Consider the following 71084-nt stretch of genomic DNA (forward strand, 5'->3'; position numbering starts at 1 on the left):
AAGGAGTCACGGAATTTGTTGGGCTAAATAAGATATTTTCAGAGCACAGTCTGTGGTCTCTTCATTCTTATATTGATGTTTTCCCCTTCTTCGGCTTCTACAGTTCAAGCACAAAGGCAGCATGACCAACAATGCAGTTCTATGTGTATGTATAAGTGATGTGCACCTATTGGACAGTTCATGTGCCACCAACCACTGATGATGAGAAACAGTTTCCACCAAAATTTTTTTAAAAAATCTTTATTTTTTTAAAGTACAGTGAAGATTGTGTACATCTCTACTTATCTGCATGAACATTTATGTAGCCTTTTAAAAAAAAAGAAGTGGAACAAGGCTACCTTCTCTCCAACAGCAGTACCTTTCCACATTGAGAAGCTTTTTGGGTTTTTGAAGTTCTCTTTTTTTTTTAAATAATGTACACTCGCCCTCTCCAGAACTTTCATAAGTTTTAGTTGACCTAGTCAATTTCACCATCCCACTAATGTGGACCTAGTCAATTTCACCAGTCCACTAGGGGAAGTGGCAAGTTAGAAAATGGAAAACAAGTTAGAAAATGGAAAACGGAATAAACAACCACTTTCCCCACTTGCAGCCAGACTCCCTCCTCCCTTACTATTTGTACAGTTATCAAGTGACCAGTGTTGGATCAGCACTATCACTAAAGCAAAGCTAAGAGAGGAAGTAACTCTGTTGGTTTACAGAAATGACTGTCTGTACCAAGTATCAGCTTCCCCACCTCTTGAGAGGGTGAGGACATAAAAGTTTGCAGAGTACTTTGTATATAAGAAGAGCTATGTGAATAAAGAGACACCCACTATTTTATGAAGCCCCTGGATCCAGCATGATTTTATTTCTTCCCTTGCACCCAGTCCCTTGTCTTAAGAGCGCCAATATTCAGGAACAAAGGCACAGACAGTAGATGAGAGCGTTCCGCCTTTCTCATACCAACGCTTTTCACTGGCAGCTTTTCCACTCCACACAGGGATCTGCCAGTGTTTTGCAGTCCTTGTATATAAGAGGAAACCTCCTCCTCCCAGTTAAAAAAAAAAAGCAATAAAAAAAATTAACGGACCTTCCATCCAGAAAACTCTGTGAAGTGGGAGGTTTTCTACAAGTCTCACTGGTTTTGGAAGCACTGCTGATTTCTTGTCTTCACCGGAACAAAACATATATATTCTCAGGATAGTTTTCAGATATCCATGTCAAACTGGGCTTCCTCACCTGTGTGAGAGGAAAGGTGATGAATTATACGTTTCATGTATATTTCCATGCTGTAGCTCTTGCAGACATTATCACGGTGCTCAAGCCATTAAAAGCAAAATGGAACCACTCATCCAGTCGCCTAGTTCTAAACATAAAAGGCTTTCTTGAGAGAACTCAGAATAATACAGTTTGGCAGCCTACAATCTTGGTAACATTGTTGAATTATAAACAGGTGGTAGTATCGCTCTTAAAAGCTCTAGTTAAGAAGTAGAACAAGCTGCAATCTTTGTATCGGCTGTCCTTGGATGCCAAGCAGAAATCAAAATATCCTCTTAAAAGATTTGTATTTGGTTATTGGTTTCCATAAAGCTTGTTGGCATAGTTCACTCACAAGAACATAGGAAACTGCCATATACAAAGTCGGAGAGGACAGCTGGTCTTGTGGTAGCAAGCATGACTTGTCCCCTTAGCTAAGCAGGGTCTGCCCTGGTTGTATATGAAAGGGAGACTAGAAGTGTGAGCACTGGAAGAGATTCCCCTCAAGGGACGGCACTGCTTTGGGAAGAGCAGAAGGTTCCAGTTTCCCTCCCTGACAGCATTTCCCCCTGCTAACCTGGCAAAGTCGCACCTTTTAATGTCATGATTCTCTTTATTTAGCAGGGGGAGAGTAACTGGCCCTATCCACCATACCTCCAGTGACTGTTACTGGTGTCTATCTTGTGTTTCTTTTTAGACTGTGAGCCCTTTGGGGGCAGGCAGCCATCTTATTTATTTATTATTTCTCTGTGTAAATCACCTTGAGCCATTTTTGGAAGGGCAGTGTAGAAATTGAATTAATACTAATATTAATAATAATATCACCATCATCATCATCATCTCCAAGATAGGGCTGAGAGAGACTCCTGACTGTAACCTTGGAGAAGTCGCTGCCAGTCTGTGAAGACAATACTAAGCTAGATAGACCAATGGTCTGATTTAGTATATGGCAGCTTCCTATGTCCCTAGGTCCACCTAGCTCAGTACTGCATACACCGAGTGACAGCAGCTCTCCGAGGTTTCATTCATTCAGTTGCTATACCGCCCTTCCGAAAATGGCTCAGGGCGGTTTACACAGAGAAATATTAAATACATAAGATGAATCCCTGCCCCCAAAGGGCTCACAATCGAGCTGAATTCTTTCCCAACCCTACCTGGAGATGCTGCCAGGAACTGAACCTAGGATCTTCTGCATGCAAAGCAGATGCTCTACTACTGAACTACAGCCTCATCTACAGCAGACAGTGCTCACATGTCGTCATTCATCCATATGTAAACCAAAACAAAAGGATCTGCTTGGCAAAGGGACAAGTCATGTTCGCTACTGCAAGACCGGCTCGTGACACGGCAACTTTGCTGGATATATGTCCTTTTACTTATCCAATGGATTTATGTTCATTAAGAGTGGCTTATAAATTAAACATTTACAACAAACATTGTCATGAAAACAGGTAATATACAGCAGGTCTGGTCAATGTCTGGATGAAAGATTTCCTGAGAACTGGCAGACTGACATAAGTCCAGGAAGAAAAAGCGAGAGATTTATATATATGCGCATCAATACAACAACACAGTAGGAAAAGGCTATCAAGCAAAATAAAATAAACTGTGCATTTCAACAGTCCTATTCTGTTTTGTGAACCGCTCTACATGAATAGATGTACGATTTGCATCACAATTTTTAGATTGTGTGGAAACCATCTTATCCCCCGGCTCCATGTAAACATGTTGAGAACTTTTTTTTGAAAAAGGAATGAATGAATGAATGAATGAATATTCACATCAACTACAGAAGGCCACACTACTTGGGACAGCATGAATACTGCGACACTATCTTTTACTTTTCCTTTACTTATCCTAGACCCTTGGTAAGGGCCTTACAATTAAAGTGCCAAATCCATTCAACAACATCTGGCAAGGCTGTGTGTAAATAGAACAACGTAAAAGTTTGCAGCCTGTGTGTGAATTGCACATGAAGGAGAGACGACTCACCTACACCCAGTTTCTCCTCTTCAATATGGACCTGCTCGGTCTCAGGCTGGAGCTCCTCTACATTTGGACTTGTAACGCCTGGAATGTTCGGGAGATCACAAGGTGGCGTTTTGGCAACTGGCGAGTTGCGGCACTGCATTAAAAATTTCCGGTCGTAAATAATGCGTGTACCTAGAAGGGGAAAAAAGACATCCACAAGTCAATTGGGGTTTTCAGCAGGGAGGCAGAGGAACAACTTTTGGGTCTGAAAGCACAATTTCAGGTGAGCAGCCAAGTTGGATTAGTGCAGCACAGAAATCACACAGGCTACTACTGTTCCCTCTTAACAGCGATTCCCAGATGTTGTTTACAACTCCCACAATTCCCAGCCAAAGGCCACTGCAGCTGGAGGTGCTGGGAGTTGTAGAGAACAACTGTTAGAGGGAACAGTGCAGGCTTTTTATGGCCTTTTGACCACACGATTGCTGATCCCCCCGCCACCCGAATTGATCTACATATCTGACAAGTGAAGGTAACATTTCAAGTATGAAGTGGAAATCAATTGAACATTAAACGTTCTGCCATAATACAACAGTTAGTCCTTAAGGTGTCTGTCACAAGACTCTTTTGGCATCAGTCTGGGGCACACACTGTCCGTTCTACATGAACATTGAGCCACTCACACACATACTTATTTTATTTACTATATTTATATACCGTCAGTCATTGAGTCTCAAGGCAGTTTACGAACTGAACACAAAAAACAACTAAAACAGTTAGAAGCAATTAGACACATCAGCTAAACGCCGGGAGCAAAGTGATATGCCTTCAGGGCCTTCTTAAAGGCCAAATCACGAAACACAGGCATTCCTGATTGTTTGTGCACAGGCAGGTACCCACTCCGGGATAATCTTCTTCAGCAGGGAAGAGCAGAATGGAGGTGAAGCCTCTGTTCCTTTCCCACTAGGGTGGAAAATCAGCATGGACAGCTAGGAATTGTATCCCTGCCCCTCTTCACAAGTCCAGCCTACTAGCCACAGTCACTTTCCTCCTACGCTGCAGAAGCACTTGCCAGCTAACAGAGTGGCTTATGTGGCACAACTCGGTGGCAACAGAGTCAGCTCAGCGGTTTTGAGATCCCTCTCAATAGGGTAAGAAGAGGCTTCCTACCCTAGTTTGGGAGCTGCGTATGCCCCCGATATTTGCTTGTGTTAGATAAAAGCAAGGTTGGAGATGGGGAGCTTGCTGTCTGGCAAGTGTCAACTGCGTAGGAGGGTTTTTAAGAAAATATGAAAATATATAAGAACAGCCCTGTTGGATCAGGCCCAAGGCCCATCTAATCCAGCATCCTGTTCCACACAATGGCCCACCAGATGCTGCTGGAAGTCCACAGGCAGGAGCTGAGGGCATGCCCTCTCTCCTGTTACTCCCCTGCAACTGGCATTTAGAGGAATCCTGCCTCTGAGGTTGGAGGTGGCCTGTAGCCCTCAGACTAGATAGACCTCTCCTCCTTTTCCTACCACCTTGTCCCAAAGCTGGAGATTGAATCTGGAGAGTTCTGTTCTCTGGCCCCGCTGACATGTCCAGCCCAGATACCTCCCAGCACAATCTTTTAATTTGCCCCTGCTGCCCTAAGGACAGCACCTCAAACATTTTTAGAAGCCTCACCCCCTCTCAACGTAACTTGCTGAGACTGTTCAGGACTCAAGCAAAAGAGACTGCTCTGCAAGCAAAGCAAAGCAGTTGCAACAATCCAAATTCTCGATACCGGCTGCTCAAAATCCGCACACAGTTGCACCTAAGCTGGGACTGCACCACAGCCCTTCAGATGCGGTACTCTTTCCAATGCCCAATGTTACTGGGCACTAAATGGAGCCACATAACCTCTTACTTATCCAGACCAAGAGTGCCTTTTTACAGCTCTGGTTGGATTGCCAACCGTGACCCTTCTTAGGAGATAGTCAGCCACTCTCTCCCACGCCTTGGTCACATCCTTACACGATTACTGAAGGAGGCTATCTCTGAAGAGTCTTGGGTTGGGGGCTTCCACCAGTGTTTTCTCCAATTTTTTTCATCTGTGTGTGGAATGAGTTTTGTTCTGGGCACGAGTATCAAGGCAGTGTGTGCACACATGCATTCAGAGTGAGATCTTCCTGATTCAACCTGAGCAGGATCTAAAATGAACTGAGCAGACGTCAAAAAACTTGTGAGCGCAGGCATGTGCACACACCGTAGAGAGAACACTGGCTTCAGCTATGGAACATGCTCCTCTCGTCCTCTTCTATCGACACTAGCTTTCTTTTTATTTCTTGGTGCAATTCAGGGTGCTGATTGTTACCTTTCAAGTCCTGAACAGCTTGGGCCCAGGGCATTTGTAGGACTGACTACTCCCATTTGAGTGTACCCACCTATTAAGCTCTTCTAGGGAGGTTCTGCAGCATGCACCAACACCATCAAAAGCTTAGCTGGTCTGTACATGGGCCAGGGCCTTAGAATTATAGAATGTTAGAGTCAGAAGGGAATTATAGAACATTAAGAGTTTTCTAGTCCAACCCAAGAGCTGGTCTTGTGGTAACAGGCATGACTTCTCCACTTTGCTAAATAGGGTCCCCCTTGGTTGCATTTGAATGGGAGACTACATCTGAGCACTGTAAGGTATTCCAGGGGCCACTCTGGAAAGAGCATCTGAGGTTCCAGGTTCCCTCCCTGGCAGCATCTCCAAGACAAGGCTGAGAGCGTCTTCTGCCTGCAACCCTGGAGAAGCCGCTGCCAGTCTGTGTAGACCAGGGCTGCTCAACATTGTCCCTCCTGCAGATATTGGCTTACAACTCCCATAATCTCTGGCTATTGGCCACTGTGGCTAAGGATTGTGGGAGTTGTAGTCCTAAAACAGCTCGGGGGCTTAAGTTGAGCAGGCCTAGTGTAGACAATACTGAGCTAGATGGACCAATGGTCTGACTTGGTATACGGCAGTTTCCTTTGCTCCCTTGATCAGTGCAGGAAACCGCGACTGAATCTCAGACAGAGGCCTGTCCAGCCTCTATCTGAAAACCTCCCATTAAGAGCCCACCACCTCAAGAAGCAGACTGCTCCACCATCAAACAGCTCTTACCGTTAGGAAATTCTGGCTAATGTCTAACCTAAATCTGCTTCCCAGTGGTTCTAGTTCTGAGCTTAGGAGCAGAGAACAAGCCCACCCCTCCTCCTACGCGGTGGTTGTGCCAAGCCTCCACAACTCCCTCAACAATAAAAGAGATTAAAAAAAAATTATTCCAACGTGATTCGATCATATTTTCTGCAAGCAATTTCTATTTTAAAATATAGATTTCTTTAAAAAATAGATATTCATTACAACATAAATATATGTAAGTCATTATGTCCTAATAAAAAGAAAACAAATCAGCTCTAGTCTGTAATGCGCCCTATCTCTGTATAGGATAGATCCTTTCATCAGTATGCACAGGGCTTTGACAAGAATATACATCTCTCTCAGGCAGTCAAGTAAAAGTAAAGATTGAGTCTTTTAATTTTATATAACATGTTTTAGGTTTTAAGTTATGGATTATTTATAGTTCTGTGCATTTAACTGTTTGAATTTTTAAAACCAAGTTTACAGTACGTGTGTTTTATGAAATATATGGCATTTATTATCCCTTTATATATTTTGATATTATTGTAATTCTTGTAGTTCTATATACACATGTGCAGAGGTCTTATTTTGTATATGTATTTGTACAGATATTCCTTGAAAAAGATATTATGGGACCACATTGGAATAAGTGTTTTCATCACCTGCTCTTGTACTGTATTGTCACTGGAACCATCTCAGCTGACATTGATCCCCTAGTTGGTTTCAGAACACTCTTTTCTGAGAGGTCTGCTTTGCCTCATCACTGGCACTTTTTCAGCAGTTAGTAAAACCCTGCCTGTTCCCACTTGCCCTTTTGAGCCACAGATTTTAAATTGGGGTATCTGGTTTGGTACTTTATCTTTTAGTCTGTGTATTCAGAGCTTCTGACCTCTACATGAGACTCTAGTTAATACGGTTTGTTAAGATTTTACTTGCTTGATCAATCTTTTTCTTTTCTTGTATCCCGGGAATCCCTAAACAAATCTGATTGTACCACATTTCCATCCCCTCCTCATTTTCCAGATCAAAACTTTTGCACAAATTTATTCTGTAATTATCTGTTCCCTATAGTAACGAAGATTCCCCGCGTTAGCCCAAAAGCCCAATTTGAGTGTTAGCCAGCACTCCGGAACAGTTTCATTAACAGTAATCATGGCCACACAGATCCACGCCACCAAAAGCCCAGCATTTTGAGGAACCTCTGCAAAACTGCTTTGCAGCTCATTGGCGAAATTTCAAAACTCCATGCTTTCACTGATCAGGGGCTGGAATTAAACTGGCAAAGTCATTAGCCGAGACCTACGCCCAAGATTAACAGCAGTTTAATCAGGGCCCTGTTGGTCGTTACAGCTGCCAACTGCCAGAAGGTTTGCAGAACCAGGCCAAATTTCCTAGAAGTGTTATCAGTGTACCAGTTATGACAGGGACATTTGTCTCATTTCACAACAGGGTCACCAGAGGACTGCATTTCTGGATTTACAGTCACTCATTCACATAGCTAGAGATCTAGTTTATTAAGCTGCAGAAGGGTGGGCTAGGAGTTAGACATGTCACTTATGCCAGGCCTTGACAACTGCCCCCCATTATCAATACTTCTGCCCACACAATTAGGAAGGGGATGCATTGAGAACTGCAGGCAGCCCAATGCCCTCAATAGCACATGAGGGATCTCTTCATCCAAACAGAAGACCCCTTGCCCCCAATACCATACAGTGCCAGGAAGGCACTGCTGGAATGTCTGCAGAAGCTGTCACGACAGGAGCACCTTAGCATGCTCCTGCCTAATCATGTGAACAGGGACAGCATCATCTGTACAAGCCCACTGATGCTCTCCCCCTTAAGACTGTAAATGTGTACTGGGGGGGGGAAATCTATGACTCTCACAGTCTTCTCATCAAATGATAATGTGAACATGCTTGTCAAAAGGTATTGATTCCCCAACTTCACACACAAAAATGTAGATTCCCCCCCCCCCGCTTTTTTAACCTGGATGCACCCAGTGGGCTTTCCTTTGACACTTTGGACCCATGAACACTGCAGTGGAGAGAAAGCAGTGGGGGCTGCTCATTTTTAACCCTCTCTCACCACCTTCAGCCTATGACCAGCCATTTCCACCCCCACCCACCACCACATATAGGTTATTGGCTTTTGGCAGGACACTTACAAGGAATGCCGCTCTTCAAGCACTTGCAATGGTTTGTGAACCGCCCAATCCTGAACTTTTTCACAGGTATTCCAAGTGCTGAAGCTGTCCTGCAAAGGGGTCCCATATGCAATTTACACTCATGTGGGAACGCTAGGCATACCAGATTCCCAACGGCAATCTGAGACTATTAAAAAAAAGCCACAAATAGGACCACAGAGCGTCTACTCAGTTGCTCAGTATCATGCCCCAGTAATAAGATTGTGTTCTTTTGCAGGACACATCTGCAAAGCCAAAGGTCACAGAGAAATACCTGTGATAAATGAAGCTTTAGAATCTGGATCGCAACCACAGCATTAGCTTACCTGAAAGTAACTTCAGGAGTTTCATAAATGCTCCCTGTCCAATAAATCAAGGCGGCCCTTCCAACAGCCTCTAGTCATCGCTTCCCTATACTGAACTCTGTTGCAATCTGGAAACAACCGTTTGAGTGAGGTCAGCTTTTTTACATCCCCGAGGGACAAACATTCTCTATATTCGGACTCTGTAAGCCTCCACTAGAAAGTCAAAGGTTAGAGTTGTTGACACCAGTGCGAGGGAGAGTAACTAAACCCTCAGTCCAGGTTAGGAGAGTGAGGGAATACAGTTTAAGGTCACATCTCTAGACCAGGCTAGGAACAAGACATAAGCTTCCGAGCAGGTTCTGTGAAGCAACTGAACAGTACTAGGCTGAGCGTTACTGGGCCAGTTCAGACGTAATGCAGAGCCAAGATTGAATCTTGGGTTCATGTGACATCCCCGGCGTGGGGAGCATGTACTCCCTCCTCATAGCCTGTGAGGGAAGGGAAGGTTCTACTTGTTATCCTGGCTTAGAAGAACAGTTGTATCCCAGTTCCAGATCCTGGTTTACTGTGAAACACCAACTAGAACAAGTCAGAATCACTCAACTCTGATGTAATGAGAGATTCCTGGCTTGTCCTAAGCCAGGACCAGTGTTCCCCTCCAAGGCATGAGAATGTGCTCACACGTTTTTTGATGTCTGCTCAGTTAATTTTAGATCCCACTCAGTTTGAATCAGGATGGTCCCACTCTGAATGCCTGTGCGCACACACTGCCTTGATACTGCTGCCCAGAACAAAACTCATTCTGCACACAGATGAAAAAAATGAGAGAGAACACTGGCCAGGACTGCAAGCAGAATCTTTCCTCTTCTCACATGGAGTGAGCAGACATTGCATGAAGCTAGGATTCAATTCATCTAACTGGCCCATCATCTTCAATCACTCCAAGCTGTGATGTTCTCTGTTTGCAGGAACAGGAAAGGGATATTTGATTGCACCAACATGGCTGTCACCACCTTCAGAACCACCATGAGGTGTATTGCTGCCACTTCCAGAAAAAGAGCTGTTCTAGCTTTCCCCAAAGTATAGCAACATTTTCCTTTCTGAGGAACATGTCATGTACACATGTTGCACTGGGGATAGTCTCTGTAGTCCTTCCTAGAGTCTTTTCTATCCACTACCTTATTGAGACACATACTCCTTCCCATTTCTCTTGCTTCAACATACTCTCAATTCAGTGACAAGTCATACTTATACCCAAATCAGTTAAGCTACCATTTGCTTATGTGTGCCCCACTTTTTTCTCCTAGATCCAAGCAGTTAGGCTCAGATCCTGTGGATTTGGTTGTAGGACTACCAGTTACCAAGGAAGAGTGAAAAATTTGATATACAACTAAAATCTGCACCAATCTCTCTCTCTCTCTCTCTCTCACACACTCACACACAGACCCACCCCTAAGCCACTGGTCAGTTAAACATTATAAGTTCTAGCAAATATTTAACTAGCATTTGTTCTTAGCTTTCTGATACACAGATGCACATACAGAAGAGATTATCACAAGACTCACTGAGTATACCTTGTTTTGGCACAGGTTCTAGTAGCCTTAACAGAACCCTTTCAAGTTATTTAGGACAGGCTTCCCCAACTTGCAGCCCTCCAGATGTTGCTGAACTACAACTCCCAGCATCCCTAGCCACAATTTGTGGCTGGGTATACTGGGAGTTGTATTTCAGCAACATCTGGAGGACCGCAGGTTGGAGAAGCCTGATTTAGAAGATTAATGCATTGCTATTTGTTGCCAGAATTTCTTGCAAATTGTTTCCGAAGTATGTTTAATTCATGAAGGGCTTTTTAGCCTTCCTTCCTTTCAGATATCAATACATTTATTGCAAATACTGCAATCTGATTTATGCAGAGAGTGTATAACCTGCCTTTTAGTATACTACTACTAGTATAGTGATCTTGTGGCAGGAAATAACCCCACAAATATCCAAAAGTCCAGCAGAGAAATAAACTATACGGCAGTCATAACTCCAAAAATCCAAGGCACATTAATTAAAGATGGGCTGTGTGCATATAATACATATATATATAAACCTTTACTGCTCATCTGAAAGGGCCAAACTCCCGAATCTGGTGCATCTTACACAACCGGTTCCATAAACTTGGGGCACTATAAAGAACCTGGTATAAATGCTTTTGGAAGTTGTCCCTAGTAGTGTCTTCCCAACACACATCTATACAAAGCGGAACCCAAGTGTATAATCACCATATGTTTTATCTATATACAAAGCTCCTGCAGTTTTCTACACCAACCTGCTTTCTAAACAGAAAGTCTACAACATATGAAACAACCAAGTGTTTCTAACAGGAAAGAGCACCATCTACTACACATATACAACAAAGGAGCATTATTAGCCTTAGACATCTTTTAGTACATCTACTTCTTTGCTAAAGCCACCTAATCGCACAGCAGGGAAATGACTTGTCTAGCAAGCCAGAGGTTGTTGGTTCGAATCCCCGCTGGTATATTTCCCAGATTATGGGAAACACCTCTATCGGGCAGCAGCGATATAGGAAGATGCTGAAAGGAATCATCTCAAATTGTGCAGGCAATGGTAAACCCCTCCTGTATTCTACCAAGACAATCACAGGGCTCTGTGGTTGCCAGGAGTTGACACTGACTCAACGGCACACTTTACCTTTAATTCTTTTCTGGAAAAAAATCCAAAGTAGCCATGTTAGTCATTACAAACACACACACACACACACACACACACACACACACACACACACACCCCTCTACCTCTTGTGGCACTTTGAAGATGAACACATTTATTGTGGCATAAGCTTTTGTAGTCTAGGGTCCACTTCATATGCAAAATCCTGTTGACACACTTTGTAAAGACTGTTCTTGTGGCATCTTTGCAACTTTTGTGACAGTTTTACAAACTTTCACATTATATAAACAACTGAGGATAACACTTTATGCACCAGATGAAGTGGGTTCTAGTTCACAAAAGCTTAACCCACAAAAGTGTTAAGTCTTTTAAAGCTTATCTTGTGTTTATTTTGTTTTTGTTTTGACATTTTCAACCAGCCAAACCTTAGAAGTCAAGGTTTACAGTAATTCAGACCATTACTGTAAACCATTTTGTTTTCCCCAACTCCCACTCTCCCTCTGCCCAAATGTTTTAACGGGGCAGGGATCACCACCCGGCTAGGTTCTGCACAGTTTGCAATAATTTATTATAGCTATTATGCAAGCTGTTCTGCACAGCAGCCAAGAATAGGAAGTTTTCAACCAACGTTTCTCCTTTGAAGAGGCCGGCAGTAGGCAAAACATCATAAACCATGCACAGTCCACTTTGACTTTATGAAGCACATTACCTTCCAGATGAGCAGGTGCTTAAGAAATTATACCAGCAGTGAAAATATCTAGAGTCAAACTGGACTTGGTTGCAGTTCAAGCTCGTCCAGAACTAAAGTAGCAGCAGTTTTAAACTATTATTTTTATTTATGATTATTTTAAGCTCCATCTGTATTATAGCCTAAAACTCTGCCAGTGCAAGTATGTTCATCTGCTCAGATATGCATATTCATATCTTGGACAGCATACTGTCCAAGAAGCCTATTCACAGAAGCAGGGGTGTAGCTATAATTGAGAGGATGGGTTCAATGAACCTGGGGGCCCCAGCACTCTTCCCTCTAAGGTGTGATGTGTGTGGCAGGTGCAGCCCGTACTGCCAGTATTTCCGGGCAACAACGGGGGCAGGGAGGAACGCTGCCACCCTGAAAACTTTTTTTTAAAAGCAGAGTGCCGGCGGGGGGAAAGCGGTTAACCTCCCCCCCCCCCGCCCTTAAAGGGAGCGCAGCCCATAAATTCTGCAAAAAACCCGCCCCCGGCATCGAACTTTGAACCGGCACCAGCACGAACCGGTGCGCAGGCCTTTTGCATGGCTTTCGGACCGGTTCATGCACATCCCTACTGCCCAGAACTAAACTCATTCCGCACAGAGATGAAAACAATTAAGAGGGACCACTGCCCACCAGCTCCACCCCTTGCTATTTTCTTCATTATCTCCCTCACTCCGAAAGGCCGCAGAGGAGATGGGCAAACACAGGCCCCCTCCCCGCTGGCTATGCCCCTGCACAGAAGATTCAGTGGCAACTTCCATGGATAGCCACACGAGCTTCTCAAGTACATTTGTAGGTTTTAAATTTATACTGTTTTAAAATTGCCAAACTGTTTTAACCGTTTATATTTGTTTTAATTCTTTTTATGTCATTGTTAACTGCCCAGAGATGAAAGTTTGTGCGGTATACAAGTTAAATAAATAAATAAATAAATAAATAAGTAAGTAAGTAAATAAACAAATGACTTCTGTCGTTTGCACATCTCGGAGACTATTCATAACATATGAACTGGCTCTAAAATACCTGCCAGATTTCATCACCACAAAGAACAAAACGCTTAGCGAGGAAGAAAATTGAGTGGCTGCCAAGGAATCACGCTGGACTCGAAACAAACAGAGCCAGGCATGTCTCTCTCCCCACCCTCCCGCCACGTGTCTCAGGAGCTTTTCCTGCAAAACCACCTGTGGGCATCTCACACTGATCCTTGCATAGCAGGTGGGGGCTGGTGATTCTTTTCTTATGGTCATTGACCAGATAACAATCTCATCTATCAGGTGGGGGAAACACAGTGCACGTGATAGGGAAAGAAGATGTTGGCATCATCCCAGTTTTAGGCATTGCTTGCTGTTGGGCCTCCAAGTTTTGCTTTTGTACACCAAAACCAGGAGTACAAGAGACTCCTCTAAGGGCATGTTTATAACCAGGCAAATCCAGCTAGCCACAGCTTCTTCGCCTGCAATCCGTTGACATTAATACTTCCGGACACAAGAGACCATGGCCAAAGAGCTAACTTTGCTTTTATGTTTTGGTCATGTATTTTTAATTCTATGCAAATGGGGTAAACAAAATTAAGTAGCTTTAATGGAACTATTTCAGCTGAAGAGTACAGGTGTTCTAATCTAAATCTTTATTTCGGTCTTTGACCAGCATAAGTACAGGTGTTTAAACGTGACAATTTTTTTGTTTCCTATGTAAGGAGCTGTTCCAAAGCACAAAAAACTACACACCGATGGATTAATCCAGGGGTTCCCCAACCTGTGGTACACCAGAGGTTGCCGAACTACAACTCCGATTTAACCCCAGTCACAATAAATTGTATCTGGGGATGATGGGAGTTGTAATACATCAACATCTGGAGTCCCACAGGTTAGGAACCCCTGCCTTAAAATAAAGGTTAAATACAGTCTATACCTGTATTTACCACAAAGAAAGAAGTCTCTGAATTCAAGATGAGACACAACCCCTTGCCATATTTAACAGGAAAGAACCAAGAGAAAAACCTCACCTTGGATTTGGGTAAACACAGTACTATTTATATACCATATTCCAACAAGTCCGCAAAGTGGTTCACACTGAAAATGAGTAAGAATAAGGTGGTCCCCTGTCCCCTAATGGTGCAGCTCATGTAATTTCTTGCTGCTATCACGCCACAGATATTTTGGTAGCCATGGAGGGAACTACAACACACAGACCCTTTGGAAAGGTTTGTACATAGGACTGCTCATAGGATGAACACCTCCTTCCTGCAGCTACACATACCTGAACCTTCAGAACTACTGCCCTTCAGGGCCAATCCATTCATCACTCAACAAGGCAGTTCACATGAGCAAATTTGGGAGCTGTGCACATGCCTGTTTTCTGATAGTGTGCAATTAAAATACAAGGTAGTAGTAGGCCTTGGCAGTGATTGCCCGCTAAGCAGCAGCTGGGCAGGAAGGCTCCATTTTACCCAGCTTCTGAATGAGGTTGGAGGAAAAGCTTTCCTCCTACCCAGATGCCAATCACTGCCAGAGCCTCCTACCTTGTTTTTTTACTTGCTCAAAATCCAAAGACCCATATAGCTCCCAAACCCAGGTGGGAAGCTTGTCTGTTCACGTAAACTGCCTTAACAGCTGCTTTTCACCAAATGAAGAAACATCACCTCCATCATCAACTGCCCCATATGCATCCTAACCCCAAAAACAATTTCCTCCCCACAGCCTTGCACATATTCCAGGAGTCACACTCCTTAAGAGAGTAATAACTGGCCCCACAGAACAAGCGCTGCAGAGTTGACTAGTCTTTAGTTGAATCAAACTGCTTGTTCAGAAAAGATGGTCTGATCTCCCTTGCTTCACTTTCTTTGCTCTTACCAAGACCTGGCCCCCTACTCTCTACTGTCAACAGAATCCAGAACTCCTCTCTGCCTCCAGTAAATGCACCAGAAAGGCAGATTGCTCTGTACACCAGAACATATTCCAGACAAACACATTCCAGGGTGACAGCATCCCCAAAAACAATCCCAATTCCAAAAACAAGCCCCTACTCTAGTAACTACATACACAGGATATGCCATAAACACATGTCCAAAATGCACTCCAACCCAGCTAAGTTATGTTTGCACAACAAGCATGCTTTTACATAGATTCAAATAAATCCACCCTTTCACCACTTGACAGAGAGCATCAAGAGGGTATATCAATCGTGTTCTAACATGCAGAGTCTAGAAGCCTGAGCATATTTATTAGGAGTGAGCTTCTCTGATCTTAGTGGGACTGGGCTCCACATAACATATTTCAGCTCAGATTACAAGTGTCTGAGTAAGCGGTGAGGCACAATTCAGATCTAGGGTATTCCCTCCAACCATATCACCCCCATGTCAACACCCAAACACACTGCAACAGAGATTTCTACAGCCACCTACTACCTCAACATCCTCGTTCTATATAAAACCCATGCCTTGCCATCCCAGAGCCTTCCAAAGGACAGAAAAGGTCCACACTTGTTTCCAGCAATCCCTCTCTTACCCCCCAAATATCTGTCCTCTGCCCCTAAACACAAGACTTCTCTTTGGCATTCACCAGGCGTATTCTGCACAGTCTGCAGTCAGTTGTTTTCACTATTTGTGCAGGTTTTTCTGAACAGAAGCCAGGGACATAATATTTTCAGCCAATTCTTTTGTAAAGTGCCCTGCCTTTAACAACAACAAAAAGAGTTGTTTCTCTGTACAATAAATACGGTTCTTTCCGATGACCCATGACTGATCTTTGTTATTGGAAAATTAGTTCTTGGACTAGGCTTTGCTTCAGATATTCAGCACTCCCGGCAATGCCCCATCCAATAGTCCCTTACTCTCAAGTACTCAGAACAAATGAGGTGTTTATTATCTAATATGAGAGGTTTGAGGGCTGAAGCCTGACTGCAAATCACTAATTCTTGATGCAGAATCCCCCACACTCATACAGGATGTTTCAGACAGAGTTACTCCCAATTACACCTGCTTCCTACCACAGTCTTAATGCAAGCTAGTACACACTCTCCACCCTTATGAGAGGGGTGGTGTGATGGTGGCAGCTTCTTCATGGGGGGAAGAAAAGATGTGCACTCTTGCAGAGTAACCAACTGTACCCCTGACATCTCATGACTTTAACTCCACTGTTTACATTTTTCCCTGCACCAGAGCCTCTGTTTATATATTCTGTCAACTGAAGATAACTCTTCTTGCATCTGACGAAACAGGCTCTAGTCCTCAAAAGCTTATGCTGCTACGTGTTAGTCTTTAGAGTGACAAAATGTTCTTCTTTCCACATATTTAAAGACACTCCAGCAATGCTTCTCCCTTGAAAATATAGCTACACAACTCTGACTCGTCTCAACTCAAACCCAATATTCACCATTCTCCATCCTTCACATACAGTTAGAACAATACAAATGAACCACCAAGCAATTAGTATCTAAAACAAGAGGTGGCAGGCTCAACTCACTGTACAGGTCACTATCCCCCAACTCAGTAGCCCTCACCTCTAACCCCAGATACACATCAGGGAGAAGGCATTTTACTTGGCAATGCTATTAAAGTGCTCTGCACATGTTCAGAAGTGCCCTGCAAAGGCTCCAAGACCCTGTCGCATCGCATCCTCTGAGTGCACACCACCAACACGATTTACAGCTGGGGTTGAAGAGGAGGGATTCAGTAAGTACTTCTAGACTGGTTTTTATCTCACCACTAAGCCTCCGCTGGCTTAGAGAAGGCTGCAGTGCTCAGCCTGTGCAGAAGGCTTTTGAACTCCAGCAGCTGCATTTTAGCTGCACAGTGCTGAGCCCTTGCAGGGCACTTCGCCAATACATGTGCAGAGCACTTTAATAGCATTGCCAAGCAAAATGCCTTCGCGCCCGAGGTGTATCTGGGGTTAAAGGGCAGAGAGAAAGCAAGTCTGGGCCCTTCCTTGTTAAGAACCTAGGAAGCTGCCTTCTGCCGTGTCAGGCCACTGGTCCGTCTTGCCTACACGGACTGGCAGCAGCTTCTCCAAGCTTCCAGGCAGGCGTTCTTCCCCAGCCCTACCTGGAGAGGATGCCCCGGGGAGTGAAACTGGCACCCCCTCTGCACGCAAAGCAGAGGCTTGCTGCCACGGAGATCAAAGGCAAAGCTAAAGTGTGCCGTCGAGTCGGTGTTGACTCCTGGCGCCCACAGAGCCCCGTGGCTGTCTTTGGTAGACTACAGGAGGGGTTGACCATGGTCTCCTCCCGCGCGGTCGGAGAGAATGCCTTGCAGCATCTCAAGATCCCTACGACCTTATTCAGAACGCCATCGCACGCCCCGCTCCCTGCTCAGGAGGCGCTCTGCACATGCTCAGAGGCAGGCCAGCCTGTGGTTTCGCCGCCGAAGCGGGGGATGCCTCCCAGGCCGGCAGGCCCCCCCCCCCCCCCGCGGGTTGGCTCACCGCCCGGCGTGGTCCCGAACACGGTGCCGCCGGGCGTCGTGCTGTAGTCGCCGGGGGGCAGCGGGACCCCGTCGGGCAGGATCAGCCGCTTGGCGGGGCCAGGGATATCCCGGCTCCGCGTCTGCCCTTGAGCGGGCGGGCGGTGGTGGCGACAGCCGGCGAGGGCAGACATGGCTGGCAGGACGACGACGCTACTCAGGAGCTCCGCTTCGCGCCTGGCCTCCCTCTAAGGCGGCGTCCTCCGAGCGAGTGCCACGCCACGCCCCCCGCTTTTTTCTCCTTTAAGTTCCTGAAAAGCCCGTCGGGAAATGTAGTCCTCGGGGGGGGGGGGCGGAGAGGTCCTGGACTCTTGACAGCCAGGCCACGCCCTCCCCGCCCGCTTCCGCTTCCAAGCCTTGCCTGCTAGAAGGCGCTGGGCGCGCTCCACCGCGGTGTCGGGAGGAGGAACGGGGGCGGTCGAATCCTGCGAGGGGGTGTCGGGGACTGTACCACTGCAGGCAGGTTACACCAGGGGGTGTACCCCCTGTCTCTTAGCTACGCCTCTGGGTTGCACCCAAGAGGAGCTGTCCTTTTTGTATTGCGGTTGTGGTTGTTGAATTAATTAAATCCCGCTTTTCAACAACAAAAAGTTCTCCAAGCAGTTGAGATAGCAGCAGCAGCAGCAACTATTTATATACTGCTTTTTAAACAAAAGCGTCTAAAGCGGTTTACAGAGAGAAATAGTGAATAAATTAATATGGTGGCTCCCTGTCCCCAAAGGGTTCACAATCTAAAAAGAAACATAAGCTAGACACCTGCAACGGTCATTGTAGGTGTACTGTGCAGGGGGTGGATAGGGCCAGTTGCTCTCCCCCTGCTAAATAAAGAGTATCACCACATTAAAAAGGTGCCTCTTTGCCCAATTAGCAGGGGTAAGTTAACTTCGCCAAAATGGGTCTCTGTCCCCCAAAGCACTTACACAACTGTAAAAAACACATACCACAAAGTAGATACCAGGAACAACCCCTAGAAGGTTGCTGCACCGGATGCCTGTTATTATTGTTGTTGTTATTATTTTAGGAACATAGGAAGCTGCCATATATTGAGTCAGACCATTGGTCAATCTAGCTCAGTAGAGGTAGAGCTTCATAGACTGGCAGCAGCTGCTTCTCCAAGGTTACAGGCAGGAGTCTTTCTCAACTCTATCCTGAAAATGCCAGGGAGGGAACTTAGAACCTAGATGTTCTTCCCAGAGTGGCTCCATCTCCTAAGGGGAATAGGAACACAGGATGCTGCCATTTTCTGAGTCAGACCATAGGTCCATCTCACTCAGTATTGTCTACATAGACTGGCAGCGGCTTTTCCAAGGTTGCAGGAATCCCCACTGCCCAATCAGGTGCTTCTGCTTGAAGACTCTGTCAGCCAATCGCCTCCTTTCTACCAGGTCCCCACGCATGGTCCGTCTTGGAGAATTAATTTTATATATATACATATATCTATATCTATATAGTCTATACATATATCTGCTATACAGTCTATACATATATCTGCTCCATTTATGGCTGCAGTATGTGGAGTCTGCTTGTGTGTGGGGGTCTCTTTCAGAAGGAGCAAGGAGGTGAACGGACCTGAGCCCTCACTCTTTCCTGCCTTATCTCAAAAGGGTGTGGTTGAGCACATGGTTAGTGGACAGAACACCCAGTGTTTTCAGTTATGTGGAGGGAAGGTAGGGCCGCCATTTGACCCCCGCTCTCCGTCATTTGACCATTTGATGGCAGGACGCCATTTGGACCATCTCACTTGGGACACGGGGAGGACAGACAGAGGACACCAGTAACCGGCTGGGACAGAGGATGCCATTTGACCATTTGCACAGGGTGTTTCATGTTTTCAATACACTGTCTAGTGAGGAACTTGGCTCAGCTTAAGCCTTGCTTCTCCAGTGGTCTTTCAGGGCTTAGCCCATGTTTTGGGGATGGGGCTCATATATCTCAGTGGTAAAGCACCTGCTCCTTCAATCCTTTATATGTTTATTTGGATGAAACCATTGCACATGGGAATTATGTTCTATGGGGAACACAGAAACAAAGAATTTTTCATCAAACTTCTCAACGGAGTAGAATCAAGTATCATGATTATTTGCAGATTGGAGGGTATAATAGTTATAACCAAAAGTTATGTTTTCCTCCAAAAGTGGCATACATTTGGTTCAAAGAGACACTTGTGTTGTCTAGATGTAGAAGAGATGCATCATGCATAGCTTCAAAGGCTTAAGTTTGAGAGACCCTCTACAGGCAGCTAAATCACAAAGAATGACAACAATTGTGGCAATTCAGATGAGCCAGCTTTTGACAAGGCATTCCCCCAAATGCAAGAACTGGGACATAATAGAGACAGTGTCTTATCAGGGACAGATGCCAGAAGAAAGGGACTGTCCCTCATAAACAGGGATTGTTGGAGTGTGTGAAATGGCTGTTGCTGTGTATGTCCTTGGTGTTTCCTTTTAGACTGTGAACCCTATTGGGGTCAAGGAACTTATGTTTTGCTTTGTAAACCACTTTGAGCATGTTTGCTGAAAGGTGGTATATAAATATCTTCATAAAAATAATAATTTATTAATGCAACTTTCAAAACTACCCAAGCTGCTCTTGTGCCTCACTTTCCCGGGCTCTCTGGCTATCAAAAACTGCAGCTATTGATCTGCTTCACAGAGTTGTGGAGTCATGATATTAACCCTGTAAAACACTTGCAAAGTGTTAATGGGCATATGACACTTCTTGATTTTCGCTTTCAAGTTCCTAAAAACCTCAATTGTTCCACAGGAACCAGTAAATGATTTTTCGGTGTCATTTCATGGTTGCTTGAGTATCAGGTCTTTAGTCTTTCCCATCACCTCTGTGGCCCAGGCCTCCCTGGGTTGCCCTGAGAAAACAGGCAGCTTGAGGGTGGCCTTATCTGGGTGGCCTTCAGAACCACTTGTGAAATCTGCACCAGGTGAGATTTTGCTGCCTTCCCTTCCCCTCACCTCCCCTTTCCTCCTCTTAGAGATCCTATAGAAACAAGGGGGTGTGACCTTGCATTCGTGTGAGATATTCACCTGTTGAGGAGACCAGTAGAGGAGGTGGAGGAATCAAAGCCTTACTTATGGCCTTTCCCTACCGGATCCCTTGGGGAGAGTGTGTGAAGAATTCCAAGGACAAAAGCATGATAGTGTAAGGTTGACTTCCATCTGTTTGTTTTCTTTCCGCCCTCCAAGGTGTCCTTATTGCCCTTGCAGAAAAAGAAGCTTACGATTAATAAGCTGGTATTAAAATGATTTATTTATTTAACCCAATAAAGATTTTGAGTTACACAGTATTATTTCTTGGGCAAATGAGTATCCAAGATGAAATAATCTCTCTGTGTTTTAATTTAACTAGGAGAGGAGAGCTGGTCTTGTGGTGGCAAGCATGACTTAGCTAAGCAGGGTCTGCCCTGGTTGCATATGAATGGGAGACTACATGTGTGAGCACTGCAAGATATTCCCCTCAGGGGATGAAGCCACTCTGGGAAGAGCATCTAGGTTCCAAGTTCCCTCCCTGGCAGCATCTCCAAGATAGGGCTGAGAGAGACTCTTGCCTGCAACCTTGGAGAGAAGCCGCTGTCAGTCTGTGTAGACAATACTGAACTAGATGGACCAATGGTCTCACTCAGTATACAGAAGCTTCCTATGTTCCTAATTTGGTTCTGCAGCTTAGTCAGGCATGCTGTTAGATTTCTCCTTGGTTACTGCCAGGCTTGTAGCTGGTTCTTGCTAGTTGTCAGACTACAGAACTGGGAGGTAGTGTCTAAAAGATCAAACTTTACCCATGCAAAACCCATCATTAAGAGATAGGCTTAGAACAGGAAACAAACATAGAGACATAGGAAGCAGGGGCATAACTATAATAGGGCAAGGGGAGATGGTTGTCTGGGTGCCCACTGCCTTGAGGGGCCCCCAGAGGTATCACATGACTGACACCCCCAGCCTCACACCTGCCTGGGCTTCCTTTGGTTGTATTCATCCTCCAAAACTGATGTGAGTGTTAAGACCTGGAGCTACCAGAACAGCATGTCTTTCTCTAGTACCATTAAATGACTTGCATCGTCCACAATTTACAAAACCTTAAAAAAATAATTAGGATGATGTTCTATTGTGGCACATATGTGTTATATATATATCCCCCCCATGCTTTTTGTTACCACTATTCAGCCTCATTTAAGAATTCTTTACTTCATGAGCTGAGCTTCAGTGGGGGGGGGGCATTATAAAATCTTGTCTCTGGGCCCACTCCAACCTTGCTATGCCCCTGATAGGAAGCTGCCATTTACTGAGTCAGACCATTGGTCTATCTAGCTCAGTCTTGTCTTCACAGACTGGCAGCGGCTTCTCCAAGCTTGCAGGCAGGAATCTCTCTCAGCCCTATCTTGGAGATGCTGCCAGGGAGGGAACGTGGAAACTTCTGCTCTTGCTTAGAGTGGCCTCATCCCCTGAGGGGAATATCTGACAGTGCTCACACTTCTAGTCTCCCATTCATATGCCACCAGGGCAGACCCTGCTTAGCTAAGGACAAGTCATGCTTGCTACCACAAGACCAGCTCTCCTCACACAGATCAGCTCTCCTCACACACTGGAAGTGTCTCTTTTTTTGGTCAATAAAAAGCAGCTGTGTATGCCTCAGAGTCTCTCAGATAAGCCCCACCACCACCACCTCACAGCTGCATGGGTGGGGTGTGTGTGGAGCGACACTCAGAATCTTGTACACTGCTTGTTTTAAGGCTCTCTCTTAACAATGTAATATGTAGCTTGGCCCTGACTGAGACCATGGGACAGGCACAAAATCTTATGTATGAAACCAGACCGGATTTCCCTCCCTCCCACCCTCTACTCTCTGAACATGGAGACTCATGGGGGACACACCTCCGGCTTCACCCATCACCCCCTGACCTCCACAGGCACTATGTTCACCGAGGTACCAGTGCGGAGTACCAGTTTTGAGGCAAGTGAGGAGGTCCTGAAAATGGCCATGTTGTGGCTTCTGCCTGAAACTCCAGTGTAGATGTCCATGAACTGGCCCATAGAGTCCACCACACCTTGTAGTCGTGCTTCCACCTGAAACATGGTGGTGTGTTGCAGGTGGGGGGCTAAAATCTCCACATGTGCACCATCTATACCACTGAGGACACCTGGGAACCCCTTCTCCTGGAACTCCAATATCACCTCCTGCGAGATATCACCCGCAAAGTAGTGGGGTCAAAATGAACAGATGAAATGAAGGTGTGTCAGTTTCACAAATTTTTCCCCTTTGGGGGCAGGGAACCATCTTTCTTTGTTTTTCTATGTAAACCGCTTTGAGAACTTGGGACGAAAAGCGGTATATAAATACATCTCGCAACACCCATTATCCTCCATTAGGTTACTACAAATAGACTACTCGCACTGGATCAGCTTCCAAGGTGATCATCAGCAGGTCAACCAAATCAACCTCAGTTACACTCCCATGCACACTTGCACTCAGGTACCTCTGAGGAAGTAGTCTTTTTTTCTTTTTTCTTTTAAACCCACCTTGCTTTTCTCAAGTGGCCTCAAAGCAGCTTACAGTAACTGAAAAACCATCTATTAAAAGACAAAAAGGATAACACAGCAACGGACCAACCACTGGAGGGCAGAACCTCCTAACTGAAATAGCATCTTCAGCCTCTGCTGGTTTGATGCGGCGTTTAGGGCCTGGGAGTAACGGCCAGCACCTTGAGTACCATACTCCAATATGCATGCTCCCAAGCTGCATTATTTATTATTATTTATTTAAAAATATTTATACCCCGCCCCTTCAGTGCACTACGGCTCGGGGCGCTCACAACAATTATCCCCCTAAATAGGAGGCAACTCACTGATATAAGTATTAATAATTTAATTTAATAATTTAATAATTATTGATCTTTAATGAAATCAAAGTCCAGTCAGAGTGTGACGTTCCTGATTGCCACTACAAATCCTCCCTCTCCTATCTTGCTATTGAGTCAAGCGTATGTAAAGTTCCAGCGTCTGCATCGCCCAGGCTCAATCCGTGAAGCAGCAACGAAACCACAGGGCTCCTGAGCACGTGCAGAATGCCTCGCCCGTCCTACTACACAGCCACCAGCCCATGATTTGGAGTTCAGGGGCAGGGGCTTCCTTACCCGACACGTGCTGCAGACACAGGCGTGCCTACACCGGCCACACCCACTCACACAAAGCAATAAAAAATTATGATTACTTTGTTTGTGGCAGCGCATTCCCCCCGCAAGCCCAAAGCGGTGCCGAGAAAGCAACGTGTCTTTCTGCGGCAGAAATTTACTGCGCACGCGCGCCCAGTGCTCACCCCGGCAGCTGGCCGAGCCCGCAAAGCACGCCGCCCATCAGTCACAGGAGGAAAAGAAGGCGGGGCTTGAGTAAGGGAGAAGACAGGAAGGGGCTTTGCTGCTGCACGGTGCGTGTGCGCTGCGCGAGCGAAGAAGCAAGCCGACGTCACTACGTCGGCGCGCGGGCGGAGAATCGCCCAACGGCGGTTAGTGTGGAGCCGGGGTGTGCGCACGCGCAGGTGGGTGGCAGTTGAAGGTGGCACTGACGGTTAGCCACGGTTAGCTGGCAGGCGGACTCCTCCCCCGCCACTGCCGGTTTCCTTAGGTGTGGAACTAAAATTAATTTTAAACTGATTAATTGTTTCACGCTGTGAGATGGTTTTTAACAGTTTTTGTCTTGTCTCATATTGTATTTTGGATCATTATGTGCCCTGCCCCTCATAGAGACAGGTAAAGGTAAAGTGTGCCATGGAGTCGGTGTGGACTCATGGAGACTACAGAGCCCTGTGGTTGTCTTTGGTAGAATACAGGAGGGGTTTACCATTGTTTTAATTACTTGCCTAGTCAAAGATGCAGTTTGACAGCTAGGGGGCACTTTCTGGCTGTTTCAGGCTGTTCTGGTTGTGAGGTAAAGTTAAAGTGTGCCGTCAGGTCAATTTCGACTCCTGGTGCCCACAGAGCCCTGTGGTTGGCTTTGGTAGAATACAGGAGGGGTTGACCGTTGCCTCCTCTCGCGCACTCTGAGATGATGCCTTTCAGCATCTTCCTATATCGCTGCTGCCCAATATAGTCCAAAGGGTGCCTTTGGGTAAAGCATGCAACCACTGTTTCTCATACTTGGGGCCCCAGATGCCGTTGGGCCATTGTGGCTGGGGATGATGGGGGTTGTAGTCCAACAACATCTGGGGACCCAAGTTTGAGAACCCCTGCATTCGACACAATCCACTGGGGCAGGAGTTCCCAGCCTTTTAAAACAAGAGTACTCCTTCTGTTGTGGACTTCCAGCTCGGGTAATCCCACCCCCCGCCAATGTTTAAGTGTTTAAATTTAAATGTTACAGTTATGACCTGCTACAGTCACTGGCTTACATCCACACTAAGTTATTAATCAATGGTCTTATTTAAATTAATGAAGTTTACCTGTCCAGTTAGCTTCAATGGGACTGATTGATTAAGTGTCATCAAGTCGGTGTTGACTCTTAGCTACCACATAGGGAGTTCTCTGTGCTAATTTTCTAAAGCGGGTATACTGCATTTTGTGCTCAGATGTTGTTGACTACAACTCCCATCATCCCCAGCCAAAGGCTATTGCAGCGGGGCATGCTGCAAGTTGAAGTCAATAATATCTGGGAATCCTGTTATATGAAGCACGGTTCGTTACCCTCTTTCCTCCCCTTCTGCAGTAGACACATCCTTCGGGAAGCATCAGCTTAAAGCCGGCAATTATCACATGAGGAACAAATAACATGGCTGTTTCCCCCTCCTGTTGCTCTCTAGGCTCAGCGTCCCAATAACGTGGGCTTTGCGATAGCCGGCTGCAGGATGCCTTCAGGAAGAAGCAGGACGAAACACAGATGCCTGAGCTGCAGCCTCCTGCCTCACTTGGAGATAGGCACACTAGTGGGCCAGAAAAGACGTTTGAGCTGGGAATCTCTAGTACCTTGAGACCGGTTCCTGGTGGTGGAATGCTCAGCAAAGCAGGCCAAGCATGCTCTCCCGAAGGGCGTGAGATGAAGACGAACCAAGTTGAGAATAATGGAACCTGTAAGGTAAATTGTGCCGTCAAGTCAATTTCAACTCCTGGTGCCCACAGAGTCCTGTGGTTTTCTTTGGCAGAATACAGAAGGGGTTTACCATTGCCTCCTCCCATGCAGTATGAGATGATGCCTTGCAACATCTTCTTATATCACTGCTGCTGCCTGATAATAGGTGTTTCCCATCGTCTGGGAAACATACCAGCGGGGATTCGAACCGGCAAACTTCTGCTTGTTAGTCGAGCATTTCCCCGCTGCGCCACTTAAGGTGACCTTTGGTGTAGTTGCAATTTCAGAAGTGCAGGTGGTCACCATCTTAGCCCACTTAGCCGCCCCCCCCCCAAATTATTGCTTTATATCATTTTGTATTTTTAAATGCAGTTTCATTATTGCACTGGCAGGCAGCCTCCCTGGCCCAGGGCTCTACAACATGATTGACAAGATTAGAATGTGGCTGGCTTCCCCGCCACCCGCCGCCTCTTCTGCTGTCATGACATTGGTTCTTTGCCCATTTTGCCCCTCAGTCCTGACTGAGCTACTGCAGGTGCTCAGGTAAGCTTAAGCTAGCACTTTGTTACCACAGACGCAAAAATAGTTCACAGCCGGCTAAAATATTAGTTAAAACAAATAAATGACAACAGGGAAATTTTAAAACGTTAGTTAAAATAAACATAGGAACATAGGAAGATGCCATATACTGAGTCAGACCATTGGTCTATCTAGCTCAGTATTGTCTACCACAGACTGGCAGCGGCTTCTCCCAAGGTTGCAGGTAAGACTCTCTCTCAGCCCTATCTTGGAGATGCTGCCAGGGTGGGAACTTGGAACCTTCTGCTCTTCCCAGAGCGGTTCTATCCCCTAAGGGGAATATCTTATAGTGCTCACACTTCTAGTCTCCCACTCATATGCTGCTTAGCTAAGGGGACAAGTCATGTTTGCTACCACGAGACCAGCTCTCTTCCCTCTTAGCCACAAGGGCCCAGCAATTCTATGTGTGTGGGATGCTTGTCTGGGGTGGGGATGGCTTGCCCTCCCCAATGAACAGTTCATATACTGCAGATAGCAAACCAAGCAACCAGGGCTGATTTATGTAGGAATTTAACTAGGACTCCCTAGCATAGGGGATGGCCTCTGCACATGAGCGAAGGCCATCTGAGCCTGGGGCTGGGGCAGCAGGCAAGGAACGCCAGTTTGCTGTGTCCAGGCTGAGGTGCGCAGTGAAGTGCGCCAAGCAGCAATACAGTGGCAGCAGTCGCTGGCGGGGAATCCGGCCACATTAACTAAATTGTGCAATGCTCCGAGTCGGCTCCATTACAGCAGTGGTTTGCTTAGATGGGGTGTTGGATGTGTGTGTATGCGTGTCCCTTATCACATGGTAGATGGGGCTGATGAGGTGTGTCATTTGAAGTGGTCCAGCATAAAAAACGGGCCAGTGTGATTGCCTCCATACTGGAGCTGCTTGGTCATAATTAACAGTTTGGTTCACTCGGTTTCCCCTCCACCACCACCCTCCAGTCAAAGTTGTCGTATGTGATATCTGGGTATTGATGCTTCACACGTGTCCAGTGAAGTTCAACAGTGACACCAACAGCTTCACAGTGGATTTTGAGCCTTGGAAGCTGTCCCAGCTACCAGAATACAGCATCCTGTCTGTATTTCATTCTGTCATCAGCTGGGTAGGCATCCCCTTCTGATCCCTTTGCCTAAAGACCTCCCAAGCGGATGCAATCAGTTCTTCTGGCACATGGTTCCCTGGATCCCACCCAAGAAACATGATTGCTGTGAGCAAATGGGAAAACTGGGGGAATGACTCTAATTAGAGTAATTCTGTTACTAATCTAGTAACAGAAGTGTGTTGTGGCCCTGTTAGCCAAAGCCAGTCACACTGCCAGGGTGGTGCAGTGGATGGAGGGAGTGGGAACCTATAACAATGGCGAATACAGATATAGATCTGTAGCTTTCCAGTACCTCTATCCATCTTATCCCTGTCCTGCTGCCAAAGACCGGCTCACCCACCTGTTGCTTTGGTCTGACTTCCCATTTACCCGCTGGTCTCATGGACTCTGCCCTGCCATGACTCCTACTGATTCTGCTTGGAGAAGAGCAGTCTGGTCCTTGCTGCTTGGCTCCATGGGTCCAGGGAAGCATAGCAGGCAAATGATCTCAAAGCCTTGTTCTCAGAAGAGATCTCTTGGTGAACCAACTCAAGAGATACTGACCAGATGTCTGTAGGCACTATGGAGGCAGGAGGGTTTTGCACACCAGCCTTAACAAAAAATGCAGCTGGAAAGCAACAGCAAGAGAAATAACTTTATGATAGCCAATCTTTTTCCTTCTAGTTCTGTTGCTTCTTACAAACAAAACTGGATTTTCCAAGGAGGAACACTTGCCGTTTACATGGACTAGTACTGGAAATGAATCCAAGGCACTTCAAAACATACCCAGCCTCTTCCAAGAGGTAATAGCTTGCAGGTCTGTTACAAATCAGCTCCTGCTACTGACTGAGCTGCTGCTGGGGTGATTTCTGGTGTTGCACTTGCAGAGGATGTAAAGGTGGATGAGTGTGGCCAGCAGATCAAAGTTGAAACCCCTCCAGAGACTCTTGAAGTAACAGTGCAACCACCCAGCAATTAAATAATTGCTGGCGATGCCTTTCTCATTCCTGATTAAGAGGTCACTTCTGCAGTTGGCTACTTGGCACTGATGCCAGGTGTAGCCACATCTGATTGAGATGTTTGTTTCTCTCGTTGCAGACTTTCCAGCGAGCTGGCAGAAGACAAGCCAAGAAACCAGAGCAAGAACAGGAAATATGGCGCCATTAGTAGACCCAAGTGGGGAAGGCACCCAGTGGGCGATGCAGAAGAGGCAGAGGTCAGAGGGAGAGATCGTACCCACATGATGCTAGGACAGACTCTGAATGCCAGGCAGAGCTCACATCCAAGAGGGATGTTCTTTCTTAGCTTCCTGCAGACAGGACTTTCTTGTGTTTGGGGGGTGTACCCTTCACTGCTGCTTAACCCCCAGGTTACCACTGGAAGGTGGGCCAGTCTTTGGATGGCCCCTGCCCCCACAGCCATGAGAAACATCAGATTGTGGCTCTTCCCGAGGGTGTGAGTGTTGCAATCCTAGCGTTTAGTTCTGAGTGTCATCAGTGGCATGGTTTGGGAAGAGAAGTGGAGGCCTCCAGACATAGGCCGAATGTTGGTGTGTTTGGTGGTGCCGGCAGACTCTGTTCTCTTGTCTCTTAAGTGTCGCCACTGGCACCTGAAGTACCTGCAGCTGAAGCTACAGTCCTTGGGAATGATCGGATGGTTGCTGTTCCCAAGGGCGTAAGGCTGGGAGCTTCGGCAGTGATTGGCTGCTTGTTTGCAGAAGGTTGGAGATCCCTCGAAGGCAAGCCAGGAAGACACAAGACTGGGAACAGAACTCCCTTGGGATGAGGCCCATCACCTTGGCAGGGCAGAGGTGGAGAGACCTAAGGGAGGTGCTCCAGTGTTCCAGATGATGGCATGTTGGGTGGCGCCCGTCCACTGCTGCTGCCTCTTTCCCCCCAGGGATCACTACTAGAAGAGCAGTCAGTGTACATATGGCTTGTACCTGAAGCAACGGCATTTGGGAAGGATCAGACGGCTGCTCTTCCCAAGGGGTTAGCCTTGTGGGGCTGTGTGGTGGCCATGGTTTGGCCACAGAGTTGGAGGCTAGTGGTGGATTTCCTGTTGTTTGGTAGGGCCTGAAGAATGACCGCTTGGCCTCCTGGCTTGCTTTGGAGGGATCTCTAGCCTTTTCCAAACAAGCTCTTATCGTTTTGTGCAGCTGTTGGGCTCCATACTTTGAAGAAATGAAGCCTTTTGGGAGGTTCACCAAAAAAAAAAAATGCAAAAAAGAAGAACGAAAGTAAAAATGCTCAATTTAAATACAAATGGCTTTGATCATGATCAAATTGAGATATCTCAATTTAATCAAATATCTCAATTTAATCAAATATGTTAAAAATTTCACTTTATGAATATCAAAGTACTGATTGCAGCTACTAAAAGTCCTATTAAATATATGTTTTTAATGTGTTCTCTGCTACAACTGCTACTGCAGAGCAAAACAGTTTTTAAAGCCAGTGGGGCTGCATTGCTTGACCGGCCTCTTTCACCATGACAGGAGAGAAGGATAAAATACTATTGTACTTACCTGCAAACATCAGCGGGCGGGGCGGGGGGGCCCTCTTCAATCATGGCAGGAGAGATTTGGGGAGATTTAGGGGAGGGGCCGCAGCAGCCAGGAGGCGGTGTTAGGTGGGGTCCTTCCACCGCTGCTGCCACGCACCCAGAGGATCGCGCAGCGGGCGGAGGCCTCTGATCACGAGGCACGGCCCTTGGGGAGGAATGGGTGACGGTCTCTCTCCCCAAGGGCGTGCCTTCGGGCGGGGGCGTGGTGGTGATGGACGGGCCACAGAGCCGGGGGGGGGGGGAGCGGTGGATTCCCCGAGGAGGAAGGGTCTGGCTCTGCCTTGGGGAGCCTCAGCACTTGGATAGATAGCGCTGGCGACGGGTCGGGCTTCTGCCGAGCCTCTGGCGGTTGCCAGGATGATGGTAAGGGCTTCAGCAGAGGCCGGCACATCGGGGTCAGGGCGTTCATCCTGGGATAGTTCTTTAAAGAAGTCTGGGGAGGAACCGACTCCCTGGACAAGCCAGAAAGACGGTCCTGCCCCAGAGGGATGAAGTCCCGCCCAGGCTCCCCAAGCTCCAGGTTCCTCCTGGGGATAGGTTGGAGGATTTTAACCGCCGCTGCCGCCTCCGGCCTCCTTCTGGGGGGGCTCCCCTCCTCCTGGTGGGGAAGGGGTTTCCCCCCAGAAGGCACGCCCCCACCTGGTGCTTTGGCCACATGCCAAGCAGCCTTTTCTCTTCCACAGGAGGGCTGGTGGCTTGCCCTTAGAGCTGGTTTCTTCCTGGGGATACCACTTTGACCTTTGGGCAGGCCTCGTCATTTCTGCCATTTCTGTCTTTGCCTACAGGGGCTGGGCCATCAAGGGAAAGGGTGGTTTCCTGTGAGACCTGGCTGGCACTGGCCCCAGGCACCAGAGGAGGCAGCAGCAACTTCCGGACCACCGTTTGGCTGCTGGAGGTGATGGGCCTCCTTCCGCCAGATCGAGCCTCTGGCGGTTGCCAGGATGACGGGAGGGGCTTCAGCAGAGGCCGGCCCATTGGGGTCAGGGCCTTCATCCTGGGGTGATTCATTACTGAAGTCTGGGGAGGAACCGTTTCCCTGGGCAAGCCAGAAAGACGGTCCTGCCCCAGAGGGTCGAAGTCCCGCCCAGGCTCCCCAAGCTCCAGGTTCCTCCTGGGGATGGGTTGGAGTATTTTAGCCGCCGCCTCCGGCCTCCTTCTGGGGAGACTCCCTTCCCCAGGTGAGGTAGGGGTTTCCCCCCAGAAGGCACGCCCCCACTTGGTGCCTTGGCCACACGCCGAGTGGGCTTGATCCTCTGCTGGTGGGCTGCCCTCCTGTGGTGGCTTCCCTTCCATGCTGGTTGCTGCCTGGGGCGGCTTTGTTCTTTTCAGAGACCTCATCCTTTCAGTTGATAGTCCAGCCACAAGGTCTGGGCCATCAAGGGAAAGGGTGGAACTGGCCCCAGGGGAGGCTGCAGCAGCTTCCGGACCACCGTGCGACTGCTGGAGGTGAAGGACCTCCTTCCACCAGATCTCTCTTCCTTTGCTCCTGAAAAGAAAGAAAATCTTATTTGTATTCCTGTCTGGGTCTGTTTTTGTCTCTCTGTCTGTCTTGGCCCCAGGCGCCAGGGGAGGCAGCAGCAGCTGTTGGAAGTGATGGCCTTCCTTCCCACTTTTCTCCCCTCCTCTGCTCCTGAAAAGAAAGAAAATCTTATTTGTATTCATTTCTAGGTCTGGGTCTTTTTCTGTCTCTCTATCTGTCTTGGGAGGTCTTGGGTGGTCAGTGCTGGGAACGGGTTGAACCTCTGCTGTGCCAAGATGGTGGTTGCCAAGACAATGGCAGTGGCTTCAGCAGAGGTTGTCCCATCGCGGTCAGGGCCTTCTTCTGGGGGTGGTTAGTTAAAGAAGTCTGGGGAGGAACTGTCTCCCTGCACAGGCCAGAAGGACTGTCCTCCCCCAGTGGGAAGAAGTCCCGCTCAGGCTCCTCAATGTCCAGGTTCCTCCTGGGGATGGGCTGCGGTAATTTGGCCTGCTCCACTGCAGCCTCCAGCTTCCTTCTGTGGAGACTCCCCTCACCCAGGTGGGGAAGGGATTTACCCCCAGAAGGCACTCTCCCACCTGGTGCATTGGCTACATGCTGAGCAGCCTTGATCTTCCCTAAGAGGGCTGCCCTCCCATGATGACTTCCCCTCGGTGCTGGTTTCTGCCTTTGATCTTTCGGGAGTCCTCACCCTGTCTGCTGATGGTCCAGCCACGGGCTGCGCCATCAAGGGAAAGAGTGGATTCCTCGCTGGAACTGGCCACAGGATCACTTATTTACTAACTGCTGCAAGGTTGGTTAGAGAAAGAGAAAGGGAGAAAGGAAACTCACTGATTGCCTTGGGGTGATGGGTTGGTTAAAATATGGCATCTTGTAATGGTAATATCAACTAATTTCATTCAAATGCAGGAAGGTAGACAGTGAGATGATCAATTCAACACAAAATCATCTTGCTTTTTAATTTCTAGAATAAGAAATAATATGCAACCTTTTTCTTTCCTTTGGTGTAATTTAATGTAGTTGAAATAGAACTGTATCCCTCCCCCCCTTTTTCCCCTCCTTGACTAATGAAATATATTTGTTCTTGACTAATGATAGATACTTCTGTATATATTTGTGAGAAAATGAAAAGAGAGTAAAACATTTAATTTTCACTGTCATAAATCACAGCTTTCCTGAGGCACAAAGAAGGTGCAAGGTGGTTAATAACCTTTGGAGATCGAAGAAATGTGCTTAAATATGCTAGGAACTTAAGAAATGTTCTTAAATATGCTAGGAACAATAGTCCTGTTTGGAAGAGCATTATTATTTGTGCCCAATTTCAGAATATTTGGGCTCCCATCTGATTAGGAAAATGCTGGCTCTGGGTCCTTTGCCCCCTTCAAAAACAGAAGTGGGAGTCAGATTTTTTGGCCCTGAATCGGATACATAACGAACTGCAGCTGTCTTGGAGGCCTCATTCTTGCTGCTGCTCAGATTGTTGAACAAACAGTCACACTTTTTACTTTTTTTTACAGAAGTCACACTTTTAACTTTGAATACTTTCCTCGCTTATTCTTGGGTTTCCGTTTCTCAGACCAATTTTTGCTATCTTTGGGTTCCAATGTACCCCAAAAGATTCTCAAGCAGAGAGTTTTGGACATAGAGAAGCAAAGGGACCTAAGTTTGGTCTCCTCTAGAAATAGCTGTGGCAGTTTCTTAACTTTTCCTTGTCCTGCAGCATATCTTACGCACTTGCCAGCCCTAAGCCAGAGAGCCTTTTCACAAGCTCAGTTCAATGTTTTGCCCTCTGCGGTTTTAGAGGGAAGATATAAGAAAGTCCCTCTGAGGAATCAATTGTGCCCATGTGGCACAGGTGAGGTTGATACAATTTCTCATGTTTTGCTTTATTGTCCTTTTAATAAAGTTATTCACTCTACCTAGATTGAGCCTTATTTTTAAAAGTGCCCGGGTCATTCAGACGACTTTTATGTGTCTTATTTCTTAATGAACAGTCATGTGGAGATTACTGGTAGAATGGCAAGATTTTGTGCAGTGGCTTGCAAAATAAGATGTGAACAGATTTGCTTGAATTTTCTTGTTTAACACGATACTGTATTGTTTTAACAACTTTATTCTGTATTTAACGGTTTGTGTGCTGTGTTTTTGTCATGGACCGTAAATAAACTATCTATCTACCTAAGCAGGCATTTCAATCCCTTCTGTACCACCAATTCTCCCTTGTAAATGTCTCCAAAGTGCTGTTTCTCCTGGACTGACTTCTGGTTTTGGAGTCTGGCTGTGGGAGAAATGGATCCAAATGGGCCTGTGGACTCCAGGGGAGACCACTTCCAGGGGAGACCTGGAAGGAGCTCCCGAAGATCTTGAAGTGTAGCTGGTTTGTATGGAAGGAGGGACGTATGAATCCGGGCCTGAAGATGCATGCAGGGCAGAGAGAGAGAAGCCAAAGTCTCGCTCTCCTCTTTGGGCCATTCCGTGCTGGTTCTGCACCAGTTGGACTCTAACAAGCCAAAGCATGGCTTGTAATGCTCCCAAACACTTCCAAGGGACCCCCCGCCATCTCTGCCCAATTCTGGTCCCCAGCGGGCAGGCCAAAGAGAGCCGAATAGCATGCATTCGTTGCTGGTGAGGGTCAAGCGTGAATCAGATGGAAAGAGCAAGTCAGAAGAAGAGTTGACTCACAAGTATGCCAAGAGAAAGAGAAAGGGATGCACAAACGCACAGGACAATCCTCTGCATGTATCCTTGGAAGTGAGTCCTGTGATGAATGGGTCTTGCTCTCGAATACGTGTGTATAGGATTACAGCCTTAACTGAGTGAATGGCAGCAGCAGTGACCGCAGGAAAGAAAGACACCCCACTGCCCACTGGGCCCAATCCTGCTTCAGGAGCAACACAACTGGTAACGGAGCCAGTGGGCCAGAAATGGTGACACTGCAATGCAGACTCCATCCTGGCAGCATACTGAAGCCCTTCCTCCTCACTTTGATCACTGAGGCTGGGATAGGAACATAGGCCATATACCGAGTCAGACCATTGGTCTATCTAGCTCAGTATTGTCTTCACAGACTGGCAGTGGCTTCTCCAAGGTTGCAGGTGGGAATCTGCAATAAAGATGATTGATTAATGGATTGGTTATACAGAGCCACCAAAGAGCAAGTCAGCAGGAAAGGCATGGCATTTAAGAATATCCCTGCTGGATTATTTATTTATTTTATTTTATTTAACATTTATATCCCGCTCTTCCTCCAAGGAGCCCAGAGCGGTGTACTACATACTTAAGTTTCTCCTCACAACAACCCTGTGAAGTAGGTTAGGCTGAGAGAGAAGTGACTGGCCCAGAGTCACCCAGCAAGTCTCATGGCTGAATGGGGATTTGAACTCGGGTCTCCCTGGTCCTAGTCCAGCACTCTAACCACTACACCACGCTGGCTCTCTTTAGAGATCAGACCAAAGGGCCACCAATTCCAGCATTCTGCTTCCCACAAACTGGAAATAAAGGCAGGTCCACTCTCCTGCCATTGCTCCCCTGCAACTGGGATTCAGAGTTTGCAAACAGACATCATAGTGCATGAAACTGTGTGTGGGGGTGGGGGTGGGGGACACACACGAATGTTCATTGTGATTTTTAACAAGGTCTGCAGCCTGAGAGAGCCACCTAATGGCACAGCGGAGAAGTAACTTGCCTAGGGAGCAAGAGGTTGCTCGTTCAAATCTCCGCTGATATGCTTCCCAGACTATGGGAAACACCTCTATTGGGCAGCAGTGATATAGGAAAATGCTGAAAGGCATCATCTCACACTGCACGGGAAATGGCAATGGCAACCCCCTCCTGTATTCTACCAGTTTGGCAGCGACACAAGATAGCCTGGTGCCTGAGGCAAGGCACCAAATGCTACCTTTCTCCATGCCCCTGGTGGGGCCAGCCCGCTTTCAAAATTAAACCTTGCAAAGCTTAGCAAGTGCATGGAGGGTGGGGGTGGCAGGGAGGAGGGAAGCTTGCCAGCAGCCTCGTCTTCTTTCCTCATGCTCTTTGCGGAGCTTGCATGAGTCATTTCATTTCGAAAGAGCTGCTCTGGTGGTGACAGCAGGGGGCCTCCTCCTACCCAGCTGATACCCCAGTAATCTGCCGCCTGAAGCAACTGCTTCACCTTGCCCCATGAAAGGGCCACCACGTCTTCCAGCTTCCCAAATCAATGCAAGGATCAGAGATAAAGAATTGTTCTCTGTTGTCAGTTGATAAGCCACCATGCCACTGTAAAGAAATGAAGAAGAAAGGCAACCAGAAAAGAAAATATGGCTTCATCACAATGATGAGAGCAAATGCAATGTAACAAGTATTGTTCGGTTAAAGGGGGGAAAGCAAAGTGAAGAAACAGTCTCTCTCTCTCTCTCTCTCTCTCTCTCTCTCTCACACACACACACACACACACACACACACTTACTTTTTGTTGCTTATGAATTTTGAAGCTCCTGTAGTGACATCACTGTTCTTCCCTTTATTATAAGAGGACTGCAGTTTCTCTTCTGTTCACAGCCAAGGAAGACAGGTATGGGAAGGAAAACAGCACCGCTTTCCTTTTTTTCGGGTTAAGCATGGCCTTTGCTCCCGTGTGGGCTGTTCTTCTCTAGGATTAAAGAGATGTGGGATGGAATTCGTTTTGTTTTAAACACCCTTATTCTTGTAATGAAAGCAGGGAATGAGAGCAGCAAAGTTGAAAGCATTTCTTGCCAGCCTCAGAGGAAGATCCCCTCAAACAACCAGAGCATGCAGGTAAGAAAATGTGATGAAATACATTCAGTTGTGGATCTTCAGTCCACATTCTGACTTTAAAGTCAGGAAAATCGGATCTGTCTTGCAAAGGAGCAGAGTTATTGAAACAGATGCAAACTGCCAGTTTTCTCTCCAGCGACCAAGAATACTGAAAGGGAGAACGTGTACATTTATCTGTTACTAACATGTATGGAATGTGCTTTAGATTTCTTGCTTAATTGACTGCTTTGTCTAGTTGATCAGTAATCTCTAGAAAATAATTAATATCCTACCTAATATTCGAATAATATTATAACTAATATTGAGTTACAATAGTCACTCAATAGTCTCCACCTCTCTACTCCTAGGTAATTCCTATGGATCACAAAGAGGAATACAATCCAATGGTTAATTTATATATTAAAAGGGGTGGTGCTCAAACCTACCTAGAAGTTACATGTCCTGTTAAGGAAACCTCACCTTTTAATCCCTCATATATTGGGGTGGGTGGGTGTTTCTACTGTCATAGCTCAGAAGGTAGATATGAACTCTGCACTTCTGTTGCTTCATCATTTCTATAGTGCTTTAATTTTAGCAATCTGTCTTGACCAATCGGTCTAAATCTTGGTTCCCATGTTGCAGATGGGGAGAGCACGAGCAGCGAGAATGAGACTGAGAGAGAGTGAGAGAGTGCTTTACTTGGATAGTGGCAGCTGATAGAAGCTGCTGGCGGTGCTGTGGGGAAACTGAGGGCATTTTAACCCTAATTTCCAGTAACTATCTGGAGATGGTGGGGGAGGCAGGGATGGTACGACAGTCAGCATTGGAATATTCAATGCTGAATATTCAGTCAACATTGTGCAAGTGGAGACATGCTGACAGGCTATTCCAGGGATTCTCAACCTTGGGTATACCGAGGTTCATGCACTGGTTCGGTGCCAAACAAACCTTTGGACAAGGTCTGACCTGGTTTGGCGCTGTGGGGAGGTGAGTGGTGAGCGTGGTCTTTAAGAAGGAGGCGTCCGTGCTCTCTGTCATATGCAGTTCCTGTTGTGACAGTGCTGCCCTCAAGAATCCACATGCAGTACCAGCATGCACATGGCACCGGCGCATGCGCATGTGCCATTTGCGTGGTGAGCATGGTGTTGTTGACCACGGAAATAGGGCCCACACATCCACATGGTGTTACTGACCACACGAATGGTGCCTGTGCATGCAGGAAGCTGCATGTGGGGGCGGAGAGCGGGTAAGGACTAAGAGAGGGAGGGCATGCCATCAACTCCTGCCTGTAGGCTTCCAGCGTATTGCCATTGTGCAGTGGCAGTTTTAAAGGTTAATAAACTAGATTTAACTCAACTCCTCCCCCAAGCCCGTTTATTTTCAAAGGGAAGGGGGCCCTGCCATAGACTGATGTAGCTGGCATTTTTCTGCAGTGATCACAGGGTGAGATGGTCATGTTAAGAGATGAGCTGTCGCCCAATGAAAGAAATATTTGTAGATTCATCATTCTAAACGTAAAGTGTGCCGTCGAGTCAATGTCGACTCCGGGTGCCCAAAGAGCCCTATGGCTGTCTTTGTTAGAATACAGGAGGGGTTTACCATTGTCTCCGCCCGTGCAGTATGAGAAGATGCCTTTCAGCATCTTCCTATATCGCTGCTGCCTGATGGGTAGCCTGCTGCTACCCATAGTCTGGGAATCATACCAGTGGGGATTTGAACTGGCAACCTCTGGCTTGCTAGTCAAGTCATTTCCCCGCTGAGCCATTAGGTGGCTTTAATCATTCTAGGATTTCTTAATTAATGGATTGATTGAGTAAAACTGCATTTATTTGCATTTGAGAAAAACCTATTATTCTAAAGAATGCATATTTATCAGAAATGGACATTATATAGATGTATAGAATAAATTGCTACATTGTATCGTGGCTGGGGATGATGGGAGTTGTAGTTCAGCAACATCTGGAGTATCACAGGTTGGGAACCCCAGTTTACAGAGTAGCCAGAGCACATCAAAATTTGGAAAAGGAAGATGGACCTGATCTTTTAAAAAATTATAATAATATTTATTAAATGTCAAATTTATTTTTATGGCTTTGTAACTGTTATGCTTTATGGCTCAGAATGCCTTTTTTCTGTAGCCTTCCATCCTTTCATATGATCACATCCCATTCCCCCAAATAATTATTTTGAAAGAATCACATTCCTCAAAAATCTAAATTTCAGGTGAATAAATACATGATTTGTTTGTGCTTAGAGATTTGTGCCCTGTCTTTCAGTCAAATGATCTCCAAGGCTGTTCACAGCAGAACGAAACAAAGAATAAATTGCAGAGCAATGGATGACCAAATCTGGCAACAGAGGAGTATCTGCATAATAACCAGCACAACACAACTATGTTAAATAAGCAAACACATGCATGCCTCATTGGCATCCTTGTCTGATCTCATAATTGTGCAGTGTGTCAGCCTGTATTCCCCCTTGGCCTGCAGCTCATAAAAATATAGGCACCTTCCTAAATTATTCAGGAGTTATTCGCACATGGCTTCATGCTGTGGGGTAAATGTTGAGTGAAGTCACTTCGAACTACACTTGTGGTATTGAGGGTAGCAGCCCCTCCCCTCTGCTCTCGGGTGTGTGTGTGTGTGTGTGTGTGTGTGTGTGTGTGTGTGTGTGTGTGCAGGTTCACATTGCATGCCTCCATGCTTTCCTTCTAGCCAATGTAGGGGGCGGGGGGAGATTACTAAAGAGCTATATCTTTATTTCTAAAGAGAGTATCCCTCTTATCATGTTAATGATTCTATGTTAGTGCCTCTCACTATTTGCTCCAGCATTTTCAGAAAAAGTAGCTTAAAACCAGCGTTTTTAAAACCCAGAAATACGTCGAGATAAGCTAGAATTTGCATCACAAAGCCTGATTTGTGTGCGGATTGGATCCAAGAATCTCAAAGGGACTTCAGGGGATGTTTGGCTGGTGTGTGAACGCACACACACTCTCCCGAAGGAGATTCGGGGTAGAAGCCCTGTGTGTAATGCCTCCATTGCCAGGAGAAGAGGTCCTTTCCCTTGTCCATTTGCTTTTGCTGTACCTTGCATTCAGGCACCTTTGATGGAAGTGAAAGCATATTTGGCTGCTGTAGAGAAGCTTTTCTGTTAGAGTCTAGATTCCCCTAAATACCAAGAAAGCCAGCCAGCGGCCGGTGACAGCTTGCCTTGCCAATAAAGGCAAGTTTCCCCCACTAAGAATACAATGAGTAGACCTGATTAAAGAACCGCATGCCACCTCCTTATTACACAGGAAAATAATTACATGGCTGAATGGCATCCCTCCCCTGCCCCCGACAATCCTGGACCAGATGCCTTCATTAGGTGCTTGGACTAATTACAGAGTGCTAATGGAATGCCAGTTGTGGGAATTAGGTTTTGGTTCTTGGGTGCATTTGCTCTTGTCTTTGTATTCTCCATTAATGTTCTGCCTGTGGATTAATAAGTTGTTTAATTCAGCAGTGAAGACCCAAATTAACATAGGAACATAGGAAGCTGCCATATATTGAGTTGGACCCTTGGTCCATCTAGCTCAGTATTGTCTTCACAGACTAGCAGCGGATTCTCCAAAATTGTAGGCAGGAATCTCTCTCAGCCCTCTCTTGGAGATGCTGCCAGGGAGGGAACATGGAACCTTCTGCTCTTCCCAGAGCGGCTCCATCCCCTAAAGGGAATATCTTACAGAGCTCACACATAAAGTCTCCCATTCAAATGCAGCCAGGGCAGACCCTGCTTAGCTAAGGGGACAAGTCATGCTTGCGACCACAAGACCATTTCCAGTGGGGATTATGGGAGTTAGTTCAACAACATCTGAAGGGCCAAGTTTGCCCACCCTTGGTTTAAACCATTGAAATTACCCTGTGATTGCCCTTTGGTCTTTTCCAGGTGAACTAAACACTTACCATGCGATGGCCACCCCTGAAGGCAGTATTAACCACACCATCTACTCCTTTGGAAATGCCAAAAGGAACATGACGTATTCCCCCTATTACCAGCACTCGCCGCCTGTTGCTGCCCTCTACATTGTAGCCTACCTGTTCATCTTCGCATTGTGCATGGTTGGGAACAGTCTGGTTTTCTTTGTGGTGCTGAAAAACCGCCGGATGAGGACAGTCACCAACCTCTTTATTCTTAACCTGGCCCTCAGCGATTTGCTGGTGGGCATCTTTTGTGTGCCCACTACACTAGTGGACAATTTAATCACAGGTAAGGAAAAGGAGCATGGAGGAAAATACTTTCCATATAGACCGAAGCTTCATTTATGCAAAGGCTCATCCACCTAGCCCTTACTTAAAGAACGATTAAAAGCTGAACCACACATGATATGGAAGACCTTTGATTGGATCTCTTGATGCCCTTTTCTTCTATTAAAAACATCAGGTCTAAGTATCAGGGCTCGGCAGCTACTCAGAACCTTCAAAAAGATCCACCACTGAGCTTTTTGTGTGGTGTTGGTGTTGGTGGTGGAGCAACTCTCTTGGAAAACCTTTCCCAATATTTTCCCCAATGTTTTCCATACGATTAAGTCCCAGCTTTAACTTGAGCTGCACAAGCTGCTCATTCACTGGGACAGGAGGAGTTGTGGGACAGGAGAGAGAGAGCAAAGCAGAGCACCTCCACTCAGAGGCAAGATGCCTCTCAATTCCAGTTGTAGGGGAGCAACAGTAGGAGAGAGGGCACACCCTAAGGAACATAGGAACATAGGAAGTTGCAATATACTGAGTCAGACCATGGGTCCATCTAGTTCAGTATTGTCTACACAGACTGGCAGCGGCTTCTTCAAGGCTGCAGGCAGGAGTCTCTCTCAGCCCTATCTTGGAGATGCTGCCAGGGAAGGAACTTGAAACCTTCTGCTCTTCCCAGAGCGGCTCCATCCCCTAGGGGGAATATCTTACAGTGCTCAGACAATAAGTCTCCCATTCATCTGCAACCAGGGCAGACCCTGCTTAGCTAAGGGGACAAGTCATGCTTGCTACCACAAGACCAGCTCTCCTTTCTTGCCTATGAGCTTCCTAGAGACATCTGGTGGGCCACTGTGTGAAACAGGATGCTGGACTAGATAGGCATTGAGCCTGATCCAGCAGGGCTGTTCTTATGTTCTTAAAGCAAGGGAAGGTTGACTTTGCTTGCTCGCTCTTTCTCCCCTCCCAAGAACTAGTGTCCTAAGTAACTGCTATTGGACAAGCCAGCCCTGTGGAGATCCAGCTGCGGATCTGCATTATGGGTAGTTTGACCAGTTTGATCTTGAGTGCTGACAGCATGGTGAGATCATCTTGTGACCAAGTTGCTAGATTCGGGCAGGCAACCTTGGCCTTTCAGCTGCTGTTGAACAACAGTGAATTGTGGCTGGGGGCAATGGGAGTTGTAGTTCGACAATAGCTGGAGGGCCCAGTTGCCCACCCCACATTTGCCCACCCCTGTGAAAGATGGTTCACCATGTCTTCACTCAGCTGACTTTCCAAATATTTTCCAGGAAAAAAAACATCTTGGAAGTGGTGGGTGGGGGATTGAATGGGGAAATGAGTGGCAAGGCATGGGTTTTCTCACTGTTGCCCCTCTGGTCAAAATTGCCAACTTCTGAGGTTGTTTTTAATTTTTAAAAGAGTAATGTCCTACTGAATCATTGGTAATGGACTCTCCCTTATGGAGAGAGACTGTTGGGCGATTCACACATGTAGGCAAAACGAGGCTAGGAAAGCCCAGCCCAGTTTTGCCAGTGTGTGTGGACCACGGGGAACCGTGCAGCACACCCTTCAGCTGACACATGATCCGTTAGCCTGGGTTCCGGGCACACTTTCACCCTAAACCCTGGCTAACAGTTGTTAGCCAGGATTTAGGGTGCAAGTGCACCTGGAACCCGGGCGAACAGATCGTTTGTCAGTGCTGTTTGACTCCTACACACGTGTAGCCTCCCAACCAACGTCGGGAGGCTCACCATAGTGCACTCATGTGGTGCATCATGGAAGTTTCAGGGGCCTCCCAGACCCAGGAACTCTGCTGCCGGAAGGAGCTGGCAATCGTGTGGGCAAACGATCTGCTCGCCCAGCAAGGGAGAGAGGATCATCTGCGGGGCAGGTAGGCATTTCGAGGATTCCTCCCCGGCTCCTTTTGAGCCATTTCTCCAATCGTGAGAAAGAGCTCGGTATATTCATTCATTCATTCAGCGACCAAGAAGGCCCGTCTCTGTGTAGCCACCACACAAGTTGGTGGTAACTGGAGACCGACCTCCTCAAATGTCCTCAATGGGCGATGCGGCTTGTAGTGAAGAAGACGCTCTCTGAGATACCCAGGGCCTAAGCCGTTTAGGGCTTTAACTTATAAGTTATAAGTTCATATAAGTTATATGAAGCCCACACAGCAGGACTAGTCTGTGTCATGTCTTCTAAGCTTTGGCTTGCTTCCCTTTCTCTTCTAGGCTGGCCCTTTGGCAACAGCATCTGCAAGATGAGTGGCCTCGTGCAGGGTATGTCCGTTGCATCCTCTGTCTTCACCTTGGTGGCGATTGCTGTGGACAGGTGAGAGGGAGAGGTTCTGCAAGATGGAACACAGAAATGTGTGATATCAAGTGCAATGCCCATGATGCATTCATGGGAGAGGTCGATTTTCATTGAAAGAAATGGGGAAACTCCCATAAGCCAAGTGCTTCATCCATACGAACATAGGAAGCTGCCATATACCAAGTCAGACCATTGATCTATCTAGCTCAGTATTGTCTTCACCAACTGGCAGTGGCTTCTTCAAGGCTGCAGACAGGAGTCTCTCTCTGTCCTATCTTGGAGAAGCCAGAGAGGGAACTTGGAACCTTCTGCTCTTCCCAGAGCGGCTCCATCCCCTGAGAGGAATATCTTCCAGTGCTCACACTTCTAGTCTCCCATTCAAATGCAACCAGGGCAGACCCTGCTTAGCTAAGGGGACAAGTCATGCTTGCTACCACAAGACCAGCTCTCCTCTCCATTATAAGGCACCATCTTGTATTCTATCGAGCAATCTTTTATGATTTGTTAATTTGTTAAAATAACTATGTACACCACTCTGAGCTCCTCGGAGGAAGAGCGTAAATGTACAAATAAATAAATAAATAAATAAATAAACAAATAAATAAAAATAATAATTCGATTTCTGTACTGCCCTTCCAAAAATGGCTCAGGGAAATAACAAACAAATAAAATGGAACCCTGTCCCCAAAGGGCTCACAATCTAAAAAGAAACATAAGATACACACCAGCAACAGTCACTGGTCATACAATTAGAAGTTTTGTCCCTGTGGGGATCCTATTGAGCAGGGATTCTCAATATTGGGTCCTCAGATCTTATTGGACTGCAACTCCCATAATCCCCAGCCCCAGTGGCCTTTGCTTGGGGATTATGGGAGTTGACCCAATATTGAGAACCCCTGCTGTAGAGAGTGTGTGGGTTGGACTCAAAAAGGAAAAGGGATGGAGGGAAAGGAGAAGGAGAAAAATTGGGTTGTGTCTGAATAAAGCTTAGTTAAACAAGCATGACTGGTTGCTTCGTGTTTACAAGGGAAGCAGCTATAAAACACACTGTTAAAGGGAAGGCTAACACATGGCTGGCAGAAGCTTTTGAGGACCAGAGTCCACTTCATCAAAGGTAGGGTTGCCATATTCAAGCTTCCCAAATCCAGGTGGTCTAATTTGCATATCATGCAAATTAGCTATGTGGCAACTAATTTTTATTTATGTATTTATTTGACAGATTTGTATACTTTCTCCTCCTTCTCTGCCCTCCCATGTAAAATCTGGGCAATCTGGGCAGTGCATTTGAAATTCGTGTAAATCCGGGTGGAATTTAATAGCTGGGTGGAGGAGCCAAAATCCGGGGGCTACCCTAAATTCCGGGGGACATGGCAACCCTAATCAAAGGCCATGATGCAAAATGACTGTGACATTTTGGTGCATAGTCAAATGGATACAAATGAAGACAATGACCATGGAATTGGCCATAACATAATCTTAGGCTTGCTCTGCTAATTTAACACTTAGATGTTAACATTCAGATGTTATAAAATTGCCCTGCTGTAGCTGTGTACAATGGGACAAAGGGGGAGGAAGTCCCGCCCCCGCTGCATCAGTCAACAGTGTTCCTCGCCACTCAAGCTTACAGCATGGATTGTCTGAAGAGGGAAGAGCCATAAGCATGATGGCGGGCACTTCTGCGATTGCGAGGCTGGATCAATCCATCACATATTGTATTTTATTCAACAGGTTTCGCTGCATCGTATATCCGTTCAAATCCAAGCTCAGCCTTTTCCAGGTGGTCAACACCATTGTGGTCATTTGGGTCTTGGCCATCTCCATCATGTGCCCCTCAGCTGTCATGCTCACAGTTGCCCAGCTGGAGGACAGCTACACTGTGTATGACAAGAACCAGAGCATGGCTTACCCTTTGTACTCCTGCTATGAGGCCTGGCCCAACAGTGAGATGCGTAAAATCTACACCACTGTGCTTTTTGCCCACATCTATGTTGCTCCGCTGACCCTCATCACACTCATGTATGGCAGGATTGGGTTTAAGCTATACAGGTCCTCAGTCCCGGTGAGTCAGCACCGGGTGGTCACTGAAGAACGGTGCAGTACCATGATCTCCAGGAGGAAGGTCAAGGTCATTAAGATGCTCATCCTAGTGGCATTGCTATTCATGCTTTCCTGGCTGCCCCTGTGGACTCTGATGCTGCTCACAGACTATGCCAAGATGGATGAGCAGCACATCAATCTTTTGTCCTGCTATGTGTTCCCCTTTGCACATTGGCTAGCCTTTTCCAACAGTAGTGTCAACCCCATCATCTATGGCTACTTCAATGAGAACTTCAAAAGGGGATTCCAAGCTGCCTTCAAACTCCAAACCTGCTCTGAGGAGATGGTTTGTCAGGAGATATATTCTAAGAGGGCAGCCGTGAGCACCATTAGCTTTGGTGCCCGGAATAAAATCTTTACCAACGGGGATTCCTCAGACTTGATCTGCTTGAAGAATTTGGACTCAAAATCTCCTTGTGCACTGCAGACGGGACATGGCCAGAGACAAGGACTTCAACGAGAGGAAGATGGGGACATTACACCCTTGGACAAAGTTTGTAATGCTTGGGATGCCTGAGAGAGATGAATGTCACCTTTTTGCTGGGATGTTGGCTCACCTGCATCCTCAGATGATTTGCATGAATTAGGGTGGCCACTCATAACTTGTGTAGGTCACTCCTATTGTGGGAACTCTGTCCATAATAAAAAGAAAAGGCATTCGGAAAGTCTGTCCGTTTTGTGCAACTTGCAAAATACAGTAAGCCTGAATCAGTCCTCAAACACACATTTCAGAAAAAAGCAAGTACAGATGTTATTTTAAAATGAACTGAAGGCTAATTGTTTTTGCAAAAAGTTAATGTATCATGTTGTTGCTCAGTATGTCATACTCACTCTAAAGATGGGAATTGCAATAGAATATGTAAGATAAGGGGTTATAATGATGACATTATGGCGAGAAACTATTGTATATTTTGAAGAGTTTGTTTATGGATTTCTTGGTGTAAAATAAAGTTATACTTCCTGATTACCTACAGAGACCAAGTTCGGCATGAACAAGCCTGCCACTTAAATTAGGTGAATGCACTACCTCTCACACTGGAATATGCTGAGTGAAAGGTTTGAATAAATTTTGATGTATTTTTAAGAACAAATGTTGACAATAATAATACTGTAATAGTGTCCTCAACAGATTTTTAATACTCAATAATCAGGTCAATCATTTAAAAATGACATCATACCCCAAAGAAGCAGAAAATCTTCATCTGATTCAAATTCACTATGATTGACACAGGCCGCCTTAAGAGCTCAGGAACATAGGGACATAGGAAACTGCTTTCTACTGAGTCAGTCCATTGGTCTATCTAGCTCAGTATAGTCTTCACAGATTGGCAGTGGCTTCTCCAAGGTTGCAGGCAGGAATCTCTTCAGCCCTATCTTGGAGATGCCTGGGAGGGAACTTGGAACCTGCTGCTCTTCCTAGAGCGGCTCCATCCCCTGAGGGGAAATCTTACAGTGCTCATACTTCTAGTCTCCCATTAAAATGGATGGACCCTGCTAAGGGGACAAGTCATGCTTGCTACCACAAGACCAGCTCTCCTCTCCTCAGTTACTGGTTACTCACCTGTACAGGCCTTCCTCGGTTACTGGTCCCTCATCATCGGCCAGCAGAAGAAGAGTCAGCACTGTCATGATGGCACGTACAACAACAACGACAACAACAACAATAATTTATATTCCGTTTTTCAACAAATGTTTCCAAAGCGATTTACATAGAGAAACAACAAATAAAGCAATAAAATAGATCCCCAAAGGGCTCACAATCTAAAAAGAAACGTAAGACAGACATCAGCGACAGTCACTGGAGGTACAGTACTGTGCTGCACAATGACTGCCCTGCAGAGAAATGGCTCGTGACGAAGAGATGGGGCCATCTTTTGGATAGGGACAGTTACTCTCCCTCTGCTAAACAAAGAGAACCACCATGTTAAAAAGATTTCTCTTTGCCCAGTTAACAGGGCACTTAATCAATCTATCAATCAAGCTAGTGATTGTCTTCATGTCCTGAGGTGAACTCCATAAAGTGATGAGGATGAGGGTCTGATCATCTTCCAGCTGCGGCTGCTGGTCGTGGGGCCTGGCAGACTGCGGGGCTCCCGGCCAGCTTCGGGCAGGGGAATCTCCATAATGCACCGTGTGTTCATGTGGTGCATTATGGGAATTCTGGGGGGGGGGGCAGGGTGACATGTCCCAGCACCACAACCCTCCGAGCTACCAGCAGCAGCCAGCAATCGTCTGGGTGGATGATCCGCCCGCCCAACAAATGGGAACAAATAGTCTGCGGGGAGGTAAGCTTTTTAAGGCTTCCTCCCTGCTGACTCTGTAGCCCTTTCTCACCAATCATGAGCAAGGGTTCCAAGTTTTGCATTAAAATAGTGATGCATATGCTTTCCCCCCCTTTTTTTCTTTTGCAGAAATGTAGTGATCCAGCCTCTTGATTTCATAAACACATAAAAGTGTCCCTTCAAATGAGTGGAGTTGGGCACTCTGCAGCAGCAAAAATCATTTTGCCCTTGTTACCAAGGTTGAGCTCAGTTGGTTCTTCCCTATTCATAATCTTATCAGAGTGCTTGAATTATACCACTAAATATCTTGTTTCCTGGACTCCACTCCATCCTCCAGCTGTGTCTCAAGGACAGCTCCTTAAAGATTCGTCTGGTTTTCATCTGAATAGCTTTTCTCATCCTCCTCTGAATCCTCACCATTGAACAATGTGTGGCTTTTGAGAGGGCACTTGAGAGCCACGTGTATATCATTGATGGGCAAGAGGAAGGAAGGACCAGAAATACAGAAGAACCTGAATTTGGGGCATGCATGCAACCCATGTTTAAATAAACTAAAGGGAAACGTAGATGTTGTCATGACAGGGCAAGACATGTCTACACTGTGGGAACTTGGCAACAAGGGCTAACCTTGGCACAGACCTGAGCATGATATAAAGGGGGATATAACAAGCTTCTACTGAAAAATCTTAATTTTGTAAAATTTAAAAAGCAGTCTATATACTGTATTTACCTGAATAGAAGACAATCCTGAATTTAAGAAGATCGCCATTAAATAATATGGGTTAAATATACTATTTACTCAAAAGGAAGAAGACCCTGTATTTAAGACGACCTCCCAATTAGTCTTCAGGGAAAGAGTAATCTCTTTCCAACCCAAAGGACACATTTTTCGTATTTAATGGCACCCAATTCTGCCTTTAAATGGCCATACAAAATCTCACTTCAAAAGAGTGCTGGTGTACGAACTGGTGATGGGAGGAGAGCTGGTCTTGTGGTAGCAAGCATGAATGGGTAAGCAGGCTCTACCATGGTTTGCATTTGTATGGGAAATTACATGTGAGTGCAGTAAGATACAGGTATTCACCTTAGGAGATGGGGCCATTGCTTCATGGAAAAGCATCTGCAGAAGGTCCCAGGTTCTCCTGGGCATCTCCAGGTAGGGTTGGAAGAAACTCCTGTCTAAAACCTTGGAGAAGCCACTGCCAGTCTGTGTAGACAATACTGAGCTAGATAAACCTGCCATACACAGCTGCCATACACAGTCTGGAAGCTGCCATACACAGTCTGACAGTGTATGGCAGCTTCCTATGCTCTTATTTGCAGAGAGGAGAGCTAGTCTTGTGGTAGCAAGCATGGCTTGTCCCCTTAGCTAAGCAGGATGCACCCTGGTTGCATATGAATGGGAGACTAGAAGTGTGAGCACTGCAAGAGATTCCCCACAGGGGATGGAGCTGCTCTGGGAAGAGCAGAAGGTATCAACTTCCCTCCCTGGCCTCTCCAAGATAGAGCTGAGAGATATTCCTGCCTGCAACCTTGGAGAAGCCGCTGCCAGTCAGTGTAGACAATACTGAGCAAGATGGACCAATGGTCTGACTTGGTAGAAGGCAGCATCCTCTGTTCCTGATGCTCCCATTTTCTAAATGTCTCAAGCAGGCATTCGTTAACAAAACACATGGGTTTTTCATCCATATGTAATGCTGCTGGTGGCATTGTGTCAGGGAGACGGGACTGATTATCTTCAGGATTCGATATGAATGCAGGACACCAGTAATTCAGGACACATCATAAGAAAACAGATATTGGGCTTATTAAAACAGCACCATTGGCAGTAATAATAGAACCTTGCATTATTGGCAAGCAGAGAGGTGTGTGAGAAGCGGATATGATTGGCAGCTCCTGCACTAATCGATGTTATTTAAGCCTCATGGGATGCTTACAGTTATTCATTGAACAAGTAACACAGCAGGTGGTGTGTGCTTTGTAGAATAAGCCAGCTTGTGAAAACGATGATCCCCCTTCCACGGGAAACAATACCAGTGTTGTTATTTCAGGTTATTCAATCACCTGTAATTCTGATGCATCATAGCAGCCCTATGAGCTGGAAACCATTCAGTGGCTTCATGATCAATAGGTGTGAACACTGTGGAATAAACACAGCTCCGATCAGAGCCCATCACTGGAAATCCAAAGAGAATGCTGCAAAGAAGATACGAGGGAAGGAAATGCAACGGAGTCTGAGCCTTGTTCTCGCTTCAGATCCATCAGGCTCAGAAGGGGGCCAAGGCCAGGTATGGCAACCTTCATGCTCATGGCAAGTTCAGTTGGATGCTTTCAGTCTAGGGCTTCAGACAGGGGTGGCCCACAGTATTGTGGTGCTTGAGGCACAGTGCCAAACGCTGCCTTAGAACATGCGAACAGCCCTGCTGGATCAGGCCCAAGGAAGCCCATCTAGTCCAGCATCCTGTTTCCCACAGTGGCCCACCAGATGCCTCTGGGAAGCCCACAGGCCAGAGGTGAGGGCATGCCCTCTCTCTTGCTGTTGCTCCCCTGCAACGGGTACTACTGAGAGGTATCGTGCCTCTGAGGCAGGAGGTGGCCTATAGCCACCAGACTAGTAGCCAGCAAGAACTTACCCTACGACCCTAGAGGGGGAAGCCCCAGCATTTGTTTTTGGGGATGGGGCCATCAGTCTGTGGTAGAAAGTCTGCTTGGCATGCAGAAGGACCCAGATTCAATCCCTGGCAGCATCGCCCTGGTAGAACTGGGAGAGACTCCTCCTGCCTGAAACCTTGAAGAGCTCCTGCGGACCAGCCCCTTTGCATGCTGGGATAGTGGTGTCTGCACAGTTTCCCCACTCGCTTCCTGTTCCCTATGACTGCAAAGTATTCATATACCGCTTTTCAACAGAAGGTTTCACGATGGTTTTCCAAGCACGATAAATAATAAGATGCTATGTCCCCAAGGGGTTATCAATCTAAAAAGGAAACACAAGGTGACACCAGGATCAGCCACTGAAGGGATGCTGTGCTGGGGTTGGATGGGACCAGTTGCCTGTGAGAAATAGAAGAGAATCACTGTCACCGTCACCACTGCCACCACATTAAGTAGGGATGTGCATGGAACAGCGGAGGTGCAGTCCAGTGCTGGCGGGGGGTCTCCCTTTAAGGGCAGGGGGGGTTACACTTACCTCTCCCACCGCTTTCCCCTCCACCTGTTTTAGCAAAATGTTTTTGGGGTGGCAGGGTTCCTCCCTGCTGCCCCTGCACCCGTTATTGTCCGGAAATACCAAAAGTAAAGAGCGCGTGTGTGCCTGCCACTGCATGTGTGCTCCTGCCGCGCACGTCACACACTGCATGTGCATACTGCGTGCGTGATATGCACACGCAGTGTGTGATGTGCATGGCGGACTCACACACGCTCGTTACTTCCGGGATTTCCGGACAATAATGGGTGCAGGGGCGGCAGGGAGGAACGCTGCCACCCCAAAAACATTTTGCTAAAACAGAGTGCAGGTGGGGGGGGGGAGCGGGGTGTGTGTGTGTAAAGTGCAACCCTGCCCACCCTTAAAGTGAGACACCCCCCCGCCGCTGGACCGCTGGACCAGCCCAATTTTGAACCAGTTTGGAGGCCTCTATAATGGCCTCTGGACCAGTCCGTGCACATCCCTAACATGAAGGAAGCAAGCTGCACCTGCCAAGCTCGCCTATCCATGCTGTGGCTCTACAACCTGCCCCTGAAGCAGAACCTTCCCTCTGACTTCCCCATTGGATAGTCACTAGGATGCCAGCAAGGGAAGGAGAGAGAGGAAGAGAAGCTGCTCATAAGAGCCAAGGGTTCTGAGCCAATCAAATGTCCCAGCTGCCCTGCAAAACTTCAGACACCACAACAAATGCAAAGAAAGTTGTTTGGTCCTCAAAATAGTCTCTCTAGTTGGAGGGCTACAAGCAACCTCCAGTCTCAGAGGCAGGATGCCTCTGAGTACCAGTCGCAGGGGAGTCACAGCAAGAGAGAGGACGTGCCCTCAACTCCTGCCTGTAGGCTTCCAGCGGCATCTGGTGGGCAATTGTGCTAAACAGGATGCTGGACTAGATGGGCCTTGGGCCATAAAAGTCCCAGTTGGCAACTCTATTCCTTAACAACCTCTCAAGGAGTATTACTGTTTGAAGCAGTCTGTGGCAAAGGCAACAGACCAGGGGCTGTTATGCAGCTCACCAGTGAGTGAAGGGTATGCAAGTAGAACTTTCTCCTTGGAATTTAAATGCCCAAGCCCCCCCAGGCTTCACATTTCCCACAGGCAACTGTTCTGGCTGCCATACAACTTTCTGCCTCTCTCTGTCATGCAAGGATTTTTAATTGGCGGGTTGGCTGGCAATGTCAGCTCTGAGGCATTGTCAAAGAGTCCATGTCAGGAATGCCAACCATTAGGGACCTTATTCTCTGCTTGTAAATTGGCTGTGAAAGCTGGAATCAGAGTGTGAGGAACATCAAGGCTTTGTGGAGCAGAACTCTGGCAACTATGTGCAGTGCCACCAGCAGGTCACACTAACCTCAGCGTGAGTTGTGTGAAAGAATCAGGTGTGTGCAGGGAAACATATCTGAGTTTTAACTCATTGACAAGTCAGTGATTAGGCCTCTGCTTCTATGGAAGGGAAACTGGTGTCGGAAGTGAAGTGCAAGGGAGGCATCAGCAGAAGAGACAATAATGTTATAGGGAAGATTCTATAATGCTTTTAAAAAATCAGTTGAGATTGGAACTGTAGAATCCAGAGGAAAGAGTCATGGTAAACAAGGACAAGGCAGCAGAGTGGAATCAGGAATATTAATAGTTTAATGAAATAGATCTTACCAGTAACAGTTGCATTCCAACTGACCTTAACCATCACAGGCTCCTCTTCCCTATCTGCATATGGAATCCCCACTGCCCAATCAGATGCTTTTGCTTAGAAACTCTCATGAGAGTTGCCACGCACGGGATTAGCCACAGGTACACCTTAGAGAATTATATAGATAGATGTCCAGAGAGGCAAGTGCAGTCTGCTTTTTAGTGCTCTTGGTGCTGGCTGTTAGTTAGCCCCGCCTCTACTCCAGGACTGGAATACAAGTAACTAAAGCCCCATTCAAAAGCTGGACTGGATCAAGGACTGGATTAAACAAAAACACCACAGGAATCAACTGACTGAGAATGACTCACACTTCTCCTGTGAATTCAAGCCTGCAAACCAAGGTTGGGGGTGGTAGGACAGGGAGAAGTGTAAAATCTGGATCTCTTCAGGCTCAAAGCCAGGAAAGTGGCTGAGGAGGCCTAAAAGGCAAAATGATCATTGCACGGGGGGTGGGCCGCAGGGGTGGGCTGGGCCGGGGTTGGTGGGATGGGGGGGGTGGGCCGGGCCAGGCCGGGCCGGGTGGTGGGGTGGGACGGGTCAGGACGGGACGGGCCAGGCCTTTTGCAGATATGTGTTTGGGCTCTCTTGGGATGGTGCTGGGAGTGCACCCAGCGGTTCTGGGGCAGCTATTACTATTGTGGTGGGGAATAGAAGAATTGGCACTGGTAGAGTAGCTGGCTGTTACAGGGGAAGGGAAATCAGTAATTTAGTAACTGTTTCCACTTCCAACTGCTCTGTCAACTCTCAGGCCTCAGGGAGCAGCCCCAACGACCCACAGCGTCTGGCCTTGCTCTTCTGTAATGCCAGGTCAGTTCAGAATAAGACTGAAATTGTCCACAATTTGATCGTGGATGAGGGAGCTGGCCTGGCATGTGTAACTGAGACCTGGTTGTGGGAGGCGAGTAGTCCAGTGTGGGCTCAGCGTCTCCCACCAGGTTATTCTGTTATGGGGCAGGCCAGGGGAAGTGGGCGGGGCAGGGGCTGTGGTCCATAAGAATACCATTTCCCTTACTAGGGCCCCTGTGAGACAGCTGACTTATATTGAGTGCATATTTTTGTGGCTGGGAACTAGGGATAGATTGGAGATTCTGTTGGTGTACCGTTCACCCTGATGTCCAACTGACTCCCTAACTGAGCTGACGGAGCTGGTTGTGGAGTTGGTGTTGGAATCTCCTAGACTTTTAGTGCTGGGGGACTTCAATATCCACTTTGGGGCTGGCTTGTCTGGAGTTCATAGCGGCCATGACAACTATGGGCCTATCCCAATTAGTTTTGGAACCAACTCACGTTGCCAGCCACACACTTGATTTGGTCTTTTGTTTGGATCAGGGGGGTGTTCCATGGGCAGGGGATCCAGTGGTTTCCCCATTGTCATGGACGGACCACTACCTGGTTAAGGTTGGTCTCACAGCCACAATCCACCCCTGCAGGGGTGGTGGACCTATTAGGATGGGCCGTCAGAAAAGGCTGCTGGACCCAGTGGGATTTCAACAGGCCTTGGAGGATTTTGACGATGGTGCGGCCGGTGATTCTGTCGATGCCCTGGTGGGAACCTGGAACAGGCAACTCAACAGGGCAGTAGACATGATTGCTCCTAAGCGTCCCTTCCGACCTGCTTCAAAAATGGCCCCTTGATATATTGAGGAGTTGCGGGGGCTGAAGCGGTTGGGTAGGTGACTAGAGGAGTTGAACTTGGTTCGACTCAAGTGGAGGAGAACTCGGTTCGAATTTGACAGGATACAGCACGTGACCCATCTGAAGACCTATGCGGTTGCAGTGTGTGTTGCAAAAAAGAGTGTTTGGTCTGCTCGCATTGCGGCTGCAGGTTCGTGCTCAGCAGAGCTATCCCGGGTTGTGAGGAGTTTGATTTCTGCTCCTTCTACCTCAGATCAGTCCCCGGGGTCGTTCTGCTGTGATGCCTTTAATGGGTTTTTTGTAAACAAGATCTCCTGTATTTGGGCCGACTTGGACTCCACTGTTTCTGCACGGTCTATGGTGGAGGTGTCCAGCAATCCCTCTTGCAGTATTAGATTGGATCAGTTTCAATCTGTGACTCCTGAGGATGTGGACAAGCTGCTTGGGGTGGTGCGGCCTACCACCTGTTCTGTGGATCCTTGCCTGACTTGGCTGCTTCTCTCTGGCAGGGAGATTGTTGGAGATGGCCTAGTTAATATCATAAATGCATTGCTGAGGGAGGGTAGAGTGCCCCCTTGTTTGAAGGAGGCATTGATTAGACCACTCCTAAACAAGCCTTCTCTGGATCCCTTAGTGATGGACAATTACAGGCCATTCTCCAATCTCCCTTGGCTGGGCAAGGTGATTGAGAGGGTGGTGGCCGACCAACTCCAAGCAGTCTCAGAGGAAACTGATTATCTAGACCCATTTCAAACTGGCTTTAGGGGTTGAGGTTGAGACAGCCTCTGGGGTTGAGACAGCCTTCGTCGGCCTGATGGATGACCTTTACCGGGGAATCGACAGAGGGAGTGTGACTCTACTGGTTCGTCTGGATCTCTCGGCGGCGTTCGATACCATCGACCATGGTGTCCTTCTGGATTGCCTGGGGGAGTTGGGGATAGGGGGCACTGCTTTGCAGTGGTTTCGTTCCTATCTCTCGGGTAGATTCCAGATGGTGGAGCTTGGTGACAGTTTCTCCTCAAAATGGGAGCTGTTATATGGAGTCCCCCCCCCACCCCCACCCAGGGCTCCATTCTCCTATCTTAAAAATGAATGTATTTCTATAGGATATAGGAAGCTGCCACATACTGAGTCAGACCATTGGTCCATCTTGCTCAGTATTGTCTGCACAGACTGGCAGCAACTTCTCCAAGGTTGCAGGCAGGAATCTCTCTCAGCATTATCTTGGAGATGCTACCAGGGAGGCAACTTGGGACCTAGATGCTCTTCCCAGAGTGGCTTCATCCCCTAAGTGTAAGATATTCCCCTTGAATGGGTGGTCTCCCATTCAAATGAAACCAGGACGGACCCTGCTCATCTAAGGGTACAAGTCATGCTTACAAGTCATAGGATCTGAAAGACCTATGTAGAGAGAAGCGGAAAAAATATTTATCTCTTGTGTCTTTTAGAATATCTGGGGGTGGCTAAAATGTTAACAAGCTAGCTGCTTGGGCCCTGAGCCAGCCACTAACATATTTATTAGCTGAGGAGATATCCTGTTGCTTTCTTATTGCTCCTTTCTGAGAAGGTGCTATGTTGACCTGATCCACTGTGCCAACACAGGGAGAATACTTGGCTGATTCTTTAAAAGGATAGCTCTAGATCAGGGTTTCTTAACCTTGGGCCCCCAAGTGTTGTTGGACTACAACTCCCATCTTCCTCAGCCACAAAGGCCATGTCTGGGGGTGATGGGAGTTCTAGTCCAACAACATCTGGGGGCCCAAGGTTAAGAAACCCTGCTCTAGATTAAATCACGTCTACTCTGGCTTCCCACCTGAAAGTAATCGGGGAGTGACAGCATGGGAAAGCTTTCCTGCGTAAGTCCTTTCTCCCATGCTGTGTGCCAGAGTGACATGCTCTTTGAGTTAGTTAAAGGTGAAACAAAATAGAGATCTCATGGTGCCGTGGGATCCAGAGTGCAAACAATGCTCACTACAGGTTCTAAGGAGTTCCAAGTACAGAGGGGTGCTCCTCAGGGGAGCCCCCAAACAGGTTTCCTTTGTAACACCGCTGCTGCTTTTTCCTTAAAAAAAAAAAAGTGAGCTTATGATATCATCCAGCATTTTCTGCCCACATTTGCACATAATGCAGAACTGCGGGTCAAATACTGTGTGTGTGTGTGTGTGTGTGTGTGTGTGTGTAGCGTGTTTTTAATGTTGATTTTAAGGTTTTACATGTAACTTGAATGGAATTTTATTGCATTTCATATTTTGTAAACCGCCTTGAGATACTTTATGGAAGGCGGTATAAAAACTGAACAATAAATAAGAGCGCTTGGAGAAAGAAACAGAGCTGCGGATGCAGGAAGGAGTCCTTTTCCGCCACAGGAGACTGGAAGAGTAAAATAAAATGATGCATAGAGCGGCTGATGATAAAACCATGCTCATCCCTTTGGAAAAGTGCGAACACATTAGAGGATTCACAGGTGGCAGATTAAAGCTGACCTTGGGATCTCACTTCTGTAATCACCCACATAGTGCTTTAGCCCTGCAAGCTGAACATCTGAGGGAAAATATTAATTTCAGGTCCAGATTTAGAAATCACCTGAAGGATGATTCACACCAGAAATTATGAAAGAAAAGCCAGAGAACATTTTTTATACACTTACAGGGAGAAAGTCATTCAGTAGCTATTAGCCATAATAGAGCTTTTATCCTTGGGGGGGGGGGGATATATCTCTGATTATAGGATGTTGGCATAAAAAAACCACCAGGGATGCCTCCAGCTATTACTATATTGCTCCTCTGAGAGTCTTTCCAAGGCCTATGAATAAATGAAGCTAGCTACTCACTGATGGAAACTGAGAACTAAGATCGATGGACTTTGGGGTCACAGCCAGGATGGCAATTCATGCGTTCCTTTGGCTCAATTAATATGTCATTTCTGTGACACAGTCTTTACACAAACTCTCTCCTGTGATTGAATTCCCATGTCACATGATTTACACAGAAAAGCACTGATCGCATGGAACACCTGGGTGACATGGCTGCAATCCATGCCAGCAGCAGTGTTCCCTCTAAGGCGTGTTCACATGCCTGCACTCACAATTGTTTTTATGTCCGCTCAGTTAATTTTAGATCCTGCTCAGGTTGAATCAGGAGGGCCCCACTCTGAATGCACATCCGCACACACTGCCTTGATATTCCCACCCAGAACAAAACTCATTCTGCACACACATGGAAAAAATTAGAGAACACACTGGCCAGAAGTCCTGTGGTAGTAGCCACAACTTCCCGATTCTCCCTCTTTCACATGATTGGTGCTTTCACTTATGCTACTGATGCAACATCCATCATGACCCTGGATCTGGGATGCTATCACCATCTTGCTCTTCTGAGAGTCTTTGGGATGAGGCAGACAGTTTGGGGATGAGACAAGATTGGAAGACCCTGCAGCCCAGACTCAAGTGACCCTGCATGACTGGGACCCCACACCAATTGTGGCAGAGCCAGCATCCACTCCATGACCCTGCCTTCATCCTCTGACTTAGAGTCATCTCTCAAGGATCTGCCAGCTCAAGTAGAGGTCCCTCATTGCTGCTCAGGGCCAGTACTTAGAAAATTGTGTAGGGTTCCTCTAAGCAACAGAGCTAGCCTTCATCTGAAGGAAAACTCTGAAGCACAAGGGGCTCTGGGTTGAAAGCTAGTGTGATGATGAGCTTTCCTCCGTAGGAAAGGAGTGGGGCCAATCCACTCTTTCTGAGCAGCCATCAAAACCATTATTCAGCTCCAAGCATCTGCTGAAGTAACATCCATATTATGCTATTGTACCCAACTCTCTTGATCGGAGCTGTCCAAGGTCTGTGACCTCCTGAATCCCTGCCTTGGCAGAGACTCTGGTGGATGACATCGGGCACTTGATGGCCATGACCCCCCACATGATGATAGGGGCACTGACAAATGGAAGGATTGTCGTTGTTCATAGCTTCCATGCTATCATAAGCTAAGTCCAGGCTAGAATTAGAAAATGCAATTAACTATAATTATAAAATACAATTAATGCAAGCTCAGCATTAGTCTGGGTGTTAGCACTGATTTCAATCTCTATCTGCCATAAGAACGGCCCTGCTGCATCAGACTTAAGGCACATCTAGTCATATCTAGTCTAACCTACCTCACAGGGTTGTTGTGAGGATAAAAATAAGCATGTACTGAGCTTCTTGGAGGAAGAACGGGTTATAAATGCAAATGTAAAACTGGTATTGCAGGGGAGCAACAACTTGCCTCTGAGGTAACACATCCCTTGCTGTAGGATTCCTTGCAGAAATTCTACGGCAAAGAATCTTATGGTCAAAACAGCTTTGCTGTAGGATTCCTTGCAGTTTGAACATTGTTTCTCCCTGGATGATCTATTTGTATTTAATTTGCACACCCCATTCAGGACTTCTCAGACTCATTCCTGGAGAGAAAATGCTATAACAAATCTCTAAGCTTTGTTCCAAGAAGTTTCTCCAGGAGCATTTGGAGTTGGATCTCATATTGGACCTCCTCCCATATGAGCCTCCCCACAATGCAATTCTGCACTTTGAGATCTGCAAGCAGGGCCATCTGCAAAGTTCCATTTTTTAATGATGCTAAAGTGGCTGTTAGGAACAGGGCCTTCTCAGTAATTATCTTACCAATGCAGAATGCCCTCACAAGGGAGATGTGCTGTCTTCTTTGTTTTGACTACTGCTGTCTCAAAATGGCACCCAATAATGTGTAGCACAAAGTGGGGAACATTTTGGTGGTTTTTGAAGAGTGGCTGGCAATATTGGGGATGGCGTGGGGGAACGGAACACAACTTTTCCTCCAGAAATCCCTGTCAGGGCAACACTGTCATCACTTAGCATCATTCTCTGGTGTTGTGATGTCCCCATGTCCAGAAGACCCTCATTGGGTGTGGGTGTGGGGAGGACTCAAGCTGTTCAGAGGATGTCGGAATGGGAAGCCCTAGTCCCATCAGTTTCACTATGTCCTGAGGTTAAACCCTTACCAGCATCCACAGACTTGGGGATCAACTCTGATAACTAACCTTCCAGGCGTAGGAACTCCAACCTTGCTGAAGACAGCAGCTGAGGAATACTACACCTTTAAGTTCTAACAACTCATGCAGGATGGAGAGTGGATGGAGCTAGAGACAGGAGTCATGTAGCAGGACTATTTCAAGGCTCAGCTGAGAACCACTCCTTGCTGAAACAACACCCTCCTATAATTGAGTGGATAATTCCACTCACCTGCCTCATCACTCTTACTCTTGTAACTCTCCAAATCCTAAACCTGCTTTGAAAGCTAGACCCTGGTCCTGTTTCCTGCTAGATTCCAGCTTTAGCCTAATCTCCTAGGACCGCTGACTCTGAGCTCCCTGGAACCCAGCCAACCCCAGCCTGGAATAAGATATCAGGAACTTCTGGAAGAAAGAAAATGGCGGCTATCACCCTATGGCTGTTGGGGGAGACAACAACACCAACACCAAACAGGTGGTGATGTCAAGAACTAAGCTTGGGAATGGGTTGTTAGACTTTGACAACAGGTCAGGACCATGGTCAGAGCTGATCAGAATTGGTCAGAGCTGGCTATCTCAGCAAAAGGGGAACTTGCTGCAGCTGTGTTTCTCAGTGAACTGCTGGGTGCTGCTCAGGTAGGGTGACTTGGCCCACCCCTTTCAGGAGCAAGCCTTTGTCTTTTAAAGGGGCCTGGCCCAGTCTTGCAGGCACTGCTGGAGGCAGGATAGAAGGCACCTGCTCCAAAGGCACTAGTGGACTTCTATCATGGGTGGGGAGTCCTTGGAAGACTCCTCCTAATCAGAAGGTAGAGTCATATCCTATGGTCTTGATGGAGAAACTGATTGGGGTTCTTCTAGTTCACCAGGCATGAGGGTTCCCAATGGCAGGAGGGTCTCCAGCTGCCTTGGTCAGTGGTACATCCCCATTCAGGGGGATGCACCATTCTCCCCAAACTTTCCCCATTCTCCCCAAACTCTCCATCCCACACCCCATCTGGAGAGCTGGTCTGGGGTCGTGACAGTAAATTAAGTATTTAAGGAAGTGCCTGTTGAACTGGAACTCTCACTTGAGATGCCTTCTCTGTTCTTTTGGTAGGGCTACAGATCCTCTGCCTTTCCATTGCATTTCTTCCAGGAGGGCTACAGATCAAGTATATGGGTGTGGAGTAAGTTTAAATAAATGTGCAGAATCATTAAAGGGGGGGGGGAGATAGTGCTGAATCTAGTTACCAATATGGCCCAGTAAAATCAAATGGCAGCATATGCCCAAAGTTTCATTGTGATGGTAACTAATGTACCACTGCACTGTCTACCAATTTGTTTCTAGGTCCTTTAAAGCCCTTAATTATTTGGGCCCTGGATACCTGAGGACTGCCTGCTCCAAAGGGTTTCTGCCCGCTTGTCCAGATCATCAGAGAGGGCTCCATGTGCTGAAGGTGAGAGAGGCTCGGTTGTCGAGCACACAGGACAGGGCCTTCTCAGTCATTGCCCCCAGGTTTTGGAATGCTCTCCTGGCTGAAATCTGCTCCTCAGTCTCCTTGACAGTTTTTAGGGGGAAAGTAAAGGTGTGGCTCTTTACCCAGGCTTTTGAATGAGAGTATTGTTTTGTTTTGTTTTTGTACTGCTGCTGCTGCTTTGTGTTATGTATTATTATTATTTTATGGGTTATTAAATTTTTATATAGAGATTATTTTTATATTTATACTAGCAAAGGGTGTACCCGGTGTTGCTTGGGCTTTTGTGGCTATATCAGCTGTATATCTGTGCATATGTCTGTGTGAGGTGGTTGTCGGGGTTCCCGGGTACCCTATATTATTCGTAGGGTCCTAGGAAGTCACTTTGCCAAGTTTGGTCCCGATAGCTCAAAGGGTGTGGGAATGTATAGGAAACAGACAAACATTCAACTTTATTTATATAATCTGTACTTTTGTACTGCAGCCACCTAATGGCGCAACGAGGAAGTAACTTGCCTAGGAAGCAAGAGGTTGTTGGTTCAAATCCCTGCTGGTATGTTTCCCAGACTATGGGAAACACCTATATTGGGCAGCAGAGATCTAGGAAGATGCTGAAAGGCATCATCTCATACTGTGCGGGAGATTATTATTTTATTATTATTTTTTACATTTATATCCCGCTTCTCCTCCAAGGAGCCCAGAGTGGTGTACTACATACTTGAGTTTCTCCTCACAACAACCCTATGAAGTAGGTTAGGCTGAGAGAGAAGTGACTGGCCCAGAGTCACCCAGCTAGTATCATGGCTGAATGGGGATTTGAACGCGGGTCTCCCCGGTCCTAGTCCAGCACTCTAACCACTACACCACACTGGCTCTTGATGGCAATGGTAAACTCCTCCTGTATTCTACCAAAGACATCTACATAGCTCTGTGGTCCCCCCTGAGTCGACACTGACTCGACGGCACAACTCATCCACTGAGTCAGACCATTGGTCCATCTAGTTTCCCTCTCAATAGAGTATCAATTAAGATTCCACTCTCTCACAGCAAGCTGGACTGCAGGAGATGATACCATAATAGCCAAAGGGGATGTGGTGATGGGGACAGTGCCTTCTTCCACCCTGGTCCTGGTCGACTACACCATGCTGGTTCTACTATATTTGATCTCCTATGATGGGGTTCCCCGCGGGTGGTACTCCAGATGGTGCTGAACTACAATTCCCATCACCCCCAGTGACAATTTATTGTGTCTTGGGTTGATAGGAGTGGTAGTTTAGCAACATCTGGAGCACCACAGGTTGGAAACTGCTGTCCTAGGAGATACTGGACTGAATGCACTGATAACATCAACTGGAATCTGGTGACATCTTCATCCTCTGAGGAAACCAACCAACCATCTGTGATTGTCCAGCAAGGAAAAATTAGCAAGAAGGTAGTAAGAAACAACAGAGAGCTGGTGGGAAACATCTGGAGTGGGAGGGCCTGTGAACATGCAGCTAGGAGACATGCAGCTTCATGTTGGGAATTGGGCAATTAAACAAAATTCTAGAAACCTCATACCTGGAGATAAACAACAGTACCCAGGCAACAGGATCAGAAGAAGAATGCGCCTAGAAAATAACAATGAACTGAGAAGAATGATAATGAGAATGAGAAAATGACTTTTTCTTTTTGGTTTTGTTTCTGCTACTTGATCAGCAGAATTTCAACAAGTAAAGCTTTCCTCATGACTGTCTCTGCATTAGGGCTGGCCCCACCATGAAGCAAGGTGAAGCAGGCTGCTTCTGGCAGCAGATTGGGGGCTATTTCTCTGGGGCAACACAGAGAACCTAACTATCTCACACAGCAACCTAACTATCCAGCAACTCTTCCACGGTGGGCTTGCAGAGGAATCACCCTTCTAATAGAAAAGGAAAAAGGGATGAGAGATTTGCAAAAAGAAAGGAATTAGAGGTTTGGTTTTCATAGGACAAAGGAGAAAAGGGGTACCATCTGGTGCTGTGCTTCAAGCAGAGCTGCGTCCCTGTTCCAGACATTGACACAGTCCCTCTGAGGCAGAGACCAAGGATGGCAGGGACCACGGATGTCCCAGACCATGGACAGCTCCCAGAGCAACAGGTCAGGACCATGGTCAGAGCTGATCAGCCGTGTTCAGAGCTGGGTATTGCAACAAAAGGGGAAGTTGCTCCAACAGTGTTTTTCAGTCAGCTGCTGGGTTTTGAAGCCTGCTGTTCAGGCAGAGTGACTCAACCCCACCCTTTTCCGCAGCAAGTTTTGATCCTTTACAGGGGCCTTTTCCCGTCTTCCAGGCATCTGCTCCAATGGCACTGGGCTGTGTGTGTCCACCCTGGTTTGCATTTGAATGGGGGACTACATGTGTGTGAGCAATGTAAAATATTCCCCTTTAGGGGATGGGGCCATTGTGGGAAGAGCATCTCCTTGCTTGCATGCATGCAGAAGGTTCCAAGTTCTCTCTCTGGCATTTCCAAGACAGGGCTGAGGGAGACTCCTGCCTGTAAACTTTGAGAAGCTGCTGCCAGTCTGTGTTATGTAGGCAATACTGAGCTAGATGGAGCAATGGCCTGACTTGGTATAAGGCAGCTTCCTATGCTCCTATCAAAGCAAGGAGGTACTCAAAAGATTCCTCCAAATGGGAGGATGTTGGCAGGGCAATGTTTTTGGGTCTTGGAAGAGGTGCAGTTTGGGGTTCTTCTGCTTCATCCAAGCAGCAGGAGGGTCACCACCACCACCTAATATTTATATACCGCTTTTCAACAAACGGTTCCAAAGTGGTTTACATAAAGAAATAATAAATAAGATGGATCCCTGTCCCCAAAGGGCTCACAATCTAAAAAGAAAAGACAGACACCAGCAACAGTCACTAGAGGTACTGTGCTGGGGGTGGATAGGGCCAGTTCCTCTCCCCCTGCTAAATAAAGAGAATCACCATGTTAAAAAGGTGCCTCTCTGCCAGCAGCTGTCTGGGTCGGTGGTGCTTCCCAATTTTACTCTTCTCCCAGACTCTCTTCCCCACTCCCTGCTCAGAGGGCTCCAAGGTTATGACAGGGGGCTCCAGGGTCATTGGCCTTAATGTCAGAAAAACACTTTGCCAGCTGAACATCTGCTTGTCGTACAGCTGTTAAAACACAACCACCCTGCCAGAAAAAAATGGGACAATCCTCAATGCGAGTCAGTTAGGGTGCTCCAAAGAAGCAGCTTGTCTTGTGGGAGCAAGCATGACTTGTCCCCTTAGCTAAGCAGGGTTCACCCTGGTTGCATATAAATGGGAGATGAGCACTGGAAGAGATTCCCCTCACGGGATGGAGCCGCTCTGGGAAGAGCAGAAGGTTCCAAGTTCCCTCCCTGGCAGCATCTCCAAGATAGGAGATTCTGAGAGAGATTCCTGCCTGCAACCTTGAAGAAGCCACTGCCAGTCTGTGTAGACAATGCTGAGCTAGATAGACTTATGATCTGACTCAGTATATGGCAGCAGCTTCCTACGTTCCTAAGTTCCAGCAAGGCAGGAAGTATCAGTGACTTGCCCTTCCTTTCCCCATGCTCCCAGGTCTCATCCCAAGAGGGAAAATGCATGCTTATACATCTTCTTTTACCTTGGTAAGAGGCAACTTCTACCAGCACAGAGTGTATGCATTTCTGTACTTCTGCTAGGCAAGACACTTAGGAACATAGGAACACAGGAAGTTGCCTTCTACTGAGTCAGACCAATGGTCCACCTAGTTCAGTATTGTCTACACAGACAGGCTTCTCCAAGGTTTCAGGAATCTCTCTCAGCCCTCTCTTGGAGAAGCCAGGGAGGGAACAATGGAACCTTCTGCTCTTCCCAGAGTGGCTCCATCCCCTAATGGGAATATCTTACAGTGCTCACATGTGTAGTCTCCTATTCATATGCACCCAGGGCAGACCCTGCTTAGCAAAAGGAACAAGTCATGCTTGCTACCACAAGACCAGCAGCTGAAGCAGCAGCTGCACATGCAGATCTGGGGCCCGATTCACTTTAAGGAGGATGTGTCATTAGTGCCATGAGATAATGGGACCAAGTAACTCATTTGCCTGACTATGCTGGGGATCAAACTGTCATATGCTGCCACATGATTTTGCCCTGTTCTCAGTCCTTCCTTTAGCTGAGATCAGGTTGATGGCTGACAGAGGCAAGTCCGTTTCAGAGTTAGCACTACATTTTTGGAATGCTCCACCCAGAGAAATGTGGCAGCTTCCTCCCTGTTTGTTAAAGTGGAGGATGAACACCTCTTTCTTAAAAAATCTCAGAAAACTTTCCATGGTTTTTATCCACTGAATTGGGTTTTGCACTTTGATGCAGCTGTATGTATTTTTATATTAAGATTATGATTTATGATTATTTTTAATGCTGCTGTATGTAAGATTATGTCACCATTTTTGTACTTTTGTATTTTTTGTACTTTTGTTATTGTATTTTGATGTGTTTTCTTTTTCTCTCTGGTCTTTGACCATAATAAAGAAGTTGATATGTTTTCTTGTTCAAGTTTTTGGGCTGTTTTCTTAACAGGAATAGCAGGATAGAAATCCTTAGAATAAAACTAATAATGTGGGAGATTCATGATACAGATCTCCTGCATTTTTAAGAAAACGGATTAGCAGCTCCATCTAGCTGCTTTGAAAATCAGGGAAATGGTGCCCTGGGAGAGCGTGATTAACCCCTGCCTCCCTTGTGCCTTCCTCAATCGAATCCTCTTCCCCACCACATATGCCATTGAGGCATCCTTATGTGTAGGTTGTTTGTATTGAGTACGGATGCCTCAATGGCATAGTTTGTAATGATGTCATCAGTACTGTTCAGAAGGAGGAGGAGGCAGGAGGCAGTTGGTTCGAATCCCCACTGGTATGTTTCCCAGCCTATGAGGCATCATCTCATACTGCGTGGGAGGAGGCAATGGTAAACCCCTCCTGTATTCTACCAAAGACAACCACAGAGCTCTGTGGGCACCAGGAGTTGACACCGACTTGACGACACACCTGATTAGGTTCATATTGGTCCAGGCGTTGAGAGCCGGTGGGACAAGTCAGACCAGGCAAAGGGAGGCAGGTCTTCTATAGAAGACTGGAAGATATGACATTGACAAGGTGGAGTGTATCTTTCTGATCCAGCTCAAATAGTGCTTGAAAGGCACCAGTTTGTCAATTTCACATTTTAAAATCAGCTAAGGAAAGACAGGAGAGAGAATCCACGGCATGTCTTGGGTGCGTTCACTCTTAGCAAGTGCTACTTCTCTGGTTTGGAGCAGGGAAAAGTAGGGTGATTCCTTATACTGCAGATTATATATGAACTGCAAGGTGAAGGTAAAGTTGTGCCAGTACTTCCCCATACATTTTTGTAAATCATGTTTTAAAAATAATCTGAAAACCCTCCTTTTTACAGAATCCTTTTACATTTGATTTTAATTGGATTTCCTGTTTTAATTCCAGTTTAGTCCTGACTGCTATTTTACTTTGCTGTTGCTTTGTTTTTATGCTTGTTTTATTTTTATTGATTGTGCTTTTGTTATGGTTGGTTTTATTGTTCTGAGGCTTTATTGCATTTTATTGTAAGCCACCTTGAGTAGTCGTGTACTGGAGTGGGAGGTTCGAAATATTTTGAATGACTGAATGAATGTTGGTTAATCTGAAACAACAGCCACCCCTGATTGTGTACCCATAGCCACTAAAGGAGATAACGGAGTGCGTTGGGGGAGGGGGGGCTTCACCTCTAAATACAAATTGGAAGGATGGAAAATGCTCACCCTGCAGCATGCATTTGGTTCTGGATGGGCAATTAGACCCACATGACATTTTTCACAGCCTTCAGCTGAAAACCTTTGCCCTGCTTTGCATATGAAGTCTCCAAGTTTTCGTTTTTGGCCAAAAGGTGGTGCTGGTTTATCACTTGTCTCCAAGAGATAAGACTTCAGAATGTAGCATTAGTCACTACTTTCTCTACAGTTTCATGCTGGAGCTAAAAGATCTTTGGCTTTTGATGAATTTTTAAACCGTATTTGCAGCGGCAGGAGGAGCAGAGAAGAAATCCTTGTAATGAACTACAAAAGAGGCAAGTGCATTCAAAACATAGCCGAAAAGAGCTTCCTATATGTAAGGATTGGGGAACATAGGAAGCTGCCTTATCCTGTCAAACCCTTGGTCCATCTAGCTCAGTTTTGTGTACTGACAGCGGCTTCTTCAAAGTTTCAGACAGAATTTTCTCCCAGCCCTACCTGGGAGTTATTCGCACTTGGCTTCAGGCTTCAGGTTAAATGTGGATCGAAGCCACTGTGAAGTACACTCGCGGCATTGAGGGAAGCAGCCCCTCCTCTCTGCTCTCGGTTTACTCTAGAAACAAGTACACATTGGCAGAGGACAGTATTTTCCTTCCTAGCCAATGGGAGTGGAGGGAGGGGATTCGGGCAATATGTATGGCTAGGGCAATATTTTTGTTTGTTTCTTAGTTAGTTAGTTAGTTAGTTAGTTAGTTAGTTAGTTTGTTTGTTTGTTTGTTTGTTACAGTTTTATACCGCCCCAACTCTAAAACAGTTTGTCTTTGTTCTAGAGCAGGGGTGAGTGAACCAGCTCGACCTTGTGCCGGCTCGGACTTGAACCGGTTCGGTTCTAGGGCTTGACCTCGAGTCGAACCAGGCCCAGTTTGGGGCTGCCAGTGATGTTAAATTTTGTTTTTTAATAAAAGGCTAACTTACCGCCACCGAGGGCTTCATGACCCAGCTACACAAATGGACCATGCACATGCGTGGCGGCCTTGAAAATAGCTGCCGCATGTGCACAGAGGGCCGAACCGGCTCCGAAACTGCCAGGGACACCCCCCTGCAGCTGCAGCAGCACCCCCTGAGGCCGCTGAAGCCGTTGGCGGCGGAAAGTCCGCCTTTAAAAAAACCAAAATTTAACATTGCTGGAACCCTTGAACCTGGCCCGAACCAGTTTGATTCCAAACTGAGCACCTCATTCAGGGTGCCAAAACTGAATATGCCCAATCAAGTTCAAGTCCGGTTCAGACCCGAACTGAACCAGGCAAACAGGTTTTGTGCACATCCCTAATCTAGGGCAATATCTCTATGGTCTAGGACAATATGAAGGGCTGATGCTGAAAAAAGTCCTAAGGAAGGCTGTTCTAGGGGCAATGTGGGGCCAGAGGAAAGGGGACATTGTAGGAAGTGGTCTGAAAAACAGGTCCTTCAGAAAGCAAAGGCTGGTAGTAGAGACATGAGGCTCATTCACACATTATTTGTTAACACTCGTGCAGTGTACACAGATACAGATCTGTACACACGTACAGTCATTCACATGTTATGCTGAACACAGGCACAGAAGTACACTTCCTATCTGTAGCATGCATTTGAAGGGCCTGCATCCAGGTTCACTTTTAAAATGAACCATTTTAATTTTTTAAAAAATAAAAGGTATAATCATTCACACAAACACATGTACAAGTATAGACATCTGTACACTCATTCAGCCTATTGTCAGAATTGGGCTAAGTTGGGGAGCAGAGAGAAGGAGAAGGAGAAAGCAGGATTAGAATTGTGCACTTTTGGCCACATGGAAGTGGGCAGACCAGGGAGATTTAGGAACATAGGAAAATAGGCAGCTGCCAAATACTTAGTCAGACCATTGGTCCATCTAGCTCAGTATTGTCTTCACAGACTGGTAGCAGCTTCTCCAAGGCTGCAGGCAGGAATCTCTCTCAGCCCTATCTTGGAGATGCTGCCAGGGAGGGAACCTGGAACCTAGATATTCTTCCCAGAGCGGCTCCATCCCCTAAGGGGAATATCTTCCAGTGCTCACACATCAAGTCTCCCGTTTGTATGCAACCAGAGCGGACTGCTTAGCTAAGGGGACAAGCCATGATTGCTACCACAAGACCAGCTCTCCTCTCCTAATTTAGAGGACTGCAGACTGTGGATCAGGGTGCCAAGTGGACATGTTTGTTACATCTTGGTCAGTTGTGGCTTCTAGTGTCACTGTGACTTGGCAACTCTAAGGGAGCAATGGGGCAGTGTGTGTGTCTATGCATACAATGAATTAATGTACCGATTGGATTAGAATTAACCATCCAATTCTAGGCTTCCCATCCTAGTTTATTACGAGGCTATTTAGGAACATAGGAAGCTGCTTATGCAGAGTCAGACCATTGGTCCATCTAGCAGTGGCTTCTCCAAGATTTCCGGCAGGTGTCTCTCCCATGGAGAGAACCTGAGACCTTCTGCATTCAGATGCTCTTCTACTGAACCATGGCCCCATTCCCTAAGGGATTGTAGGGGCTGGAAAAAAACCATGCATGGTTCAAGGCCTGCAGCCTAAGACTGACCCTGCTTTTGGCATTCTAGAAGCTGCAGCAGTTATATGAAGACCAAGAGTACATCTGTTTGTTTTTTAGCATCCTGTCTCCATAGATTGCCAGTCTGGGGATACTTCAAAGGAAACTACCTCACTAGCTCTGTGAGCCTTCCTATGCCATGGGGACTCTTTGCTTCAAGGCCCCAGATGGTGATCCAATCATCAGGGGCTGGCACAGGAAATGAACACATCCTGCAAGAACAAATGACATCAGCATTGATCTCTTAGCCTTCAGAAGCTATTGATGCGATGAGACAAGGAGGAGTGCCACTATTTCCTCCTCCCATTGAATGGCTAATTAAGGGGTCAAGAACTCTGGAGAGGGCAAACTTGAAGCTGTTTAGGGGCCCAGTAAAAGCAGGGGATATTAGAGGACCAATTGATTGAGGGCTGCTCAACTTTGGCTCTCCTGCAGATGTTGGCCTACGACTCCTATAATCCCTGGCTATTGGCCACTATGGCTGCGGATTACGGGAGCTGTAGTTTCCAATGCCTTGTTTCGAATTTAATCGCTGTGATATAGAGCCAGTCTGGAAAGCACCCTGCAGAGGTTGACCTACAACTGCCATAACCCCAGCCACTGTGGCTGAGGATTATGGGAATGGTAGTTCAAAAACAGGTGGGGGGGTGCTAAGTTGAGCAGGCTTGCTCTAATATTATAGGGCTGCACCTCTGAAGGTAGAAGGTGAAGAGAGCTAGGTGAGGCCAGGAGTTCTCTCCCAGGCTCCATGCAGGTTTTTAAAAGAGGACACATCTGGCCTCTTTTATGGCCCTGCTAACTTTGCAGGAGATGGCTACATTTTTCACTTATGTATTTTGATTTTTCAATTTTTATAACCAGGGCCTTAAACATAAGAAGAATGTGCCACTAAGTGAGTAGGAGAACTTGGGAGTCTGGAGGAGTTATGCCCCCATGATAGCACATGATAAAATCATGGAGGAAGACATTGAAGTCGAAACGCGTTTGACCTACTGGACAAGACTCTAAGATGACTTCAAATTGTTTGGCAACACAGCACTGAGTTCAGCATTGAGACTAGCTTTTGAGAGGGTTTTAGCTCATTTGTGAGCACCATATTACTACATATACTTTGGGACATTTCTATAGCATTTTATTGGTATATGTATGAGGATGTTGGATAGTTTATTTTTAACCTTAATTGTGTTTTAAGCACTTCTATGTAGAACTTTTAATTCTTGTTAAGAATTAATAATAATTAATTCTCTGTGCAAATCGCCCTGATCCATTTTTGGAAATGGAATATAGAATATGGAATATAGAAATCAAATGGATAATAAATAAATAAATAAATAATAACAAAATAAATATGCACGGACAAGGCATATCGTATTGTGTGTGTTGAACGCTGCTGTTGTGTGTTGAATGCTGCGTGCACAAATTACATTCACATACAATGGTGCCATTCTGAGTTTTCTTTCCAAGAACACCTGGCATAGTCTCTTTGCCACGAGGCTGTACCAGCTCCTGTACTGCTTTCTTGAAAGTCCAGAAACCCTCTGAGGCTTCATCTGAGGGCATGTATGTGCCAGTCCTGTGTTCCCAGTCCTGTGAAGAGGGATCGCAGCCTCTTCCTCTCTGGGCAGCTACTTGACCATTGTTTTTGCCAAGCTGCCCTTTCCCCTGCCCTACAATGTGTATACAGAATGGAGAATATTTGTGAGCCTTTTCCCGTCTCTCCGTTACACAATGCCCTTGTGCAGTGATTAATGTCTACTCGGGCATCAGCTTGTGCCCCCACCAGCATCCTAGGCTTTTGTCTCCTGGGAAATTAAGGATGGACCTGGACCAAAAGGAAAAGCTATTGTTATTTGGGTGTACCATTCCTGTACCAGCCTGGCTCTGCTAGGAGCCAAGTGGGATCTGTAGACATTGGGCTAGAGATAACAATCTGTGCGGGTCAGGAAGGAAACATCTGCCATTGTAAGACCTAGTTCTAGGCAAGCAAGCTGGCAAACCAGAGTCAATGGGATGCACCTTTCAGTTTGGACTTCAAATTGGGGTTCCCATGGTGGGATGTCCCAGGGATGCAGACAGAGGGAAAGCTTGAAGAGAAAAAGACAAAAATGTCTGAGAGAGGAAAGTTATATGTATGGGAACCTATGAATCTATCTATCTATCTATCTACACATACATATATAACTCCTGCTATCTGACCAAGAGGCACCTTTTAAAAGAGGTGATTCTCTTTATTTAGCAGGGGGAGAGCAACTGGCCCTATCCATCCCCAGCACAGCATCCCTCCAGTGGCTGTTGCTGGTGTCTAGCTTATGCTTTAAAAAAAAAAAAGACTGTGAGTTCTTTGGGGACAGGGGACCATCTTATTTCTATCTATTTGTCTGTCTATCTATGTAAACTGCGTTGGGAATTTTTGTTGAAAAGTGGTATATAAATATTTGTCGTATTCGTATACCTTTGGGGACAGGGAGCCACCTTATTTAATTTTTATTTATTGTTCTATGTATACCACTTTGGAAACTTTTGCTGACAATGGTCTTTGGGATGATGGGGTCCACAGTTTGAGAACCCCTGCTATAAGGTGTACAAAGATGACAATGATGATGACACAGAAGA

General features: G+C 46.6%; 2 protein-coding genes and 2 long non-coding RNA genes across 4 annotated transcripts; 2 read left to right on the forward strand and 2 right to left on the reverse strand.

Annotated features, from left to right (window-relative positions):
* Positions 1 to 212: 212 nt before the first annotated feature.
* On the reverse strand, positions 213 to 17995 carry EIF4EBP1 (eukaryotic translation initiation factor 4E binding protein 1). The gene is made up of 3 exons (XM_053269861.1): positions 17663 to 17995; positions 3232 to 3402; positions 213 to 1221 (listed from the first exon to the last, which is right to left on the reverse strand). Exons 1-3 carry the CDS (start codon positions 17832 to 17834, stop codon positions 1190 to 1192), a joined length of 375 nt encoding a protein of 124 aa, XP_053125836.1. The 5' UTR covers positions 17835 to 17995; the 3' UTR covers positions 213 to 1189.
* A 6233-nt stretch (positions 17996 to 24228) lies between these two features.
* LOC128333843 (uncharacterized) lies at positions 24229 to 33633 on the forward strand. The gene is made up of 5 exons (XR_008311087.1): positions 24229 to 24326; positions 25498 to 25769; positions 26156 to 26306; positions 28094 to 28212; positions 28508 to 33633. It is a non-coding gene; the product is annotated as an uncharacterized LOC128333843 (long non-coding RNA).
* Positions 33634 to 36003: 2370 nt separating this feature from the next.
* LOC128333813 (neuropeptide FF receptor 1-like) lies at positions 36004 to 45772 on the forward strand. The gene is made up of 4 exons (XM_053269824.1): positions 36004 to 36224; positions 40131 to 40451; positions 42661 to 42760; positions 44471 to 45772. Exons 2-4 carry the CDS (start codon positions 40154 to 40156, stop codon positions 45354 to 45356), a joined length of 1284 nt encoding a protein of 427 aa, XP_053125799.1. The 5' UTR covers positions 36004 to 36224; positions 40131 to 40153; the 3' UTR covers positions 45357 to 45772.
* LOC128333814 (uncharacterized) lies at positions 44353 to 46483 on the reverse strand. The gene is made up of 3 exons (XR_008311081.1): positions 46401 to 46483; positions 45397 to 45471; positions 44353 to 44616 (listed from the first exon to the last, which is right to left on the reverse strand). It is a non-coding gene; the product is annotated as an uncharacterized LOC128333814 (long non-coding RNA).
* Between the last annotated feature and the right edge of the window lie 24601 nt (positions 46484 to 71084).

The sequence above is a fragment of the Hemicordylus capensis genome, chromosome 8 (genome assembly GCF_027244095.1).
Source record: "Hemicordylus capensis ecotype Gifberg chromosome 8, rHemCap1.1.pri, whole genome shotgun sequence".
NCBI classification, from domain to species: domain Eukaryota; kingdom Metazoa; phylum Chordata; class Lepidosauria; order Squamata; family Cordylidae; genus Hemicordylus; species Hemicordylus capensis.

Excerpts from the sequence above, each read along its gene's own strand:
- EIF4EBP1 (XM_053269861.1), bottom strand. The coding sequence starts at position 17,834 with ATGTCTGCCCTCGCCGGCTGTCGCCACCACCGCCCGCCCGCTCAAGGG. Across the intron at positions 3,403-17,662 it reads GTTCGGGACCACGCCGGGCG|GTACACGCATTATTTACGAC; the intron begins GTGAGCCAACCC and ends TTCCCCTTCTAG. Across the intron at positions 1,222-3,231 it reads AGAGGAGAAACTGGGTGTAG|GTGAGGAAGCCCAGTTTGAC; the intron begins GTGAGTCGTCTC and ends CCTCTCACACAG.
- LOC128333813 (XM_053269824.1), top strand. The coding sequence starts at position 40,154 with ATGGCCACCCCTGAAGGCAGTATTAACCACACCATCTACTCCTTTGGA. Across the intron at positions 40,452-42,660 it reads AGTGGACAATTTAATCACAG|GCTGGCCCTTTGGCAACAGC; the intron begins GTAAGGAAAAGG and ends TTTCTCTTCTAG. Across the intron at positions 42,761-44,470 it reads GTGGCGATTGCTGTGGACAG|GTTTCGCTGCATCGTATATC; the intron begins GTGAGAGGGAGA and ends TTTATTCAACAG.